Source organism: Rattus norvegicus, chromosome 4 (assembly GCF_036323735.1).
Source record: "Rattus norvegicus strain BN/NHsdMcwi chromosome 4, GRCr8, whole genome shotgun sequence".
NCBI classification, from domain to species: Eukaryota; Metazoa; Chordata; class Mammalia; order Rodentia; family Muridae; genus Rattus; species Rattus norvegicus.
The window spans coordinates 78,430,004-78,492,562 of NC_086022.1; the positions used below are offsets into that span (position 1 = coordinate 78,430,004).

General features: G+C 43.9%; 6 non-coding genes across 6 annotated transcripts; 4 read left to right on the forward strand and 2 right to left on the reverse strand.

Annotated features, from left to right (window-relative positions):
• Window positions 1-23,073: 23,073 nt before the first annotated feature.
• Window positions 23,074-23,145, forward strand: Trnac-gca2 (transfer RNA cysteine (anticodon GCA) 2). Its single transcript has one exon. It is a non-coding gene; the product is annotated as a tRNA-Cys (tRNA).
• A 5,341-nt stretch (window positions 23,146-28,486) lies between these two features.
• Trnac-gca3 (transfer RNA cysteine (anticodon GCA) 3) lies at window positions 28,487-28,558 on the reverse strand. Its single transcript has one exon. It is a non-coding gene; the product is annotated as a tRNA-Cys (tRNA).
• An 892-nt stretch (window positions 28,559-29,450) lies between these two features.
• On the reverse strand, window positions 29,451-29,522 carry Trnac-gca4 (transfer RNA cysteine (anticodon GCA) 4). Its single transcript has one exon. It is a non-coding gene; the product is annotated as a tRNA-Cys (tRNA).
• Window positions 29,523-37,029: 7,507 nt separating this feature from the next.
• Window positions 37,030-37,101, forward strand: Trnac-gca5 (transfer RNA cysteine (anticodon GCA) 5). Its single transcript has one exon. It is a non-coding gene; the product is annotated as a tRNA-Cys (tRNA).
• Window positions 37,102-38,044: 943 nt separating this feature from the next.
• On the forward strand, window positions 38,045-38,116 carry Trnac-gca6 (transfer RNA cysteine (anticodon GCA) 6). Its single transcript has one exon. It is a non-coding gene; the product is annotated as a tRNA-Cys (tRNA).
• Window positions 38,117-41,042: 2,926 nt separating this feature from the next.
• Trnac-gca7 (transfer RNA cysteine (anticodon GCA) 7) lies at window positions 41,043-41,114 on the forward strand. The gene has a single exon. It is a non-coding gene; the product is annotated as a tRNA-Cys (tRNA).
• Window positions 41,115-62,559: the final 21,445 nt, after the last annotated feature.

The following is a 62,559-nucleotide window of genomic DNA, read 5'->3' on the forward strand; positions in this document are numbered from 1 at the left end:
AGCCTTGTTGTGTTTCTAATCTCCAGGCCCAGTCAGGGAAACAGCCAGTGGTCATTCCACCTGAGATCTCACCACCCCCACTCCAAGCATGGAAAATCTTTTTTTCTCCTTGTGCATGTGCTAGTCTGCCTGCGGGAACCTAGAAGTTTTGCCTTTTCCATCCAGCCATTGGCCTCTAGCATCTTTATTGATCAATCAAGAACCAATTGGGGAACAGGGCTGATCAGAGCATCAGAATCACCCCCTAACCCTTTTACGAAATGTCCTATTGTTTTGTTTGGAGATCTCTCTCTCTCTCTCTCTCTCTCTCTCTCTCTCTCTCTCTCTTCCCCCCACCTCTCTCCCCCTAGCTGTCCTGGAACTTTGTAGAACAAGTTGGCCTCACAGAGCAACTACCTCTGCCTTCCATGTGTGCACCCTGCTTTGTATGGGACTTGAACTCCGGTCCTTATACTGTAACCTGCTGGTCTGTCTCCCCAGCTTTCAAAGTAGATTTTAGGCCACCGGCAAGATGCTCGGAGGGTAAAGGCACTTACAACCAAGACTGACAACCTGAGTTTGGTTCACAGGGTTCACATGGTGGAAGGAGAGAACTGGTTCTTGAATGTCCTCTGATTTTCATACATGCAGTATGGCATGCATGCAGCCATTCACATACAGCACATGTAAATAAGTGTAATTTTTAAAAATATTTAATTAGTAAATAAAAGGATAATTTATTACCTTAACTGTGTATGTTAAAATATTTAAAGCCAAGTGTCTAAACTTCTACATTGAAAATCTACAAAGTGAGTTGATTGATGTCCGCCTGGGTCCTGTCTTGTCTGGAAAACACTGTCTTCTTGGGCACATCCATCCCTCTGGCTCTTAAAGTCTCACTTCTCTAAGATCTGCACAGATCCCAGAGCCTTGAGGGGAGGGGTTTGATGAAGGCATTTCATTGAAGAATGAGTGCTTCAAAGTCTCTCATTCACTCTGCATATTGTTCAGTTGTGATTCTCTGTGTTAGGTCTCATCTCCTGCAAGAAGAAACTTCTCTGATGAGGGCTGAGTGAGTCACTGACCTATGGGTATAGTGATATGTCCTTAAGTATCATTTTATTACTATTTAGCAAAATAACAGTAGGTTTTCTCTAGGTCCATGACCTATCTAGTCTTGGGTTCTTGACCACTTCAGCAGTGACAGGCAACAGCAGTATGTACAAACCTGCACAGGTTCAAGCCAGACAGGGTCCTGGCATTGAGATGGGGGAGTGGACATGGGTCCCTCCCCTAACCAAGAAGCTGAGTACAGTTGATACCTGTTGGCAAGGGAAAAATCAGTTTTCTCCAGTGGAGTCTCATTGTGTATATCATTCATACTCCAAAGTAGGCCATGTTCAGGACTATTTGGCCAACACAAAACAAAGTTATTTTTTTTTGTGGGCTTTTTGTTTCAGCTTTGTTTGGTTGGTTTTTGTTTGTTTGTTTTGTTTTGTTTGTCTTCTAGGTTTTTTGTTTGTATTAATTTCATTTTGGTTTTTTATTTAAAGAGGGAGAAAGAACAAACATGAAGTTGGGTGTGTAGGGAGTGGCGTGAAGGAGAGGTCTGGAGGGATGAGGCAAGGGGGAAACATGATAAAATATATTGTCTGGGGAAGCATTTTAATTAAGAATAAATAAATAAAATCTACAAAGTGGAATCAGCTAATAAAGATAAAAGTATAAATTACTGAAATAGGAAATAGACAACCAATAGAGACATTCATTAAACCAAAGGTTGACTCAGCTACATGTAGTGAATCATATCTGTGTCCCAAGGTTGAGATAGGAGGATTTCAAGTTTGTGACCAACCTGGCACACAGAGCAAGTTCCAAGTCAGCCTGGATTATCTGTGAGATTATCTGTGAGATTATCTGGAAGTCCTCAAATAACCTCACCTTTGGGGGAGAACAAGAACAGAAGCTGGGTAATGGCGGAAGTGACCTAAGGAGAGAAGCAGGAGACTGGGGAGGGGTCAGGGTCAGGGTCAGGGTCAGGGTCAGGGTCAGGGTCAATCTTTTACCAGAATCTGTAGAGAAAGTAGAAAAAGGTACAACTGGAGGTTGACAGTGGTGGTGAGGTCCTGGTGATATGAGAAGGTCATGGTGAGGTCCTGGCCCAGGATGCAGTCAAGGGCCATGTCTGGATCCATGGTCCTGCTCTGACTGGGGTCTGTGTCCATGTCTGTGGCCCAACTTACCACCAAAGGCCAAGTGGATATCTATGGCCTGGACTGCCAGTAGAGACCACATGGATACCTGAGGGCCTTCCTGCTGTGAGGGGACATGCTGATCTGAGTGGCCTGTGCTGCCACCTGAGGCCAAGGGGACATCTGGGCCCAGGCTGCTGCTGTGGTCTGGGTTGATGTCCAGGCCTGTGTTACCATCAAAGGCCATGCAGATGTCCCTGATCTGGCCTGCTGCCTGAGGTACTGTGCTAAGCTGACTCCGCCCCTCACCTGGACAGCATAGTAGAGCTGACCCTGACAGCAGGGTAGCAGATGAGCCAGCCCTGAGGGTGTGAGCTTAGGAGAGCTGGTGCCACTTCTCATCTGCCACAGGGTGGCATGGGTCAGGGAGAGATGTCCTTCCCCACTCTTCAATCCTTGCAGCCTGCAGCAGATAGAAGAACAGGCTCCAAGGTCATCAGAGTGGGAGAGCTAGCCTTGCCCCTGACCAGCTGTTATATTTGGGAGTGACCCTGTACCTTGCCTGGGCAGCACAGCAGAGCTAATCCTGGTGGCAAATGTGTTGGTGAGCCGGCCCCAAGGACATAAGAGCAAGAGAGCTGACTCTGCCATTTGCTTGATTTGGTATGGGGTGGTGCAGGCCCAAGAGCTGGAGGGCCAACCAATTCAGCTACCTCCCAGGCCCAGATCCAGGGCTTTGAGCTGGCCACCCCAACGTAAACTCCATCTATAATCTGCTAGAGCTTGTGAAACAGCCAGTCCTGCACCCCAAAGCTGCAGGATCTCAGTCTAAGACACAGGGCAACAACAGGATGTCTGAGAGGAGGTCCTGTGAGGATCCAGTAGTGATTCTGTAGCAGAAGTCAGAGGCCTCAAAATAGATCAATGACTCATGGCAATGAACATTTGCAAGTAAAGATGTGTGGACAAAAGGGTGTACTGTGTGACACACTGTAACACACTACAGCTGCCAGGACAAGGTCTTTTAAAAAAAAAATTTTTTTTTTGAAGAGGAGGTTGATGGGTGGTGGGTAGGTATGAAGGGATGGAGAGATAAGTGGGATTGGGGTACATGATATGAAATTCAGAAAGAATCAACAAAAGTTAAAAAAAATATAAAGGGTTAAAAATCAATGGTTGACACTAAGATGTGTATAAGACACAACTAAACAAACTTGCTCATAACTAAAGGCAAGGTTTTCTATTAGAAAAGATTCTTCTAGTCCTAAGCACAACAGAGGAAAAGATAACCCATCAAGTCTGTCAGAGTTCCTATCAATGAATAGAAGAGCCAAAGGAAGACATTTAAAATTTGCGGGTGCTAGAAAGATGGTTGACTGGGTAAAGACACTGGCTGAGAGACTAGCAGTCAGGCAAACTCTCGGGCAAGCAGACATTAGGGAGAGTTGCTATGGCTAGGTAATAAAAGTGGCAAATTTCCAAGATGGACAGCTTCTTGTTTACCCTCCTGACCTGAGACAAAAGTCTGGCAGCTTAAAACAAAGGCCTTGTAGACTTTTGTTTCCTTCCAGGTTCCTGCTGATGGACTTGCTCAAGTTCAAGGTCACATCAGGACACGCTGCACAACAGCTCTGGGCCAACCAACTCTAAATTAGGGAAGAAAACAAAAACAAAAACAAAAACAAAACAAAACAAAACATCCTCAGAGACCTGAACCCCAGCCCCAGAGAAGACACTGGATTTCTGCTTTCCAGTTCCCCGTCTGCCTTGTGGAGAGTTTTTTCTGTGTGTCTGCTGTGTGTCTGCTGTGTGTCTGCTGTATGTTTTGCTCCCAAATACATTTCTTCAGCTGTTGATTGTTCACTGCTGCCTGTTGTGTTTGAAATTTCTCTGTTTTTATCTGCTGTTCTTGAGAATTTTCTTGCCTTTTAATTCTTTAACTGGTAGAAAAAAAATTGCTCTACCAAGACCTCTAAACTTTATCACCAGGGAACCTGATGACCAGAGTCAGAATGCCAGGACCCTCAAGGTAGGGGGAGAGAAATGACCATTACTCACATGTGTCCACACACATACACATTTGTCTCTTACATAATGCATAAATAAAAATGTTCTATAAACTATTACAGAGTGAAAGGATCAGCAATACACTCACGACAGGAAATCCCAATGTCCTTATCTTTTCATCAGCATTACTAGAGCCTAGAAGGCAGCAGGGTGAAGTTCCTGTCACATACCCAACCTACATCATACAGACAGATGGGTGTGGTTAGGGTGAATCAGATACAGAGAATCTTGAAAACTTTATCTTCAGATACCTTTCAAAGAAAGGAAGTTATTTCTTCAAATGAGGAGTATTATTTTGTAAAAGAGCATTCAAGAGTTGAAATCCAGAGACGAGGATTTCCATATAGGAGAGAAAGGAAGAAATAATGTCCTGGTGAGGGTGGAAAAGTCATTTGGTTCAACAGTAAGCCATTTGGGGAAAACAGGACAAAAGGTGGAGGAATCTGGGCCCCTGCTGGAAAACATAAAACAGAAGTGTTCCCTACCTGGCACCTTCTCACATGGGAAACAGTCCTGCAAGGTATAGTTACCATCTAGGGGTTTGATATGGTTCATTTTCTTTTCCAGTTAAACAATTAAAAGAGAGAAGAAAAAAAAAACCCCAAAAGCGAAAGAAAAAAACCCCTCAGTCCCAGGCAGCAAACAAGTGACAGAAGCAGTCAGTTAAAGAAAGGCTTCTATTAGGGATAAAATCCTTCTCTCTCTCTCTCTCTCTCTCTCTCTCTCTCTCTCTCTCTCTCTCCCTCTCTCTCTTCCTCCTTCCTTTGAAACACAGTCTCACTATATAGCTCAGGCTGGCCTGGAAATCATTATATAGGCCAGGGTGGTCTCAAACTTCCAAGCAGTTCTATTTTGTCTCTGCCTCCCAAGGGTGGGGACTAAAGATGTGTGCCACCAAGCTCTGCTAACCCTGATTCCTCTAGACTAATCATGTTATACTTGATAGGGAGGTAAAACAGGATTCCTATGAGATTACAGATGAACTTTCTCAGCCTTATTAGAACAAAAAGGAATGTCTGTAGAGATAGCCTGTCTCTCAAGAAAACAAGAAATGTGGCTACAACGGCAACAATTTCCTCATTCCCAAACCCCTCTCTCATCCTTATAAAGGGTCATTGGCTCAGTTAGGTTTTTCTATTGCTGTGACAAAACACTTTTGCTCTGCCCTCGACAATAAGCAGTTGGTCTTCTAAGCTCAGGCAGGCTCCACTTAACTGGTAGTCATCCCATGGTACTGACATCTCCAAACACTGGACTCTTCTGCTCCAACTGGGCTGCACTTTTACCAACAGCCTTGCCTAGGCTCTCATTATGTCTCAACTTCGCTTCAATCCTGAGTTTTCAATTGCCACTTAGGCTGCAATTTCACCAGTGGCCTCCCTGGCCTCTCACAAGCCTCAGTTGTTGTCCTCCATGACCCCTTCATGCCTTCAAAACCAGTCCACCTGGTGACTCTTATATTTCCAAGTTCTGCTACCATAGTGAGGTACAACCTTGACCTCCTCTGTAACTCAGCTTCTGTGTGCTCAGGAAACACTTCTCAGAAGATTTCACCTCGATGATATTGGTCCCTTTTTTTTTTTTTTGGTTCTTTTTTTCGGAGCTGGGGACCGAACCCAGGGCCTTGCGCTTGCTAGGCAAGCGCTCTACCACTGAGCTAAATCCCCAACCCCTATTGGTCCCTTTTTAATTACCACTAATTTCTCAGCTCCAACTAACCAGCATTGATTATCCCAGTAAAACAAAGGTTTTATTTTAATGGTTCTTTTGTTAATACTTCAACTTCAGCTGACTATAGATTCGTCATATAAATGGTTTGGTAGATTCTTTGCTTCCCTGTGAAATTTCACAAGCCAGGTTTCTATTGTCTGCCTTGCTCTTCACATTCTTTTTTTACTTTTTTTTTTATTAACTTAAGTATTTCTTATTTACATTTCTAGTGTTATTCCCTTTCCCAGTTTCCGGGCAAACATCCCCCTAATCCCACCCCCTCCCCTTCTATATGGGTATTCCCCTCCCCATCCTCCCCCCATTGCCGCCCTCCCCCCAAACAATCACGTTCACTGGGGGTTCAGTCTTAGCAGGACCCAGGGCTTCCCCTTCCACTGGTGCTCTTACTAGGATATTCATTGCTACCTATGAGGTCAGACTCCAGGGTCAGTCCATGTATAGTCTTTGGGTAGTGGCTTAGTCCCTGGAAGCTCTGGTTGCTTGGTATTGTTGTTCATATGGGGTCTGAAGCCACTTCAAGCTCTTCCAGTCCTTTCTCTGATTCCTTCAACAGGGGTCCTGTTCTCAGTTCAGTGGTTTGCTGCTGGCATTCGCCTCTGTATTTGCTGTATTCTGGCTGTGTCTCTCAGGATGCTCTTCACATTCTTATCTTCCAAGCTCTGACAAAACATCCCACAGAGCTTTCAATTGCTCTTTTTTTTTTTTTTTTGGTTCTTTTTTTCGGAGCTGGGGCCCGAACCCAGGGCCTTGCGCTTCCTAGGTAAGCGCTCTACCACTGAGCTAAATCCCCAGCCCCTCAATTGCTCTTATAGCCCAAAGTTCCAGTCTTTCCACAGTCTTCTCTAAAATATGGTCACATCTGTCATACACCAATAGTCCACTCTGCTGGTACCATCTTGTCTTAGTTAGGGTTACTACTGCTGTGATGAACGCCAGGACCAAAGAGCAAGTTGGGGAGAAAGGGTTTATTTGGTTTTCACTTTAATATCACTGTTCATCATTGAAGGAAGACAGGAAAGGAATTCAAACAGGGCAGAAACCTGGAGTCAAGAGCTGATGCAGAGATCATGAAGGGGTTCTGCTTACTGGCTTGGCCTTCATGGCTTGCTCAACCTGCTTTCCTTTAGAACCCAGGACCACCATTCCAAGGGTGGCCCCTCTCATAATGGGCCCTCCCCTATCAATCACTAACTGAGAATATGCCTATAGTCTTGCCTGTAGTCTGATATGGAGGCACTCAGAGGAAGTGAAGCTGAGCTGCAAAGAAAACTCAGACAAAATGCTGTCTGGAAGAGGTTTAGACCAACTGAGGCACCTGGAAAGGACATTCTCCAAATTTTTGAGCTGCCTGAAGACTGGACAGTGTGCTCCAGGTTCCCAGCTTTTGCCAGCTGTCACCCATGCTGGGGTGAACTTTAGTGATGCGGCTATCTTTGAGTCATTTCTGCTCCTGTAAGCAACCCCTCACCCATATTCCTGTAAGTAGCCCCAGTAAAACTCATTAGTTCAGTTATACTTTTGTGGTATCTGTACTTTGGTCTGTTGTGGAATCCTTATAGTTAATGAGTGTGTTTCATTTCCCCAGGGAAAATTTTGGCACACAACACTGTTTGTTGAATGTGAGATTCTGGTCCCTTTCTGCCTCCTGTCTCTTTACACTGCCTCAGAAATGTAACAGTACTTACTTTATTTAATCTGATAAGGCTAAAAGACCAGAAGGAAGAACTGTGCAAAGTGGCTGCTTCTAAGTGACAAAAGAGATTCTGAAAGAACTGAGAAATTTTTTATGATAAGCTTTAAAAATAACATTTGACCTTTGTCTTAGTCATTGCTCTATTGCTTCAAAGAAACATCATGCCCAAAGCACTTTTATAAAAGAAAATATTTAATTGGAGGCTCACAGTTTCAGAGGTTTAGTCCATTATCATCATAGCAGGGAGCATGGTTGAGTGTAGGCAGGTGGTGGTGTGGTAGCTGAGAGCTTTACATTCTGATTTGCAGGAAGAGAGAGAGAGAGAGAGAGAGAGAGAGAGAGAGAGAGAGAGAGAGAGAGAGAAAGAGAGAATAAGAATAAGAAGAAGAAGAAGAAGAAGAAGAAGAAGAAGAAGAAGAAGAAGAAGAAGAAGAAGGAGAGAGAAAGACAGGCAGAGACAGAGAGACAGAGAGATATACAGAAACACAGACAGACAGACAGACAGACAGACAGACTCTGGTGCTTGGCATGGGTTTTTGAAACCTCAAAGTCCACCTCCCTGAGTGACACTATTCTCCCAACAAGGCCATGCCTTCTAATCCTTTCACATAGTGCCACTCCCTGGTCACTAAGTATTCAGATATGTTAGTCTATGGGAGCCATTCTTATTCAAACACCCACATTCCACTTCCTGGCCCTCACAGGTTTGTAGCCATATCATAATGCAAACTGTATTCAATCCAGCTTCAAAAGTTCCCAAGTTTATCACAGTTTATCACAATACTGCCTAAAAGCCCAAAGTTTGCCAGATAGTGGTGGTGCATGTCTTTAATTCCAGGACTTAGGAGGCAGAGGCAGTTGAATCTCCAAGTTCAAGGCTTGCCTGGTATACAGAGTAAGTTCCAGGATAGCCAGAGCTACACTAAGAAACACTGGCTTGAAAATAAACAACAACAAAAGTCCAAAATTCAAACTCTCTTCTGAGACTCATAGTTAAGCAACCTCTAAACTGTATCCTCCCATAAAATCAAAAGAAAAATGTAGATTGGATACTTCTAACATAATGACACAGAATACCCAGTACCATTCCAAAAAAGATAGGAAAGGGAGCATAGTGAGGAAATACTGAACCAAAGCAAAACCTAAAACCAGCAGGCAAATTCCAAACTCTGTGTCCCATGTCTAATGTCAAAACACTTTTCAGGTCTCCAATTCCTTTCAGCTTTGTTGACTGTAACATATTCTTTCTCTTGGGCTGGTTCCATACCTTGTCAGCAGCTCTCTTTGGCAGGTTTCCAATTACTCTGTCATATCCAACAGCTTGGGGTCTCCAATAAAATCCAGGCTTCACTTTTATAGCTTCACACAATGGCCTCTCCGGGTTTCCATGCAGGGGCCCTAGATACATGTGTGGCCTCAGTGGTTTTCCTTAGCCATGGAGGAAGATTACCCTTTTTTGTATCATTGACTCTAAGGCCAGAATCATGTGACCCAAGGGCTGACAAGTTCTGCTGCTTGATGGGTCAGAAACTTGGCCCACTCCCTGAGTTACATTTACATCAGATTTCTGCTCCTAATGGTTTCCTTCACTGCTTAAGCCTTAAATTTTTTTTTTGCACAAATTGGAAGTGCATTGGATGGGGTCTTGCCACAACTTCTACTTCATTTAGCTTCAAGCTTTTCTTTAAACTTTTTATCTCCTTGAACACTAAACTTGGTTCCAACAGTACATTTCTTTGGTGCTCCCCCGCTCAAACCATATATTTTACACATTTTCTTCCTTAACATGCTCTTTTTCATTGTAAATCAGTATAAGAGTGACCATTAATAACCAAGTGACACATTAATACTAGGCAGTCTTGAAGTCTCCTTTGCCAATGCCACTAATCCAAAAGTCTTCAGTTTAGTCTCAGGTAGATTTCTAGAAGAAGGGCAAAAAGCAGTCACATTCTTTGCCAAATTATCATGAGAATGGACTCTTGGCCACTTGTTAATATTCTTTTCTTCTAAATATGTTGAGACTTTGGCTTTCACAGTTCAAATCTTTTTTCTGTCTTCCATGATTCTAAAAGTATGACTTAGTAAACCCTGATTAAAGTATCCAACTGCTTTCCTAATCCAAAGTCCCAGAGTACACATTCCACCAACAAGCAGCATGGGCAGGCCTGTCACAACAGTACCCCACTATCCTGGTACCAACTTCGTTCTGTCTTAGTCAGGGTTCTGTTGCTGTGAAGAGACACCATGACCAAGGCAACTCTTATAAAACAATTAATTTGTGCTTGCTTCCAGTTTCAGAGGTGAGCTCATTATTATCACAGTGGGACCATGTAGTCTTGTGCTGGAGTGGTAGTAGTAGTGAGAACTACCTCCTGATTCATAGACAGAGAGAGAGAGAGAGAGAGAGAGAGAGAGAGAGAGAGAGAGAGAGAGAGAGTGGTACGCTCTGGTCTTGGCATGGGCTTTTGAAACCTCAACCCTCCCTTGAGTGACACACTTCCTCCAACAAGGCCACATCTCTTTGAATCTTCCTAATCCTTTCAAACAGTTACATTCACTAGTGACTAAGCATTAAAATATGTGAACCTATGGGGACATTCTTATTAAAAAGCACCACAGTAAACAGTTGACACATTCATGTAGTGGGATAAAGGTCACAGTAGGGCTGTCTTGATGGAGGCTCTTTGTGGTTCTCATTCTATGTTGTCCTCATGATGGTTCTCAGAACTCCTTCATTGTCCAATCAGGACCTGGGATGTCTACAACCTTCTCCTGCCTTTGCTCTCACAGCCTACTGCACATATCCACAGGCCAGACATCTGTGTTCTAATGTAGGTACAGCAGGTGTCTATAAAGAGTTTACTTTCTAGAAGTCACTTAAAATGTAGGATGTGAAGGCAGACATCTGTAACCCTAGCAGTCCTGTGGTTGAGATGGGAGGCATGGACAGGAGAATCAGCCAGAGCCTGGTGCATACTGTCTGTTAGAGTAAAAAACAGAAACTATTTCCTCAAAACACAGTGGAAGGAGATAACTGACTCCTGGAAGTTGTCCTTTGACCTCCATGACTGCAGTTTATTTACATCTGCACTCATATGTACACTCACATAGAGAATAAATGAATAGGTCTTTTCTTTATAAAGGAGACAGGCATAATGCCTTCTGTTAGTTACTTTCTATTCCTATGAGCAAAAGCAACTTGTGGAGGAAAGGGTTTAGTTTATCTTATACACCTAGGTAACAGTCTCTTGCCATGGGAAATCAGAGCAGAAACTCAAGGCAGGAACTGGAGGCAGGAAGAGGAGAGGAAGAGGCCAGAGAGGAGTGCTGCTTACAGTGTTGTTCCTCCAGGCTTTTTGAGACTGCTTCCTTATTTCACTTAGCACAGCCAGCCCAGACAGGGCCCTCCTATACCAATCAGCCATCAAAAAATGTCCCATAGCTTGACCACAGACCAATCTGGTATCAGCCATCAGAAAATTTCCCATAGCTTGGGACATTTCCCTAGATCTAGGACAAGTTCCTAGATTTTTTCAATTGAGTTTTCTTCTCAAATGACTCTAGTTTGTGTTAAATTGACATTAAACTAACCAACACAGCATCCACCTAAGTTGTGTATAACACAGGGAAATGATATAAGTTCCAAAGGCCCCCATAGTATAGTATACGTAGCATATACCTACTCCTCTGATAGCCTAAAAAGAATGGGTATACAGACTTGTGGACAGAGGTAGAGTTGGGTACATGGGATTGAAGAAAGACTTTCCTGGGTCGTCTTTGCAGAAGAATGAGTGATGGTCTTACTAACTCTATAAAGATAAGTAGAAACTTCCAATCTATCAAGAGAATGCTATGCATGTCTGTGACTATAAAAACTGGTTAGTAGACACCCCAACCCCCATTACAGGGCAGTGGACATAGCTTAGGGGGTAGAGCATTTAACTTTGGTTATTGAGTCCGCCAGTTCAAGTCCAGATGACTCCTGTCCTGTGTTTTCCCCCCTTTACTTATAGAGCTATTGTCTACATTAAATTCTTCCTTTTTCCCATTTACCCTAGTTATAGTCTTTTAGTGGCACTGGAAGCTACAGGCCAGCCCTTGTACATATGTCATTTGGATGCATGGCTGCCTCCCTCTCTTCCTGAAGGCAAAATGTCCCTCCCATTCTTAGCATTGTACTGCCCTCTTGTCCCAAAGCAATAAGCAGCTGAGGGGAGACTTAGGAAGAACAGAGTGGAGAAATGGGAAACAAACCTCCAAACCATGAAGTGGTGGTGGTGAGTGTTGGCTGAGACAAAGTGCCAGGCCTAGTTCAGTGCTCCATAGGAGAGAAAGGAAGGGAGGGAGGGAAGGAAGATGTGGCTCTCTGCTCAGAGAAACTGATGTGTCCATGTATTAGCACTGTATCTTGTCCTGCATGAGAATTAAGCAGGTTGGAATTGTCATGGATGTACATTATGGGCCTTCTAAGTGCTGTGATTCCAGAATGGCACCCCAGAGGTCCTAGAATGAAAGCTGTTAGGAACCATAATTTCATATTTTAAAGGGAGCACTTGAACGTTGACTGATTTTTATTTTGACTATAACTACTTTTTAGGGATTGTTCTTCTTTGTTAGAGTCATAGTGGTTTCAGGGAACGATTACTGTAGCTTCTAAGTGTTTATATAAAAACATGGTAAGGGCTAGCAAGATGGCTCAGGGGATGAGGTGCTTGTGTCCAGTCTGACAGTCTGAGTGGCATTGCTAGGTTCTGCAAGGTGGCAGGAGAGAGAACTGACTCCTTAGAGTTGACCTCACTCAATTGTACTTACTAAAATTTCAACCTCACCCCCAACACACTCTAATGAGTTAATGGCTCTCAATAATACCAGATTTTAAACTAAATAATAAGGTAGAAAAGAAAGGGGAAAAAACATAAGAATCAAAACTTAAAATAAAGAAGTGGGTCTCAATCTGATAAAGAGTTCAGTATACATAGCAGTGGTACATGCTTTTAAAAAATACCCACAGGGATGGGGATTTAGCTCAGTGATAGAGTGCTTACCTAGCAAGCGCAAGGCCCTGGGTTTGGTCCTCAGCTCTAATATATATATATATATATATATATATATATATATATATATATATATATATATATATATCTCCACACTTGGGAGGCAAGGCAGAACCAGAAGGCAGAAGGCATCCTGGTCTACATATTGAGTTCCAGGTTCCAGGCCAGCCAAGGTTACACAGTGAGACTCTGTCTCAAAAACAAAACAAAACAAAACAAAACAAAGCAAAACAACAACAACAACAACAACAACAACAACTATACCTAGAGCTCTGTCAGATATCTTCAAAACAATACAAAGAAAGCCTGGGATGGAACTTGGTGGAATAGTTCAGTTGCCTTGCAAGCATAAGGACATGGGTTTGATTTCCCAGAGTCTTGCTCACTTTGCTGAGGCAGGTCCCTAGCAATGTATGTGTGGAGTCCTCACCACCTCAGAGGTGGGATGGGCTGCAACCAGCCTCAGAGGAGAGCACATGACTTTTCCTGAGAACATTGTAAATAGATGATGATGGTGCTGGGGCAGCACTGGAAATAGACCAGCATAGGATGAAACCCAAGAATGTGGAAAGGTCCAAGGAAACTCAGAGTACTTTCTATTTGGTAGTTTATTCCCTCCCAGAAGACTAAATTATGAAATATCCGTGATTTCATTTCTTCATAAGAAAGGTGGCAGAGAACTGGATCGCTTGGTCCTGCCTGTGTGTTTGTGCACTGTGTGCCTGCGGAGGTTGGATCCCTAGGGTTAAGGACGTTTGTGAGCTGCTGCTGGTGGGTGCTGAGAACATACACACGCTCTTAACCACTGAGACAGACATGCTCCCATCCTTTCACATCTTATTGAGTATGGGTGTTTAGCCTGCTTGCATGTTTGTGCACCACCTGTGTTTGTGGTATGTGGGACTCCCAGTGATTGGAGTTACTGATGGTTGTGTGCTGGGAATTGAATGGGGGCCATTTGTAAGAACAGCAACTGCTCTTAACCATTGAGCCATCTCTCCAGACCCTTGCTTACATTGAATAGCCAACATTCTGAGTGATCTTCTTTGAAGTTTTATTCTTTTTTGAGAAAATAGGCTTAGTTATCCTCCCTTACCACTGTTTCCTCTTATAACTGGCCTTTCCTGGGCAGAATATCCTGTCTCTCCTGCACCATGTTGCTCTGTGGGGTTGGTACTTGACACATTTCTTGAAGAAAGCCCCACAAATTCTAGGACTCGTTCACCATGTTTGCAGGAGTGCACCATCAGCACAGAAGGTCATAGAGGACTTGGGGAAGAGAGGAGTTCTCAGTGTGGTCTTCCTTGGTTACTTCAGTATTGAAATTGATTCAAAGTGATTTTAAAGCTAAAAAGAACTAAAAATAAAATGGCCCTGAAACTCAAAGCCATCTCTGCCAGGCTCTAAGGGCTTATGACTGCACTCTTCCTGGTTTCCTAGAGAGTCCCATCTCCTGCAGGATTTTAAAAGTCAATCACTTCTCCATGTAGCTGTGAGTTAATTTAAACAATAATTCCAATCCGTCATACACATGGCACTAAAATGATTCTTTCACATAATAAGCTGATTAAAATGAACTACTAGAAAGCTGCCCCCTATCTCATCAGAAGTGTGCATGAGTGAAACAGCAAGCCACTCATCTGGCATGGGACAGTGATTATCCCGATAAGCCACCAGGGTGCGTGCACTAGAAGAACATGCTGCTATACAGAGAAGGCAGGGACTGGGGCATGGCAGTGATAGAGGAAGACCCCAGCACCCGACATACACATACCACACATGTACACAGAAAAGCATTGCATTCAACAGTAATTTGATAATTTACTATAAACTCAAGGAGGGAAATCCAGATTACAGATTTTAAAATATTTTGAGCATTTAATGTAGTATTTATAGTAGTTATAGGATAGGTACAAGAAATTTGTAAATGGGGTTGGGAGACAGCTCAGTAGTTAAAAGCATGGGGCTGTTCCTCTAGAGGACCCAGATTTGGTTCCCACCATGGGTAACAACTATAGTTCTAGAGGATAGGATACCCTATTCTGACCTCTGGGAGCACAGCATATATGTGCAGGCAAAACACTTGTACATATTATATAAAAACAAATAAATCTTTATTAACCTCGTTTTGCTCACTTTCCTTGTGAGTTAATTCATTGTAGTTCTGTTTTCAATTTGAGGTGATCTGAGCTCTCTTCCATGAGCTTTCATTTTATTTTGTCTTAAGACATAAAAGGTCTTGGTTTTACATCATATTTATAAGGAGGTGTTTTTGTTCTTAACATTTTTTAAAAATTCATCTTGGTTCTTTTTTTCTTTAAGCAACTGCCTCGATTATTCCCACTGGGAATACCTGCAGCTGTCCATGTCAGAGCTTATGTGACATCCACTCCACTGCTGAGTGGATGGTGTGTAAGAGCATATCTGCATTGCACTTTTAGAAAACAACACAATGCACTTCACCCCTTGGCTTCCTTGGCACTCAAATGAAAAAAAAAGTTCACTCATTTGCATACATCAATTCCTTAGATGTAGGTATTACAATACAACTGAAAAGGTGTTTGTTAGGTACTCACCAAATGATTGGTGGCATGGCTCAGAGTAGGGCATTTGACTGCAGATCAAGAGGTCCCTGGTTAAAATCCAGCACAGCCCCCTTTGGAAGTTTATTCCCCTATATAGACTTTGCTATCTGCCAGGTTGAGGAGTAGTGATAGAGAGAGAGTGTGTACGGGGAAATAGAGGCAGACTCGATTTGATAGAAAAAAAAAGTATCATCTAATCTCCTGAACTGGGGCAATGGAAAACTCCAGAACTACAAATGTGATTCTAGAACATGATCAAGTTACCAAGCATTTCTCTTTTATTTCAGGAATACAGTATGCAAGTGTTCATTGAAAGGTTGCTGAGTATGTGGATTTAGGATCTGAGAGTGTGGCCATGTGTGCAGATTACCTAGTCCCCTCAGACTTTGTGACTTCTGAGGTCCAAGTTGGGGCCTAAGAAGCTTAGCTTGCAATCACAGCCTCCCTTTTTCTCATTCTCCCACATCACAGGGACATCAGATAACATCCAGGAGTGACAAATTTAGCTCCTAGTTGTTCAATAGATTCATCACTCAGGGTTATGGTTCTCAAATTTATACCACTTGCAAGAGTTCAGGGAGGGGGCTGGAGAGATGGATCAGCAGTTAACAGCACTGACTGCTTTTCCAGAGGTCCTGGGTTCAATTCCCAGCAACCACATGGTGGCTCACAACCATCTGTAATGGGATCTGATGCCCTCTTCTGGTATGTCTGAAGAGAGTTACAGTGTACTTACATACATAAAATAAATAAATCTTAAAAGAAAAAAAGAGTTCAGGGAGAGAGAACTAGGTTAAACATAGCAACACTACTCCTCCCAGAAAAGGGGCAAGGGACAACAGAATTCTGGCATTTGTGGTGAGATTCCTAGTGGCAGAAGGAAGCTGGAATCTCCTATGTACAGCTTTCTGTTACTGTGATCAAATTCCTGCGATAGATAATAGAGAGAAAGAAATGTTTATGTTGGTTTAGGTCTCAAGACCTCACTCTATGCCCATGTCTGTGCTGTTCTTGGGCTAGTGCTGAGGTGGGTTATCATGAGAGAGATCATGTGATGGAGCAAAGCTACTCATTTCAAGATGTCTGTAAGGGTGTCTAGAGAGGAGGGCTCTGCCAGGGTCATGTTCTATCCTGATTTAGGTGGTTTCCAAAGAGGATTGCCAATCCCACTCTGAGCTATCCTCTCCACAGATTCTCTGGATTATTTTAGTGCTATACAGAGGCTCCCCCATTAGGCAGGGCAGACCTTCCTATCATTGGAATGACCCAGAGTTTGACTTAAGTGTCTTTCTTGAAACTGAGACTTTGTGAGTGTGATGGTTAATTTTAATGACCAGGTTGACTGGATTTAGAATAACCAAGAAGGAACATCTCTGGGCATGTCTTAAGGTTTCTGAGAGGTTTAACAGAGGAGGGAAGATTCATTCACAATGCGAGTAGAACCATTCCATGGTTCTGGTTCTCTCTGGATTCCATGGTTTCCTTGTCTGAATATGAAAGGGAAGAGGGAAAAAAAACTGAGTGCTAGCAACTATGTCTTTCTGCTTCCTGATTGTGAGGTAACATGATCACCTTACATTATTGCCACCATGCATCCCTGCCATGAAGAACTGTCTCTCCTACAACCATGAGCCAAAAATAAGCCCTTCTTCCCCCAACTTGCTTTTGTCAGATGTTTGGTCACAGTTAGACATAACTACTAAAGGTAGAAAATCCAAAAGTTACAGAAAAATGAATCATAAATACTGTACTCCCACTGAGACTTCATGGAAACTATCATAGAGCAGCCAGTTAACCCCTAAGGCATTAGTCCTAGTATAGGAGTGCAGAATCTTAGGCTCCAGCGCAGGGCATCTGTGTAGGCTGAATGTGGTTCCTGAACTCATTGAGGAAGCTTTAGGCTTAGAGCCTGTGGTCCGTCCAAGGCAGAAGTCAAATGATGCCCACGTTGGTCAGTAGTTTGATTGTTCCTCTAAAGACACTGGCCCCACTCCACAGGAGTTTCTGCTCACTTCTAATTTCAACATCTATTTATAGTAGCCTTTCTCTGTATTTTTAGCATTCTCATCTCCTGACAGCATTTTTTTCTCGGTCTCTATTATGATAAGAATTTTAAAGAGAGAGCATCTGATTGGTTGTAATTGTTATGTGGGGAGATCTCCAGACAACTTGTCTACCTGTTAATTGGCCAGACAGGGAGGAAAGCATCAAAGAAAGTGATACCCTAAAGATAGGAAGTATATCACATATGGAAAACAAAAAGGTTCCTATATTAAGTGGCCTCCTACAGAACAAAAATTAACTTTTAGAAATTAAAAGAAATAAAATACAGAAGATATTAAGAGATTTTCCAAATAATAAAGTAAATTGAGAAGACAAAAGAAAAAGTAATAACATATTAAAATTAGTGTTTAAAAACTAAGATATATAAAACAACAGCGAATGAAGTGTTAGAGAGGGGAATAACAGTTAAGAATATAGAAATCGTCCTGAAGAGGACCAGAGTTTGATTCACAGCACACACACCTGGCAACTCACAAATGATCTGTAACTCCAGTTCCAGGGGCCACTAATGCCTTCTCTGGCTTTTACAGGCACCTGCACACACATGCATATATCCACACACAGACACAGGAGTAGTATACATAACTGAAAATCAGTTAAAAATAAAACTAATGAAAATAATAGAAAAATAAAGTGATAAAGGGACAAAGTCCAATAAACTTTCTCATAACAAAGGCAAGGTTTTCCATTAGAAAATATCCTTCTATTGTTGAGCACAGTAGATAAAAAATGATCACCATCAATGCTATCAAAATTCACAGCAAAGAACACCAGAGCCAAAATCTCTTAAAAATGCAAAAAGAAGCAGTAGACACACACAGGATAGGAAATCATGATGGCTAAATTTTTCAACAGCAATGCTAGGTATCAGGATACAGGATCAGGATATCAGGAAACAGTTCAAAATGAGAAGGACTCTGGCTTGTGTTCTATACCCTCCAGACTGCAAATCAAGTTATAGATAGGATGGCAGCACCATCAAGCTTGGACAATTTCCTCTGCTCACCTCTCACAGAAAGCAACCAGAGGAAGGTTTTTCCCCCCTTTTTAAATTCAGCACTAGAAATCTGGGAAAGACGAGCTTCCACACATAAGAGAGAAATTGTCTTAGTGAAGGTGGAGCTACCATGGGACCTTGATTGAACAGGGGACAATTTGGTGTAATTAGTACAAAGTCAGTAGAAGCCTTGCTTACTGCCAGAAAGCAGAGAGTGAACAAGTTTACAACCCAACGCTCTCCTGTATGGAATACTGTTCTGAAGGGCATTTCATAGAGCTCTCACAGGTTGAAGAAAACTAGATACTTGAAGGAGACAAGGAAGTTGTAAACATGAGGCATCCTAGTTACTGCTCTGGTGCTGTGAAAGCAACTTGGGAGAGGGGAGGGTTTATTTGACTCACATTTCTAAGTAATAGTCCATCACAGAGAGGGCTACCATGACTATGGAAATTGGCTGTGTGTAGGTGACAGGAGAGATGCACAGAGAATTGAGAAGGGTTTTCTTTAATGATTACATTTTAAAAACAATATTTTTACCCTTGAAAAATAATTGTGGAAGCTATTTTGATATATAGTGGACACCTTTGTGTAGTGGGGATAAAGTTCATAGTCGAGCTGTTTCTTTAGAGCCCCTCTATGGTCCTTGCTCTATGGTGTCTTCATGGTGGTTCTCAGAACTTCTTCACTGTCCAGTAGGACCAGGGAATGTACAGACCCTCAGGCCGGACAGATGTGTTTAGATGTAGGTACTGAAGAAGTCTGGTTAGGCATGGTACCTTCCAACTGAGGTTATTGTGGTGTATAAAATGAGAAAATCAATCCTATAGTAGCTGTGGTATTTTATATATAGTGTATGTTTGCTGTTCACATAACCTGGAGATATGTGGAGGGATGTGAAGTCACGTGGGTAGGTAGAGCTGAGGACACTGCAGATCAGAGAAGGATCTTTCTGGGTTGGGTTTAGAAGTATCCTGTACTAGTCTTACGAACTCTCTGGAGCTAAGTAAAAAATTCCTGCCTGTTATGGGAGTGCTGTGTACATCTGTGAGTATAAAGGGTGGTTATAGTAGGGCAGTGAGATGTAGCTCAGGGGTAGAGCATTTGGCTATGGTTACTGAGTTTCTAGGTTCAAGCCCAGCTGTCCCCTGCCTATTGTTTTGATTTGGTTTTAGGGTTTTTGTTTAATTACTTTCTTTTTTTACTCATATGAGTTATTGCTGATATTCAGTTCTACTTTTCTTTCATTTGTTCTCATTATGGTCCTTGGTAGAGTTGTTCTTGTCCCTTCTTCCACAATCCTCCCCTCCACGCACCTCACCAAAGTCCAGGCTCAGACCAGGACACTCTTCTTACACAACAGCCCCCTGACTTCACTCCATCTAAGCTCTAGTCATACTATTGGCCCAACTTAACTCACACATCCTGGGATCTGCTCCTACCTGCTCTGTCCATATCAGACACAGTACTAACAACAGAAGTTCACATGCCCAGATCTTATAATAAAAATATAAATAATATGAAAAATCAAGGCAGTCCCTGCCCTCAACAAAAAATCCACCAAAGAGAATTACCCAAATGAACCCTCAGGACACAGAACTGAAAAGAACAATCACAAACTTTACAACATAGAGAGCCTTCAATAGACCTAGCCCCTCTACCTCAGACTTCCCAGCCTCTAGATCTGTGAGACATACACCTCTGTGCAAATTCACTATCGCAGAGCCCTCCATTACATAACCACAGATGGGACAAAGGCCCCAGCCTGACCTTGAATCAATGTCCTCACGTCAGTTCAACATGTCATCTTGAATGTTTAATGAGCATTTCTAATTTAGCATTTCCCAAACCACAGAGATCATCTCCCCCAACCTTCTCAAGTCTTCCCTCTTCTCATCAAGAGATTACTCTAGTCTTCTAGTTGTCCAGTTATCTAAACTAAAATGGGGAGTTTGCAGACCTCGCACCCAACCCATGGGTTCACTGGCAAACTCTTGGTGCTTCATATACAGGCTTTGGAGAACATGGCCCTGCCTGCTTTCCACAGAGATTAAATAAAGAGATCTGTGAGACACTTGAATCACTTTGTCCAATACAAGTTCTTCTCAGTAGAAGTATCTGCTCCTTGTCCTTCCACATGTGGAAGGGACACTTTCACATATGATGACAAATACTCAAGGCCATGGAAACAGAAGTCCACACAGAGGAAAATAGTTTTAAGCCACCCACAGTGGGCCCATCCATACCTGGGCACCTCCTTTCTTCTAGGCAGAGTCTATAGCCCAGCACCTAGTAGGGAAAGAAAGGTAGGTTCTAGGTTCCAACACCAAGTTTTAGACAAAAGCAATAGGTACCATATATAACTGCATTAGGACACACAGACCTGTGATCTCCAGTCAAATACCCTAACCCTGTGCTGTTACCCCTGTGGACGGGTGTTTCTTAGCTCAATTTTCTTTTGTGTGCTAACACTTAGACCCCTTCAGGAAGCAGCTAGATGTGACTAGCAAGATGGTGTCCCTCAGCTCTAAACCTTCCCAGCTCTGTCCTCAATGGGCCCTTCAGCCAGAAAGAAAAGACATAACCTGTAGACCCCAAGTTCATTTCACACTGCTGTCTTGGGATAGTTCATGAGCTGACCAACTGTCTCCTGCTTTATCTCCCAGATATGCATCCCCCCTTTCCATGACAGAATGGGCTATCACCTAAATACTTTAAGTTGGCACTGATAAGAGTAACACTCCAGAATCCCTTCCTGAAAGAGCAGCTGGGCGAGGTTCCTGGCCACTGAGATTGAAAGAAGAGTGCAGTGGCACTGCACAGGAGGAAACAACTCACATGGAGACACCCACCCTAGACAGAAAACCTGGTTTGCTGATTGCCTCCTAGGTCTGACTACACCTGTGAGAGTTTTTTCTTTTCTCTATTTTTATTTTATGAGCATTAGTTGATGTTTTGCATGCATATCTGTCTGTGTGAGGGTGCTGGATTCCTTGGAACTAGAGTTACAGACAATTATAACTTCCATGTAGGTGCTGGGAATTGAACTCAGGTCTTCTGGAAGAGTAGTCAGTGGATGTTCTTAACCCATGAGCCATCTTTCCAGCCTCAAGAGTTTTTCTTAAATAAATCATATGAAGTGAGAAGACCCACTTTTAATCTGGATCTTTTGAGATGAGATCTACCTTGAATATGGGCCACACCTTTTGTAGAACTGCTCTTCATGTGGATGGATGGCTGCCTCCCATCTTTTCTTACACACTCCATGTTCCTCTCATTCTTATCTGTTTTCTCTGTTTTTGTTAGGGTCTTAAAGAGAAGGCAGGGACTATGATAGAGAATTCATCTGGGATTTTCCAGGCACAGCAGTTATAGAGGGACCTTGAAATCAGCTCAAGACACGCCTAGTCCAAGTTCTTAGCACAAAAGATTTACTTGCCCCAGAGGGACAGAGGGCAGGGGATAAGAGGCCAAGTCAGAAGATAGAGGACAAGGGAGAAGAGGAAGGGATAAGGGAAGGGAAGCAAGGATATTTGTCCAGGAGGGACCAAAAACTGTCTCTGGATAGAGGGGAGACAGATGAAGCCCATAGGCAAATGATGGTTCCCAAAGGTAAGATGGGGGTGTACACTGGTAAGATAGTTCAGCAGTTAAGAGCACTGGCTGCTCTTCCAGAGTTCCTGAGTTAAATTCCCAGCAACCACATTGTGGTTCACAACCATCTATAAGGGGATCTGATGTTCTTTTATGGCCTGTGGATGTATATGCAGCAGAGTACTCATTCATTAGATAGATAGATAGATAGATAGATAGATAGATAGATAGATAGATAGATAAATAGATAGATAGATAAAAATTTAAAAAGGTAAAATGGGAAACCCAATGTTAGGATGAGCTTATATAATTTTTATTGGCATGTTATTTAGGTGAGCCAAAGGGGGTTTTTGATTGCGGACTTCAATACTTTAATAACTGGACCTTGGTGATCAACCTCAAGAGGAGGAAACAGACCTTGGTGGCTGGCTTTAGAAATGTAATCTAATGGTTTTTAGAAAGGCAGAGGGAATCAGGGAGAAGGGCAAGGACTGCCAGAGCCTTGCTCACCACACTTGAACTAGCCAGAGTCTCTTCACTGCCAGTGTCTAATGATAAGAAAAGAATGCCACTCTGGTACACCAGTGATCAGAACTAAGGAGACAAATCACAAAACCAGGCTGTCTATGTAGAGTGGACATCCCCCCACCATGAGTTTCTCTACCCCTTCCAGAGTTCACTGCTCACTTGCTTCAGCCTCAGGGGCTAAAGACTGGCTGAGCTGATCCCAGGTAGAGTGGGATCCTTCAGTGTTGCTGCTGATGGTGCAAGATAGGGTCCTGTGAGAACTCTGAGTGACAGCCAATCTGCCTTCAGGTAGAGAAGAGAGGGGCATCTGGGTACCCAGGAGAAGGCAGTTAGCCAGCTCAGGAGCTAACCCAGGACAGCAGTGTGAAGCAATCTCAGCATCTGCAGGCTGCTCCTCTCCATTTTCTTGGCTGATGATGCTATTCAAGGACAGGTCTGGAAAGTTGCAGAGCTGAGGAAGGCATCTCACCTGTCAGGTCTGGCAGCTTCTGGGATATATAGGTCTGTGAGCATCTGTAATTTAACTTTATAGTCAGTCCTACTAGATCACCACTTGGATGACAATTATTAACTGTGTACACTGGTCAGTGGGGGTATAGCTCAGGGGTAGAGCATTTGACTGCAGATCAAGAGGTCCCTGGTTCAAATCCAGGTGCCCCCTTATTTATGTCTGGTTACTGACTTACCATTCATCTTAGGCAGGCCACCCATGATGTTAGAAAGTCTTCGTTAGTTGAGGCCTCTAGAATAAGTGTTACAATGTCACCATCTACTGCTGTGGATTACTTCTCAGCCACACTATTATCAAGGAACATTAATGCAAGGCACACAGATCTCTTATCTCTGCTGAGTCCTATCTACCTTTTTTTTTAACCTCCCCATCTGTATTCTTTCCCTCATTCTCACTGGGGTAGTTAGTTTCAATTTGACACAATGTAGACTCACCTTGGAAATGCAGTAAATGAAGGATACAGTGTCTGGATTAGGTTGGCCTATGGCATGTCTGGAGGGGATTGTGTTGATGACTAAGGCAATGGATTATGAAGACCCAGCACTGTTCCCTAGGCAGGTATGCTGGACTGTGTGAATGCAGAAAGTGAGCTTAGCCCTGACAAGCATGTGTGCATTCATTTTTCTCTGATCTTAGCCATAGAAGTGATATGACCAACTGCTTACCGTTCCTGCTGCCTTGATTTTCCTGAAATAAGGGCCTGAAATTGTGAGTTAACTTTAACCCTGTTCACCCTCACTTGCCTCCTTTCAGGGCATTTTTATCACAGCAGCAGAAATGAAAGTATGACATACCTTCTTCCAGTACCCCACCCCCCACTCAATGAGCAATGGTCCAGTGTGGTCTAGGTGCCCATTGAACGATGAACTGCATTCTGAATTTCAAGACTGTGGCAGGCTAAGATGAGAGTGGACAGAGTCTGAGGCTGTGCCTGCATGGGGAAATGCTACCTGAAGTCAAAGACTTGTAGGAGGCAGAAGGCATCAGCAGAGGTGCTGAACTTTTAAAGCCACTAACTCGCTAATGTCAGCTGTTGAGGAGATGCCAGAGGAGGGTTCTTTCTGCTTAGGAAGATGGTTTGTTCCTTTTGTAAGATTGGTACATTAGGATGTGACTGAAACATCCATTGGGCTGACTGGTTTGATTCCAAAGTACAGGACCTATAGGATGCTCACTGCTGGAAATGTAGGGAATAGTAATGAAAGTATATAACATGGCTGTCATGATGACCCAGTAGGACATATATATGAACTTGCAGAGCTGAAAGGCTAAACTTCAGAGTAAAGCGATGACGGTGTGACTATTTGTGACAGGCTGTTCTTGCCATCCATTCTATGAGAAGGTTTGACGTCCCATGAGAACTGAGTGGTTCAGAAAGAGAATTCAGAGGCAATGCAGATAGAACTTTGCTGTTGGAAAAAGGAAAAGAGATCTTTCTCCATGGCAGGAGGCCTTGACTAAATCAGTTCACAGAAGTAGAGAACCCAGAGCCTTCCCGTTAGCTACATCTTGGCAATGTAGTTGGATGCCCCTTATAAAGACTGATTTGACTGAAGTGATGTCTGGTAAATTCTCTTCATGGAAAAGAGCATCCAGGAAGAACGAAGCCTGTCCCACAGAAGCCCAGTGTGTGGAGATGTGTTTCACTGCAGCTTCCTGTCATTTAAAAGCCTCCTCTCTTCAGTGTTCTTCTTTCCAGTCACCTCCAACACTGTCTCTCCTAGGACTCTATAGCTGTGCTTTTCAAACATCAGATATCAATCATAAATGAGAGTCCCATCAATGTCTAATTATCTGTGTCTATTTCAGAAGGTCTTAATTAGTTGTTCCATAAACCTTCCATTGTGGAGGGATAGCCTGAATCTGAGGCTGCTGAGTTATTCTGAGGCTAAGTCAGTGACTCACTTTGTCCCACTCTTCCCACTGTGCAGCAGCAAACCCTGTCCTTCAGTCTTTTTTTTTTTTTACATTTTATGAGTTTGGCTGTTTTGTCTGCATGTGTGACTGTAAAACATGTGATTTCCTGGTACCCAAGGTAACCAGAAAAGCATTTCAGACCTTCTGGAACTGGACTTACAGATTGTTGAGAGATGCCAAGTGTGTGCTAGAAATCAAACCTGTGTCTTCTACAAAGCAACATGAGATCTAAAGCATCAAGCCATGGCCCCAGCCCTGCAGTCCTGTCTCAGGTTTCCACCCTTCAGTCTAGTCTCTGTTTTCTTGGGGGACAATTCTCTTACATTGGTTTCCTTTCCTTTCCTTTCCTTTCCTTTCCTTTCCTTTCCTTTCCTTTCCTTTCCTTTCCTTCCCCTTCCCTTCCCTTCCCTTCCCTTCCCTTCCCTTCCCTTTCCTTTCCTTTCCTTCCCTTCCCTTCCCTTCCCTTCCCTTCCCTTCCTTTCCTTTCCTTTCCCTTCCTTTCCTTTTTTGTTCTATGGCCTATGAATCCTCTGTTCAGGATTTAAAGTTCCCAGATTGGTGACTTGGTGACAAAACCACTCTGCTTTTAGCCTCAGACACCAGAATAAAGGCTGTGTTTACCTTGTCATGGTCACTTGTGCCCTACAGGTTCCCCTCCCACTAGACACATTGTGTGATGAGAAGATACTGGTGCTTGGGATTCACCATGCAGAGGGAGGAGATCTGTCATCACCCATCTGCTTGGTCAGCAGTGTAAGGTGCATCCCAGCTGGTGTGTGTGTGTGTGTGTGTGTGTGTGTGTGTGTGTGTGTGTTCCTTGGATCTCTGATCTTTCAGTGGACCAAGTCTTCATCATATTTAGAAGGGGACATGAGGTCCCTAATCCTAGGCCATGGCACCTTCAGTAGAAAGAAAGGGTTTCTGCATCTAGAACCCTGTATGGAAGGAAGCCAGCACAGCATGTGGAGTGGGCAGCAGGTAAAGTCCCTAAAGCAAGGAGATAAAGAGAGGGCTGACTTCTGCATCAACTGGAGGACTCCAGTGGATCCTCCAGAGCTGGGGATTGTGAATCCCAGGCTGTGGGGGTGAAGCACACAAGCCACCAGGATTCCAGGCAGCTCATTGGCATCCAATGGTGAGTGTTGGCTGACACCTGCTCTAAACGGTCAGGATCTGTGTGGTCAAAGTTGTGCTTCAGTGTTTGAAGTTTCACTGCACAGAACAATATTTATTCCCACCAAAGACCTGAACTTTTCACAGGCAGCCTTTGCTATAATGCTGTGTGAAGAGCTAAGAGCCTGACAGGGCTGGAGCTCCATCATGTACCATGGACAGCTCCACAGTCAGCTGGCTTTGCTGAAGACACACAGAGAGAATGCAGACCCCTCCACTGTGTAGTGGCCTCAGCTATTTCTGCAGGGTGGATAGGATTGCATAAAACTGAAACTGAAAACAATAATCAAATTACCACAATGTTGTCTAGTGTGCTGGCTCAGCAGACATCAGCACTTGCTGCACGACCCTGGGAATCTAAGGTGGATATGTGTCCTATGTATATTTTTCTATCCCACATGAAAAGGACAGACATGTAGGAACATAGATGTGATCCAAGCAGTCACACAGGAAGATGGGTGATGACAGGAGAATCCTTCTGGAAGATCATGAAGAGTTAGCCTGGAGTATGTATCCATGTCTCAAGCAATAAGAGAGACTCTGCTTCAAATAAAGCAGAAGGTGAGAGCTGACACCTCTGACTTTCCTCTGAGCTTCCCACATGCTCCATGGTAAGCACATGCCCTCACAAACACATGATACTTGCACACCCACAGAGATATCCACACATACACACACATACATGCACACTCATTCCTACACACACATGCAATTGTAAGCATACACACACACATCACCAGTGTTGGGAATTTTGAGTGCCCCTATCTGTCTTGAGTATTAATTTTTATTAGTGGTAAGTCAGGTTCCCTAGGGCACTGAAGATGAGAAGTCACAGAGCATCCCTGCTAAGGCAGTACAGGAATGAAGTGTTAATGAGGAGAGTCTACACAGGTACAAAGGCATAAGTCACTAGTAGAACAATTGCTTACAGTTCATGCAATCACTGACTCAAGACTGTACCCTGTTGGCGACACTGCTGGCCATGTCATGCTCCTGAGACCATCCACTCTCTGATTCTCACTTCTCCATAGTTCTGAAGATGGAAGCCATTCTTCATGTTATTTCTTCTTCTAAAACATTGAGGGATTTCATAAATGGAGACCAAGAGGGAAGAAGATGGGAGATAATGGAGGCTACTCAATCCCTGCTCAGGAAGGCTGGCACAAGAGTCCCTGAATCATTAATGTAAACTCTGCTATGGCTTGGTCATTATGAGTTGTGTCTTGCTTGGCTCTGATTTAACCAATGCTTTTCCACACCTGTAGCATGGAGTTGCTTATACAAAATTAATATGTATAAGCAAGTGTATCTGAAACATCCCTAGAGCTATTTAGAGATACAGGTAGTCATCTTAAGGTACTGTTCCAAGAGGATCTGGTTTAGGTTTTATTGAGTGGGGACTAAGGACATTTTGTTCTCACCTACCTTATCCTACTTGCCATGTGTTTTGAGCACAACAAAATGTGTTTTCAACCTCATAACTGGGCATGCAGGTTGTTATTGCAGTTCACAGAGTCCACAGCTGGGCACAACTGTTAATGACTTCACAAAGGACCTTCCAGTTCTACCCAAGCCAGCTGACAAGGAAGAAGCTTCCTGGTCAGTACCAACTTGGTTCCCCATGTCCTGTGACTAATATGTTTGGTGTCTTTTATCAATAACATTTTGTCAGCATGTTCTAATGGGCATCTGAGAACAATGGCAGTACCCTATAATGTCCTGGGGGGTCTCAGAAACACCACAGTTTAGTTGGAATTTCTCTGCTCAGGGGATTAGGATCTTCAAGAAGCCATAAATTGCCAAATAAGACATCCCAGTGCCAGGCATGGGATACATCCCTTTGAGTTGTTAGTTGAAGGTCCTTTGTAAAGTCATTAACAGTTGGGGGGTGTCCTGCACCCACAAACATTTCTAGTGTCAAGTACTGCTGTTGAAAAGTTAACTACCGTGATGATTTATTGTCCTGTATATATCATCTGTACTTTGTAGCCTAGGGTTTTAAGATCTTCCCTTTGGTGTTACAGTTCTTTGATATTCCCTGTGGAGTTGTGATGAGTCTTTGCAGAAAGGTAGGATGGAAGCCCACACCTTCCTTTACGGGTATTTTTCTTGTATTTTGGCCTTCTATCATTTTTCTGTCTCTGATCATTGTGTCAATTGGGGGAGGAGTGGATGGATTCAGAGCCTTCAAGGTTTGTGTACTTGTGTGGGAGTTCTGTTAAGTTCTCTTAAGGCTAAGTCATACTCATAGAAGACATCAAATTACCTTGTATTATGACGCCTAGAGAGGGAGGCCATATGATTTATTCAAGAAACTTCAACTAATGGAGACCTCATAGCTTCACTGAGGTCCTGCCTAAGGTGGATATGGTAAGTTAAGAACCAAAAACATATTAAAACAAGGGGGCACCTGGATTTGAACCAGGGACCTCTTGATCTGCAGTCAAATGCTCTACCCCTGAGCTATACCCCCACCTTATAGGTAAGGTAGCCTCTCATTAGCACCTCTTCAAGTATAGTGCCACACCCAGGCTTGCTATGTTTTTATGATCTACTGCTTCCTCTACTGATCTTGAGTCTGTCAGTAATTTTCTATTTAAGTTTGCCCTTCACCCTTCTCTCAGCTTTTATTAGCCCACCTAAATGCACCCCATCTCTGGGTGTGCTACAGACCTCAGCTACAGATGTAGAAGGACAATTAACTGTGGTGTTTTCCTTTAGTTCACAATTAACTTTTCTTAAATGGCCAAGAAGAGCTGTGGGTTCTAGGTCTTCATTAGCCAACCTGCAGTCCAGAGGGAACTTATCCTCTAGGACATCAGGACAGTGCTCATTACTTCACTCCATCATTTATTCACTCAATAACATTCATGGAGTTCATTAGCTCTGGTCACTTATCAGCCACAGTGAAGACACAAGAAGAGATCAGTCATTTTCCTTTTTTCTCGGAGTCTTGGTATAAATTGGAGCCACATTCATGGATCAGTCTTTCCTCAGGAGGAGCAGGAGCCAAAGCACATGTTAGGGGAAAGTGGAACTGGGGAGCACCCTATAGGAGGCCCTGGAGAGACTTCTTGAGGGAACAGCTATGGAAAGTTTCTAGAGGAAGAAGCCACTCCTCAGCTTCACAAAACTCTGCTCTGACCTTCTGCACCAAGTGAACCTTATAGAGCCTTGGAGTGCCACAACCTGTGACCTGGATGGGTCTCACAGTGGGTTTCTTACTAGTTCCTGACAGAGAAGAGAACAGAACAGAGATCAGGTCTGAGAAGAATACAGAGCACAAGGGAGCACAGTATGTTATGCAGCTCTGTGTTAACCAATGTCTCACATTTGGTCTCCTGTGTATGAAGGAGACAATAAGAAGGGGGCACCTGGATTTGAACCAGGGACCTCTTGATCTGCAGTCAAATGCTCTACCCCTGAGCTATACCCCCTTCTGCTTTATGTACATCTCATAAATGTCTCTGAAGCTGTACGGCCACTCCCTACCATGTGTGCTTCCCAGTACTCTAAAATATCTGCTTTCTCCTGTGAGGCCCAGCCCTTATCCAACTCTGCACACCTGTCTGTCACCTCATGACCAGCACCTTCCTGTCCTATTTTACAGCCAAGACAGAACACAACCGACTGCAAGTCTGCATTCATCTCATCCTGCAGACCCACTTATACAAGCCACACTCAAAGGGCTGGGTAAGTGATTGATGGCTTTTGAGGGAGAGAGGACTGTTTTCTCTAAGGGAGTGGCTCTTGGTAAGTCAATCCTAATGCAGTGGAATACTTGGGACCCAGAAGCATGTGGACTTCACAAATTGGAGGAACAAAGCCTGCGGTATAGAGGTGGATGACTCTGTGAGGAGTTAAAGGACCGAGGTGAAGGTGAATAGGATCCAAACACACCATATGAAATCTCAAGGAATTAATGAAAGTATCTTAAAATATATTTTTTCTCAGCAATAAGGTCTTACCACCAGGTTGTGGAGAAGAATCAATAGCCTTGGGACTAGCTGGTGGCATAATGTCATTGACTTAACCATAACTTTTAAAAACATTGGCAGAAAGGCCCACTCCATTAGATGGTACCCATTTCTAATCCTGCTAATATGGCCATGAACCTGGGACTAGCTAGGTCATGGGCCCTAGGAGAAATGTGCTACTTTGTTCTGCTAAAGGAACACAGCAGTGAAATGATTCCTAATGACACTGCTACACCCATAGATCAGTGCTCAGGTCGGCTCACAAGGGAGAAGCTTCTCCCTGCAGTAGATGGAAGTTAACACAGAGACACACAAGTGCAGAGTGGACAGACGGTGAGAGACTGTGGAGCACCCAGTCGTAAATGTGATGCCTTCCCCACACCCTTATGCTCAACATCAGACTGCTGTGCCTAAGGGGAGGCAGAAAGGCTATGAGAGCAGAGCTGGTGGAGACTCCAAGGAAACAGCGTCATCTGTTTTGTATTTCATTTTGTCCATCTTTTCCTTTCCATTTCAGTGAAAGAGGGAAAGTCACAACCATAACTTTGTTAACACGAGGTTGTCCTCTGCTTTCCGTATAGCAACATAGGTGACTGCCTCCAGGAGGCCTCCAAATATGGAGGTCGCAGACATTGAGGATGCCAAATTAATCTCCCTCCATGGTTAAATTTTCCCATATGGCTACACTTAATACCCCATAACATTTCTAGCCAGTTGGTGCCTGCCTCCAAGTCGGTTTTACCCACGTTAACATTCTTCAGTAGGAAGATCAAACCTAGAAGGAAGTCCAAGCCACCCTCCCCTTGCCACAATACACCAAATATATAGTCAGCCACCTTCTCCTAACCACAACATCCAGCCAACCTCCCTCACCTAACCGTCCACCATCTCCTGTCTCAATGCCCTCTCTGTGCTTCCCTCTCCAGGCTGCTATTGGCAGGTGTTCCTATTAACATCTTGCTTCATGAACCCTGTGGGCCCTTACCCACACAGAAGTTACAGAACATTCCTCTCTTCAGTCTATTCTTCCCCTTCTGCCTCATAGGGTCCTCTCTCATCTTACATGTTCCTGTAACATTACTGTCACCATGCCAATGTGTGCTAACCTGCTCCCTTTCTCTGGTGCCATAACATTACTGATTCCTGCATTCCCATAATGATTGTTCCCAGGTTTATTGCTGTGAGCCTGAAGAACTCACTTTACAGCTGGGAGGGGACCAGAAGAAAAGGGAGATCTTCATCCCTCTGCTCATCTGACTGGGTCTCACCATCTCTCTGGATGTGATGGGAGCTGCTAGAGGCAGTCTAAACACACCATGTGACCTTTGACTTCCAGGATAAGCTTGACTAGGGTATGGCTTCCACCATGGACAGTCTTGAGTCCCTCCTGGGACAGATCATCTCTCTAGTGGTAGTTGTTTTATAAAACCAGAGAGTTCTGTCCGTAATGACCTCTGAACAGGGGTGACTTGTGTGGTGTTGTGGCACTGTTTCTATGCTAATGAATCTGGGCTGGTGGAAGAAAACATAAAATGCCCAACAACCTCCTGCGAGATCTCCAGAGCATGCTGTATGCCCAACACCCCAACTCCATGGTACTTAAACACTCTGATAGCTTTCCCCCCTCCTTGGTCCTTTACTAGCAATTAGGGCTCTATTCCTCCTCGCAGCCTGCCTCATCCAATTTCTAAAATGGCAGATAAGTAGCAAAAGTCACTGCCAATCACTTCCTGGTTCAATACCCAACCCTTCCCAGCAGAGGCTGATGGCTACGGTGACACCTCCACCCTTATTCAACAAAAAAGGGGAGGTGTGGGGCCAGAAGCTGTGCAACTATGGGAGGTAGTCTACAGCAATAGTCAGGTTGAGATGTGTCCAGACCTTACAAGTCTCATCCTGAGATGGACAGGAATAGGGCTGCTTCCTCCTTACTATGGGCCTGCATATAAGTCTTACCTGCAGTAAGCCTTATGACCCCTACTTCCACCACTCATAAGGAAGCCATGTAGCCTGGTGGCCAAATTTCAGGCTAAACTTCCTCTCTCATTATACAGTCATATCCAGTAAGTACTTGGTATTCCTCTTCATGCAAATGAAACATTCCAGCACCTTGGCTCCAGCCAATGGTGTACAGGCACACCCAAGCTGCTTCCTACTCACCAGTGTTTATGTAGCCTTGTTCACCTCTAATAAACAGAGTGGTTTCACTGGAAACGGCCTCTGGAGAAGCTGTTTCTCACACACTCATGCCCACTGAGACTGTCAAACCCAACCTGTCTGGCTAAGCTCCAATCCTTCCAGTACAGCTCAGTGAGTAATGGTGCCTGGATACCCCAAGGGGAAAAGCAGCACCCTCCTGCTTCTGTCCACTGTAGATCTCCAAAAGAGTGGTATACCCATACAGCACAGTCTAGTTTGTCTTTGAATCTCCTCTGCCAACAATAATTCTAAAACTCTTCAATTTAGCCTTTGGCAAATTTTTTAAACAAGGGCAAAAAGCAACCATATTCTTTGCTAACATATCTTAAGAATGACAATATTCTTCCCCTATGAAACATTTTGAGCTGGACCTCCACAACCTCACTTCTCTGAGTACTACTGTTTTCTCAGCACTTCTTAGGATGGTCTACAATGTCCCAGTTACAGCATTCAACTGCTTTTCTTTTTTCTTTTCTTTTCTTTCTTTTTTTTTTTTTTGCTTTTCAAGACACTTTTATTTTGGTTTTTTAATTGGTTTGAGTCATAGAAGACAAGAAACAGGAGGGATGCTGTTATTTCAATTCCCAGGGGAATTTTGCTACATCTCTGCTCTTCTCTCTGTGTGTACTGGGAAGAAGGCCTAGGGATTTCAGGAGTTTCTGATGTTCACAAATCTGTGGAAGGCAGCTGGTGACCACCTTCATTTCTAGGACTTTCCCTGCTGTAATGGGTTCCTCTAGTGATATGCAGGGGCTTGGAGTTAAAAGTGTATGTCACTGAGAGAAGTGTAATATCCTGTTTTTTCAAACTATAAATCATGTACTTAATCATATAATTGCAAAATGGCTTCAAAACACTGCTTAATTTGCTTATAATCATGGAGGATTAACATGTGGAAAGAGCATTCTCTACATGCTAGTCAAGAAAGATCATTTGTCCTTTCTTTTTTTTTCTTTTTTTTTGCCATGGCAACAGCATTTTTTTTTTTATTAACTTGAGTATTTCTTATTTACATTTCGAGTGTTATTCCCTTTCCTGGTTTCCGGGCAAACATCCCCCTAATCCCTCCCCCTCCCCTCCTTTATGGGTGTTCCCCTCCCCATCCTCCCCCCATTGCCGCCCTCCCCCCAACAATCTAGTTCACTGGGGGTTCAGTCTTAGCAGGACCCAGGGCTTCCCCTTCCACTGGTGCTCTTACTAGGATATTCATTGCTACCTATGAGGTCAGACTCCAGGGTCAGTCCATGTATAGTCTTTAGGTAGTGGCTTAGTCCCTGGAAGCTCTGGTTGCTTGGCATTGTTGTACATATGGGGTCTCGAGCCCCCTTCAAGCTCTTCCAGTTCTTTCTCTGATTCCTTCAACGGGGGTCCTATTCTCAGTTCAGTGGTTTGCTGCTGGCATTTGCCTCTCTATTTGCTGTATTCTGGCTGTGTCACTCAGGAGCGATCTACGTCCGGCTCCTGTCGGCCTGCACTTCTTTGCTTCATCCATCTTGTCTAATTGGATGGCTGTATATGTATGGGTCACATGTGGGGCAGGCTCTGAATGGGTGTTCCTTTTGTGTCTGTTTTAATCTTTGCCTCTCTATTCCCTGCCAAGGGTATTCTTGTTCCCCTTTTAAAGAAGGAGTGAAGCATTCACATTTTGATCATCCGTCTTGAGTTTCATTTGTTCTAGGCATCTAGGGTAATTCAAGCATTTGGGCTAATAGCCACTTATCAATGAGTGCATACCATGTGTGTTTTTCTGTGATCGGGTTACCTCACTCAGGATGATATTTTCCAGTTCCAACCATTTGCCTACGAATTTCATAAAGTCATTGTTTTTGATAGCTGAGTAATATTCCATTGTGTAGATGTACCACATTTTCTGTATCCATTCCTCTGTTGAAGGGCATCTGGGTTTTTTCCAGCTTCTGGCTATTATAAATAAGGCTGCGATGAACATAGTGGACACGTGTCTTTTTTATATGTTGGGGCATCTTTTGGGTATATGCCCAAGAGAGGTATAGCTGGATCCTCAGGTAGTTCAATGTCCAATTTTCTGAGGAACCTCCAGACTGATTTCCAGAATGGTTGTACCAGTCTGCAATCCCACCAACAATGGAGGAGTGTTCCTCTTTCTCTGTATCCTCGCCAGCATCTGCTGTCACCTGAGTTTTTGATCTTAGCCATTCTCACTGGTGTGAGGTGAAATCTCAGGGTTGTTTTGATTTGCATTTCCCTTATGACTAAAGATGTTGAACATTTCTTTAGGTGTTTCTCAGCCATTCGGCATTCCTCAGCTGTGAATTCTTTGTTTAGCTCTGAACCCCATTTTTTAATAGGGTTATTTGTCTCCCTGCGGTCTAACTTCTTGAGTTCTTTGTATATTTTGGATATAAGGCCTCTATCTGTTGTAGGATTGGTAAAGATCTTTTTCCAATCTGTTGGTTGCCTCAACTGCTTTTCTAATCAAGTCCCAACATCTCCCATATTCCTCCACAAGCAACATGGTCAGGTCCTGTTATTCTAACAACACAGGCCCTAGTTCCAATTTCTCTCTTACCATTAATGTGTTACTAGAGTTTTACATAGTTACTATACTATGCTATTGCCAGGAACACACTTCATGATCAAGGCAACTTGTTATAAAAGAAAGCATTTAACTGGGGGTTGCTTAGACTTTCTAAGTTTAGTCCATGATGGCCATGGCAAGAAGCATGATAGCAGGTAGATAGGCTGAGCACTGAGAGTTTACATCTGATGCACAAGCAGGGGGTAAGACTGCTGGGCCTGATGGGAATTTTGAAACCTCAAAGCACACACTCAGTGACACACTGTTGCACCCCGATACTTAAGGTTGAAGTACCCATGTCTAGATAGCTCTTCCGAGCTCCTGGCAAAATGGAGAACTCCCTTTATTAGTGGGGGGGGGCTTCCTCTTCTCTGTCTGATCTGGGGGTCCAAGCCCCAACCTTCTACCTGAGGAATGTCACATAGTCCTTGGCAAATCCACAAGTTCAATCCCTCCCTCCCCATAAGAACATGCCCTGCAAGTACCTGGGATTCCTGGAATGCCTCTCCATATAAATGAGGTATTACAGTTCTTTAAACTTCAGCCAATAAAACTTCACCCTAAGAAGAACCCCTTCCTACTCTCCAAGGTTCATATATAGCCTTGGTTTACCCTGAATAAAGTGTGTGTGCAAGCCCACCACAATAGAGGCATGCCCACAAGCTGAGTCCACCTAAGGGAGTTGTTTTACTACAATCCCTGGAGAAGGCCTTCTTTCCCCACTCCCAGCAGGACTGGGGTCCTGCAGTCTCCACTCATTCTGGATTCCATTTCAGCATTTCAGCCAGGTGTACAGTGGTGTCTGGACGCACTGAAAGGGAGGAAGCTGAGCACACAGCACACACCACACCTCCCAAACCTCCCTAAATAGTTCCACCAACTGGATCTAATATTCAAATATATGAACCCATGGGGGCCATTCTCATTCAAACAACCACATTAATGTATGAAAAAATATTTAAATTAACTGTACAGACTATCAGTATAGCATGTAGGAAGAAGCATAGGCCTTATCATGCATGCGAAGGCTGACATTTTACGTCCTTAGCCTATTACACAAAGGGTTCACCTTCCACAGGAAGAAATGTTATTTTGATAAGAAATATTCAAGAACTTGGAGTCTGGAAAGAGACACTTCCACACAGAAGAAATGGTAGGAAGGAAGAATTACCTGGTGAAGGTGGAGGGATCCATAGAGCCTTGGCTGTACAGTCTGCTGTGTGGACAACCAGAACAAAAAGTCAGGAACCTGGGTCACAACAGGAAGCAGAAAGTACAGATGTTCATTACTGATGATCCATGTGGGAAATTGTTCAGAAAGATATTTCATAGAGAACTCAGCATGTATAGAAAATGTAGGTTCTGAGAGGAATGCAAAGGTTTACACATGAGGCTGCCATTAACTTGAGGAAAAACAAAAGTTCCATCAGATGTCTTTGTCCTGCTTAGAATGACTGACATAAATCATACAATGCTAACAAATCATCGTGATATAAACATGGAGAGTCATCCAACCAAAAGCCGGGCATGACAGTGACGGGAAAGTGAGAATGGAAGAGGGTGTGATGTGTGTTATGATCTCATCACAAGTTGGCTGGTTTTCTGATGTGTAGACATGATGATGTAAGAGACACCACCACTTGTGTTTTCCGTAAGTGCACAGCACAGACTACCAGAGACTGCCAACCCTCTGAGGAAGGGCTCCCATAGGATGACAGGAGCAATGATCTCAAGAATTCAGGGTATGTGTGCTTGTTTCTTAGTAACCTTTAAAAAATAATATTGACTTTTCAAAATAATGAATTGTGCATATATTCTGACTAAAAAAAATATATGAAAACAAGTTTGCATAGTGGTGGCAGGTTTGAAGGCTCAAGTAAAGGCCATAGTGTCAGCATTCTCTGTCCACTGCTCTGCTGATGCAGTTCCTCCAAAGGCCGCCAAGTAGCCATTGTGTTGCATGTGAGTTTTAGTTGAGTTGAAGGTTGAAACAGCTCCAGCTGAAGCCTCCTGCCCCAGCTAGGACCTCAGCAGGAGAATGTCAGTCTTTCATGTTGTCGTGGCTGTCAGATGTGCAGAGGCAGCTCAGGGCTGGACCTCATAGGAGGAAGCAGATGATTGCAGAGCACTGGCAAGTGCCCAGGCCAGATGTTAACAGCCAGGGAGTGGCCATGCAGGTTCTGAGTGCCTGTGAGACATTAGTAAACAGGTGGGGGTATAGCTCAGGGGTAGAGCATTTGACTGCAGATCAAGAGGTCCCTGGTTCAAATCCAGGTGCCCCCTACCACACATTTGGTTTTTACTCATGGAGATATCACACACACACTGAGGTCCTATGTTTCTTCCATTCATTCTAGTCATGGACCTCACCAGACCTGGGAGCTACAGACCAGCCTGTCATGTGGATAGATGGCTGCCTCCCATCTCTTCCTACATGCTGACTATCCCTCCCATTCTTATTATCTCTCTCCCCTATTCCTGCATAGACCTAGTTTCTCTGGTTCTGTTACTTTCTAAATATAAGGCAAGGAGTATGAGGGAGAAATTAAGGGTTTTCTAGGCACAGCAGTTATAGTGACAGCCAGTGTTCATGGTCCAGAAAGGAAAGCCTAATCTATCTTCCTCCTTGGCTATCTGGTGAACCTGTGGTTAGAACTAAAGAGACAAATCACAAAACCAGGCTGTCTATGTAGGGTGAATATTTCCCCTTCCACTTTGGAAGCTTCTCTACAATGTCCAGAACCCACTGCTCACTTACTTCACCCTCAGGGGCTAAAGACTGTCTGAGCTGCTGTCCCAGGTAGAGAGGGATCCTGCAGTGTTGTTGCTGACTGTGCCAGGTAGAACCCTGTGAGAACTCTTGAGTGACAGCCCATCTGTCTTCAGGTAGAGAAGAGCAGGGGGCATCTAGGGCCCGAGATGAAGGCAGTTGGCCAGTTCAGGAGCTAACCCAGGACAGCAGTGTGAAGCAATCTCAGCATCTGCAGGCTGCTCCTTTCCATTTCCTTGGCTGATGATGCTATTCAAGTATGGGCCTGAGAAGGTGTATATACCTAGTTTATATGGGTATATGGAAACTTCAAGCTAAGGAAGGCATCTTACCAGTCAGGTTGGGCAGCTTCTGGAAAGTGGATCTGTGAGCATCTATAATTTAACTTTATAGTCAGTTCTAATAAATCACCACTCAGATGACAATTATTAACTGTATATACCGACCGGTATCAGTGGGGGTATAGCTCAGAGGTAGAGCATTTGACTGCAGATCAAGAGGTCCCTGGTTCAAATCCAGGTGCCCCCTTTTCATGTGATTTTGGAAACTAACTGTCCACATTCATAGTAAAGACCTACTTTCTCTCGATTCATGACTTGAGATTCACCCCAGTGGAGGGCACAGTTGTGTTCATCAGATCCCTCACACATAGCTGACCATGTGTTCATTGGATCTCAAGTCTTTTAGGTGAGAAAATCTTCTACAGTTTTTGAATGTAGAGTAAATTTCATAAACCCAAAAAGCTAGGTTTTATTAAAAAGGAACCATTATTGGTCTCAGATTATGGAATTAACGCAGACGAATTGGGCAGTAGCTGTGGATCCTAAAGAAGATGGAGTTATGCATACTGAGCTGGTAATTCACCACAGTTGAGGACATCCAGGTGATTCATCAGAGCTGGGAATATGGGAGTTCTGGCTCTCAGAAGGGGGAGCATAAGACCATGAGGATTCCATAGATCACAAGTTTCCCAAGATGCTCAAGGGCCTGGTTGTTATCCAGTGGTGGCTCATGACTGGCATCTGTTCTACAGGTTCAGCATTTGTACTGTAGGAGCCATGTGTCTGTATTCTAACTGTTACTCCTTGGAATAAAGTCCCTGGGGATGCTACGGGGTGAAGTGGGAGTAGGTGGGTGGGTGGGGGAGCACCTCTTAGAGGCAAAGGAGAGAGGGGATGAGTGGGGTGTTAGGGAAGGGGTTGGGGGACAACATGTGAATTGTAAATAAATAATATAATTAATTAAAAAATCCCAACAATGATCCCGACATTTTGGCAGCTGTTGCTACAGCTCAGTGTGAAGGAACAAGCAGATCCTGACCACGCTGGAGCTCCCTATTGGACCCCAGATAGCACCTCTTCCTGTCTTTTCACTGAAGACACAGAGGGAACATGCAACCTCTCCACTGATGTGCTGATGGCTTCAGCTCTTTCTACAGAGTGACAGAGATTCCATACAACCAAACACAGAAATAATATCAGCACAGCACTGGGTCACAATGCCCCCTTCTCCCATGTGTGTTGCTATGTCAGTGACAAAATCCACTAGAGTTTTGGAGGATATTGGCTCCAACGTGAAAGAGAAGGTCCATGTCTCCCTTGAGCCTTCCTTGGGATATTTTTCTGTCACAAGTGGCAGAGCCTAGGAAAATCCAATGCTGGATCCAGGGATCTTCTCCAACATTCATCCGAAACCCTGGGTTGGGTTGATGGGTAGTAGTCACCGTATACCAACTGCAAGCCTGTATGTTTATATTTCAAACAACGCAACCATATTTTCCTTAAAAAGTTCATTTATACACACATATGCACACACACATACACACATGTACACAAACACACACACATACATACATGCACACAAACACACACACATGCACACACAAACACACATGCACACACACACACACACACACACACACACACACACACGCACACACGATTTCTCTCAAAACTGGATACTAAGCCTCTGCTGACTCTATAGTGAGTTGCTCCATGGTAACTTCCTGCTCTGTCTCTGCAATGCTTGTGTGAGCCTTGTGTTATTTGCTTTTAACTCTGTAAGAATTCACCAATGTGGCTTCTAAACCAGGTTTTGGTATAACAGTTTGACTACTTTGCATAAGTCTTGTTCTATGAGTAAAATATACAACAAAAGTATATTTACTAGGTAAATTATGAATGAATATTTTCCAAAAAGAAACATTTTGTGGTTTCCCTCAGCAGCTTATGCAAATCACAAACACTGTGCCAGGGCCTCCCTGAATCCTCCCCTTGTTCTCTGTCTCCACAGACTACATCCCTGGCATCTCTGTTGGGGATGGGTCCACACAGCAGAGATTTCTGGCCCCACTTTGGTTGATTCTGTAGGCTGAGCTCTGACTGATAAAATAGCCAGTCTTTGTACCTGGTCCCTGCTGAGCTAAAGGTTTGGGACCAGCATGAGGTTAAATTGTTCTCAGATTTAGAGATTTTATTTCAAATTTAGGGCCAGGAAATGATAAGATTCAGGAGAGCAGAGGGTGAAAAAAGTCACAGAAAAGATTCCCAGTGTAAGCATGTGCTGAGGGTCAGAGTGGGGTGCGGAGAGAATAAATGGGAGGAATTTGCAGGCAAAATCTCAGGGGGGAACAGAGCAGGACTCCGGCCCTGCACACTGGTTCTCCAATTGAGCCTCCACAGATGCTGAGCAGCTAAGGCTGCAGTGTGCTGGGCATGGAGAGACTCTAAGGGGTCGGCCTATGGGGAGGACATGGTGAATCCAAGCCTGATAGAGTCCGGTCTGAAGGAGGTGGGTCAGGTCCTCTAGCCACTGCAGATGTCACTATGAGTTCTACATCCTCGGGTGGGGCAGTGCAGGTGACCTGTGCCAATGAGGGAGTCTACAAAGTCCTAGAAAGAGCAACACAGGACATTAATCTCAATCACGCCCTGCTCCAGGACTGTCACCTGCTGATCACCTTATCAGCCACTGTCCTGCATCACGCTTCACTCACTATGGTCTCCAGATGTCCTTCATCATATCTGCAGTCTCTCCATTACTTGGTCATTTAGCAGGAGTGTTTTATTTGTCCCTCATATACCCTCTGGCCAAGGATTTCTCAGTGGATAGAGAACTTTCCCCTCTGTCTACTCCTGCCTCCCACTCACCTGCAAAGGTCAGCTCAGCAGCCAGCGTGTTTGCTTATGGCTCCTTCAGTTATATTGAAGGAGGTCAAACAGCTTCAGCTGAGGCCTCCTGAGTTTAATGTCCCTGCCTCAGCTAGGGTCTAAGGCAGGGGAATGCTAGTCACTCATGAGGACATGGCTGTCAGATGTGCACAGGCAGCTCAGGACTGAGCTTCATAGGAGGAAGCAGATGATGGCGGAGCACTGTCGGGTGCACATGCCACATGTTTACAGCCAGGGAGTGGCCATGCAGGTTCTGAGTGCCTGTGAGACATTAATAAACAGGTGGGGGTATAGCTCAGGGGTAGAGCATTTGACTGCAGATCAAGAGGTCCCTGGTTCAAATCCAGGTGCCCCCTGCCTTTCTTTTAGATGTTAGTAAAATGTTGTAAGTAGTCAAAAACAACCAAATAAAATCCCTATTAACTCATTGTCCCTTTACCTGGATGGTGTCCTCTTATGCACGTTCCGTGCCCACCTGTGCAGTGGATTCTACTCAGGCTCCCTCTGCGGGCTGATCGCTGAAGCCAATCCAGGTCATGGTCCCTTTTGCTATAGCATGAGTTGTCCTCTAAGGCATGTCACTCCCTGTAGCTGATTAAACTTAGAGGAGGCTTGGAACAGAACCAACTTGACAGCCCCTGTCTTTCATCTCTCAGGAAAGTCCTTCATAGCTCCCAGAATGTTCCTCACATCCAACTCTCCTGGTGCTGCACTGCAGTTCCTGCCACTTCTGTTGAAACAGTTCACCGGTTGGTTATCTTTTATTTAGAATAAGGGGGGTTTGTTGTTTTTGTTGTTGTTGTTATTGTTTGTTTTTGTTTTAAGTAAAAGGACAATGTGTTTCATGTCTGTGTGTACTCACCATGACTGACAGGTTCGAGAACCTAGCAAGCTGTGTAATGTTTATTGAATGTTCAAGGCATGGAGTGTGGTGGTGAGAATCTTCCGAAGGATTTAAGTGTATGGAGAATGCGCTCTCTGGGCTTCACATAAGGCTTATCAGTGACCTAAGAGCAGAAGGCCTTGTGCTATGAATCTCTTGTTGTGAATTTATGGAAAAAGCTACATCCAGGCCTCTTCTCCAGGTCAAAACACCTGAGTGTGTGTGTGTGTGTGTGTGTGTGTGTGTGTGTGTGTGTGTGTGTTGACTCAGCTTAGTCAAAGTTGGAGAGAAGAGGGATGGTAGATGTCACTGTAAAAATCTTGTCAATTTCGGGATCATTAAGAATAGATCGGGCTGGAGAGATGGCTCAGTGGTTAAGAGCACTGATTGCTCTTCCAGAGGTCCTGAGTTCAATTCCCAGCAACCACATGGTGGCTCACAACCATCAGTAATGAGATCTGGTGCCCTCTTCTGGCCTGCAGTCACATATGCAGGTAGAATGCTGTACATAAAGTAAGTAAATAAATCTTTGGGGTTGGGAATTTAGCTCAGTGGTAGAGCGCTTGCCTAGCAAGCGCAAGGTCCTGGGTTTGGTCCCCAGCTCCGAAAAAAAAAAAAAAAAAAGAAAGGAAGAAAGAAAGAAGCAAGAATAGATCGTGATGCTCCACTATGTTCATAGCAGCCTTATTTATAATAGCCAGAAGCTGGAAAGAACCCAGATGCCCTTCAACAGAGGAATGGATATAGAAAATGTGGTACATCTACACAGTGGAATATTACTCAGCTATCAAAAACAATGCCTTTATGAAATTCATAGGCAAATGGTTGGAACTGGAAAATATCATCCTGAGTGAGGTAACCCAATCACAGAAAAACACACATGGTATGCACTCATTGATAAGTGGCTATTAGCCCAAATGCTTGAATTGCCCTAGATGCACAAAACACATGAACCTCAAGACGGATGATCAAAATGTGAATGTTTCACTCCTTCTTTAAAAGGGGAACAAGAATACCCTTGGCAGGGAATAGAGAGGCAAAGATTAAAACAGATACAGAAGGAACACCCATTCAGAGCCTGCCCCACATGTGGCCCATACATATACAGCCACCCAATTAGACAAGATGGATGAAGCAAAGAAGTGCAGGCTGACAGGAGCTGGATGTAGATCTCTCCTGAGAGACACAGCCAGAATACAGCAAATACAGAGGCAAATGCCAGCACCAAACCACTGAACTGAGAACAGGACCCCCATTGAAGGAATCAGAGAAAGAACTGGAAGAGCTTGCAGGGGCTCGAGACCCCATATGTACAACAATGCCAAGCAACCAGAGCTTCCAGGGACTAAGCCACTACCTAAAGACTATACATGGACTGACCCTGGACTCTGAACTCATAGGTAGCAATGAATATCCTAGTAAGAGCACCAGTGGAAGGGGAAGCCCTGGGTCCTGCTAAGACTGAACCCCCAGTGAATGTGATTGTTGGGGGGAGGGTGGCAATGGGGGGAGGGTGGGGAAGGGAACACCCATAAAGAAAGGGAGGAAGAGGGGTTAGGGGGATGTTTGCCCGGAAACCGGGAAAGGGAATAACACTTGAAATGTAAATAAGAAATACTCAAGTTAATAAAAACAATTAAAAAAAAAGAATAGATCATGAAAAAAAAAAGAATAGATCATGAACATTTAAATGAATCTGGAACCAAGGTTGAAAAAGTGCTACAGAGGTATAGCATTTGACTGCAGATAAGAGATCCCTGGTTCAAATCCAGGTATCCTCTCCCCCTATCTAATTTTGACCTTTTAGATAGATGCTTACATCTTAATTTCTTTGTAGTAGACACTAGTGTTAAATTTTTTTTCCTGGAAGCAGTAAATACTAAGAATTTGTTATTGAGGGTCTATATCCCAAATAAGTTAAAATCACTTTAATGGCTCTGTAGGCGAAAGCTTTCTCTGTGGCTCCCCATGTTGGATCCAGATGAAGAGAGACATTCTGTGGTTTTAAGGCATTTATTGTTATGACAGAAAGTGGATGAGTAAAATCATACCCCACTTCTCAGAGTGGGCCTGAGATAAATACCTTTTGCAGGAAGGAGTGTCTGGAGCCTCCAGGCCTTTGGGTACCTCATTATAATAGCGATTTGTCTGGAGCCTATGTGACCTGTGGTCAAACCTCTACCCGTGGAGGGGCTTAGGGTGTTGCCCTTATCTGACTGACGGTCACAAATCTATGGAGGGCTGTGGGCTATGGCTATGATGGGCCTGGTTTCCCGGGAGTCAGGTGAAAGGCCTGCCATCTTTTTCAGGGTTATTGGGGTTTCAAACCTCCTCAACCGGGAATGAGGGTGTCTTTCATGGTCCCACAGGATAGGACCCTACAGACTTTACTCAGCTCATAAGATACTACAGGCTCAGGTTTGCTGTAATTATGGCCAAGTGTGTGTGATGAGATACAGTGTATGGGTCTCACTAACACATGGCAGGACCCAACTGTCAGGATCATGGAAGACTTCTTGGGAGAGCACCATCCACTGTCTATCACCTCCCTCATCCTCTATCATCCCGAGGCCTTTTCTGTCTTTGAGTCAGCTCCTAGCAGGCCTGCCTCCATTGCTTGAGAGCCCTCTCTCTTTTTCTCATCAGCTTCTTTCTATTTCACTGCCCATTTTTTGTAACTTCTTGACATCTCAGTTTTTGAGTATCTAGGGCCTAAGATTTAGTCTTTAGACTGTTCCTCATTTCCACTCATGGCTCCTCTGTGACCTCACTTTGCCCTGTGGATGTAATGGGCTTGTGGCCCTCATATTAACATCACCAGCCAGGACTTCCCTTGTGTAGCAGTTTCCTCCAGAATTGAAACATTACACTGTAGTTTTTTTCATGGTTTAATTTTAATGAGGGTTTTTAAACGTTTTAACCTCCCTTCTAGCCTATCACCCACCAGAAAAAAAGGATGTGGGGAAAGTAGACATGTTTAGAAAGGTTATTTGGAATAACTCTTATCTATGTTGTCAGGAAATCCACAGTTCAGTTTGCAACAGCTTGATTTACTTACAAAAACTTTGTGGATATACCAACAGTCTAGTTTGGTACATCAGGATCGCAGACACAAATCAGCAATGGTGACACCACTACCTAACAGAGACAGTCAGTCCTCAGCCCTGGCACGAGTCAGCAGGAGGGACCAGGAGGGATGCCAAGAGAAGTTCTCAGCTATGCTGCTCACATCCTCGCTCATCGAAGTGAAGACCAGCGAAGACCCACAAGCGGTACATAGCTAGGTCTATCAACAAGCCAAGCCCAGCTTCTCTCTCTGTCCTAGTCCTATTTATACTCCCCCCACCCCCTCCATGGTGTGTGCCTCTCTGTGTCCTGCCTCAGCATGTGGGTCTGTCACAGCTGACATCATTCTGTCAATCAGCCTGAGTTCACAAAAGAGATAAGAAGCCACAACACACCACCAGACGTTCTTTGTTCTGTTTCTCTGTATGGAGCTCCAATAAATGGAGCTCAACAACATATGTAAGGAGAATCTCTCTCTCTCTCTCTCTCTCTCTCTCTCTCTCTCTCTCTCTCTCTCTGTGTGTGTGTGTGTGTGTGTGTGTGTGTGTTAGCAAAAAAATTCTTCATCACATGTTCTTTAATATGCTTGTTTCAATGGAACATCCTTTCACCTATGTCTGCTTCAGTGAGAAAATTTCCTTCACGAGTCTGTCTTAGCCTTTCACCTGTGTGCGCTTCAGCAAAATGTTCCTTCACATGTCTGCTTTAGCAAAATGTCCTTTCACTTGTGTCCACTTCAGGAAAACATTCCATCACATTTGCCCTAATGAAACACCATCCAACACTTTACTTTTTCTACCCTGCAGAAGAACTCCTTAAAACAGAAAAACTCCTTTAAAAAACTCCTTAAAATAACTAGAATAGCACTGAGTTAGTATGATGGAAATCCATTCGAGAGGGATTGGTTCACCAGCACCATTAGGGATACTTGGTTATCTCTATCTGAAGTCCCCATACATGTCTGGGAGTGGAGGACCATGGGTGGGAGGCACTGTTGAGGGAACTGGGAATAAGGAAAGATGTGTTTGAACCCCAGTTCACTGGGATGGATAGAACTGTGTTGACAGAGAGATTAAATAAATAGCAGGGACTGCTGGCTTAGTATGAGCTTTAGCTGAGCGCCTTGGTGAAGCAAGCTCTGTGTGAATGGAAAGGCTTCAGCACATCTCAGTGGCCTCGTCCAGCATATAGTGTCTGTCCAGTGAGAAAGCAGCCTACAGGAGACAAGGAAAGCTAAAGCCAAGGAACAGGCATGTCCGAAATATCTAACTGGAGTAGTTCTTAAGGGGAAAACTGTTAGAAAGCAAAGTAGTATGCTAAAGAGCTGCTGGAAGGCTTTAAAGCCCGAGAAGCAGCTCACAGAAGATAGAGAATGTATAGACGAAGATGATCGAGTCTGTTCCAGCAGTGGGTAGTTCCTCTCTCCAGGTCAAGGAGGGTACATTTCCCTCTAGTAAAAGGTTATGCTAGAGGTGGATATGGTTTGCCCCACCAGGAATTCCCCCACTGTCAGGTGAATGGGAAGCACTACCTACATTGCTAACCCAGGGCTTCTGGGACCGAGGGATCCGGCAGGTATAGCAGTGAGGAGCAGGGCCCTCTGCCCCCTTAACCCTGGGTAAGGTTGAGCAGATCACAGAAGCTCACTGAATTCATCAGGCATGGAAAAAGGTAGGGAGGCTCCGTGGTAGAGCTCCAGGATACGAAAGTGTAATGGTCCGGAGAGCGCGACTGAGGATGGCAGGAAGCTAGTTAAGTTGATGCCTCCTACCCATGTTTTGTACCCAACCTGGATCTGTGAAGGAAGCACATGACACAAATGGATGGAAGCTGTCCATGCTGTATTAAACCTTGCTCATTTCGACTTTAGTTATCTTCTTAGTTGTGAACTGCTGGGCTCACCTGACACTCGCTGAGGACAGATGACTGACTTTCAGGTGTTTCACCAAGGTTATCTTTGGAACCCCTTGTCTCAGTGTTTCACCACTGTGAAGAGACACTATGACCACAGAAACTCTTACAAAAGAAACATTTAATAGGGGCTGGGTTACAGTTTCAGAGTTTTAGTCCATTATCATGGTGAGAAGCAGGGTGGTGTGCAGGCAGACATGGTGCTGGAGGAGTTCTATATCCTGATCCACAGGTAACAAAAGGAGACTGTGTGTCACACTGAGCTTAGCTTGAGCATAGGAGACCTCCAAGCCCACCCCCATGGTGACACATTTCCTCCAACAAGACCACATCTCCTAATAATTCTATACCCTTTGGACCATGCATTCAAAGACACGAGTCTATGGGGGCCATGCCTATTTAAACCACCATGCCCCTGTTTGTTATGGGATAATGATTCGGGATGTCGCCTTGTTCTGTATATCCTATGGAAAAGGTTTTGTTATATTGATAACATAATGCTAATACCTGAGTATTTTGCAGATTTGGAAAGCCACTGGAGAAATAATCAGGTACAATGGTACTTCCGCCTATCTTAAAACCCTTACAGAGGCTGGGTCATATGTAAGGAAAAAATTCAAGCTACATGGGTGGAAAAGGACATTCACAGAAGCCATAATGTTATTAAATGAAACCCCCCAGTGCTTTGTACCAACATGCCACACAGGATGTGCTGGCACTATAGTGGCTCCACTGTCATTGGTAAGACTAATAGCCTTCCATAAGTTTGACTTAAGGCCTGCTCCATAAGAGGTAGTTTCATGCCCACACCGGCGGATCCCGGACCGCAGCAGCTCTCTGCTCCCAAACCCCGTGGGAGAGAGACCTCACCGCCTGATCAGGTGGGCACTCCTGAGGCTGCAGAGCGGAGGAGACCACCAACACTGCCCACCCCTGCCCACATCCCTGGCCCAAGAGGCAACTGTATAAGGCCTCTGGGTTCCCGTAGGGGAGGGCCCGGGAGCGGCAGGACCCCTGCGCCTGAGACACTGCCGGAACCTGAAGGAAACAGACCGGATAAACAGTTCTCTGCACCCAAATCCCGTGGGAGGGAGAGCTGAACCTTCAGAGAGGCGGACACGCCTGGGAAACCAGAAGAGACTGCACTCTGTGCACATCCAGGCGCCAGAGGAAAACACCAAACGTCACCTGAAACCCTGGTGCACGGAGGCTCCCGGAAGGAGCAGCACAGATTTTCCCGGTTGCTGCCACAGCGGAGAGGACTTAGGCAGTACCCCACGAGCAAACTTGAGCCTTGGAACCACAGGTAGGACCAACTTTTCCCCTGCAAGAAACCTGCCTGGTGAACTCAAGACACAGGCCCACAGGAACAGCTGAAGACCTGTAGAGAGGAAAAACTACACGCCCGAAAGCAGAACACTCTGTCCCCATAACTGGCTGAAAGAAAACAGGAAAACAGGTCTACAGCACTCCTGACACACAGGTTATAGGACAGTCTAGCCACTGTCAGAAATAGCAGAACAAAGTAACACTAGAGATAATCTGATGGCGAGAGGCAAGCGCAGGAACCCAAGCAACAGAAACCAAGACTACATGGCATCATCGGAGCCCAATTCTCCCACCAAAGCAAACACGGAATATCCAAACACACCAGAAAAGCAAGACCTAGTTTCAAAATCATATTTGATCATGATGCTGGAGGACTTCAAGAAAGACATAAAGAACTCCCTTAGAGAACAAGTAGAAGCCTACAGAGAGGAATCGCAAAAATCCCTGAAAGAATTCCAGGAAAACACAATCAAACAGTTGAAGGAATTAAAAATGGAAATAGAAGCAATCAAGAAAGAACACATGGAAACAACCCTGGACATAGAAAATCAAAAGAAAAGACAAGGAGCTGTAGATACAAGCTTCACCAACAGAATTCAAGAGATGGAAGAGAGAATCTCGGGAGCAGAAGATTCCATAGAAATCATTGACTCAACTGTCAAAGATAATGTAAAGCGGAAAAAGCTACTGGTCCAAAACATACAGGAAATCCAGGACTCAATGAGAAGATCAAACCTAAGGATAATAGGTATAGAAGAGAGTGAAGACTCCCAGCTCAAAGGACCAGTAAATATCTTCAACAAAATCATAGAAGAAAACTTCCCTAACCTAAAAAAAGAGATACCCATAGGCATACAAGAAGCCTACAGAACTCCAAATAGATTGGACCAGAAAAGAAACACCTCCCGTCACATAATTGTCAAAACACCAAACGCACAAAATAAAGAAAGAATATTAAAAGCAGTAAGGGAAAAAGGTCAAGTAACATATAAAGGCAGACCTATCAGAATCACACCAGACTTTTCGCCAGAAACTATGAAGGCCAGAAGATCCTGGACAGATGTCATACAGACCCTAAGAGAACACAAATGCCAGCCCAGGTTACTGTATCCTGTAAAACTCTCAATTAACATAGATGGAGAAACCAAGATATTCCATGACAAAACCAAATTTACACAATATCTTTCTACAAGTCCAGCACTACAAAGGATAATAAAGGGTAAAGCCCAACATAAGGAGGCAAGCTATACCCTAGAAGCAAGAAACTAATCATCTTGGCAACAAAACAAAGAGAATGAAAGCACACAAACATAACCTCACTTCCAAATATGAATATAACGGGAAGCAATAATCACTATTCCTTAATATCTCTCAATATCAATGGCCTCAACTCCCCAATAAAAAGACATAGATTAACAAACTGGATACGCAACGAGGACCCTGCATTCTGCTGCCTACAGGAAACACACCTCAGAGACAAAGACAGACATTACCTCAGAGTGAAAGGCTGGAAAACAATTTTCCAAGCAAATGGTCAGAAGAAGCAAGCTGGAGTAGCCATTCTAATATCAAATAAAATCAATTTTCAACTAAAAGTCATCAAAAAAGATAAGGAAGGACACTTCATATTCATCAAAGGAAAAATCCACCAAGATGAACTCTCAATCCTAAATATCTATGCCCCAAATACAAGGGCACCTACATACGTAAAAGAAACCTTACTAAAGCTCAAAACACACATTGCACCTCACACAATAATAGTAGGAGATTTCAACACCCCACTCTCATCAATGTACAGATCATGGAAACAGAAATTAAACAGAGACGTAGACAGACTAAGAGAAGTCATGAGCCAAATGGACTTAACAGATATATATAGAACATTCTACACTAAAGCAAAAGGATATACCTTCTTCTCAGCTCCTCATGGTACTTTCTCCAAAATTGACCATATAATTGGTCAAAAAACGGGCCTCAACAGGTACAGAAAGATAGAAATAATCCCATGCGTGCTATCGGACCACCACGGCCTAAAACTGGTCTTCAATAACAATAAGGGAAGAATGCCCACATATACGTGGAAATTGAACAATGCTCTACTCAATGATAACCTGGTCAAGGAAGAAATAAAGAAAGAAATTAAAAACTTTTTAGAATTTAATGAAAATGAAGGTACAACATACCCAAACTTATGGGACACAATGAAAGCTGTGCTAAGAGGAAAACTCATAGCGCTGAGTGCCTGCAGAAAGAAACAGGAAAGAGCATATGTCAGCAGCTTGACAGCACACCTAAAAGATCTAGAACAAAAAGAAGCAAATACACCCAGGAGGAGTAGAAGGCAGGAAATAATCAAACTCAGAGCTGAAATCAACCAAGTAGAAACAAAAAGGACCATAGAAAGAATCAACAGAACCAAAAGTTGGTTCTTTGAGAAAATCAACAAGATAGATAAACCCTTAGCCAGACTAACGAGAGGACACAGAGAGTGCGTCCAAATTAACAAAATCAGAAATGAAAAGGGAGACATAACTACAGATTCAGAGGAAATTAAAAAAATCATCAGATCTTACTATAAAAACCTATATTCAACAAAACTTGAAAATCTTCAGGAAATGGACAATTTCCTAGACAGATACCAGGTATCGAAGTTAAATCAGGAACAGATAAACCAGTTAAACAACCCCATAACTCCTAAGGAAATAGAAGCAGTCATTAAAGGTCTCCCAACCAAAAAGAGCCCAGGTCCAGACGGGTTTAGTGCAGAATTCTATCAAACCTTCATAGAAGACCTTATACCAATATTATCCAAACTATTCCACAAAATTGAAACAGATGGAGCCCTACCGAATTCCTTCTATGAAGCCACAATTACTCTTATACCTAAACCACACAAAGACCCAACAAAGAAAGAGAACTTCAGACCAATTTCCCTTATGAATATCGACGCAAAAATACTCAACAAAATTCTGGCAAACCGAATTCAAGAGCACATCAAAACAATCATCCACCATGATCAAGTAGGCTTCATCCCAGGCATGCAGGGATGGTTTAATATAAGGAAAACCATCAACGTGATCCATCATATAAACAAACTGAAAGAACAGAACCACATGATCATTTCATTAGATGCTGAGAAAGCATTTGACAAAATTCAACACCCCTTCATGATAAAAGTCCTGGAAAGAATAGGTATTCAAGGCCCATACCTAAACATAGTAAAAGCCATATACAGCAAACCAGTTGCTAACATTAAACTAAATGGAGAGAAACTTGAAGCAATCCCACTAAAATCAGGGACTAGACAAGGCTGCCCACTCTCTCCCTACTTATTCAATATAGTTCTTGAAGTTCTAGCCAGAGCAATCAGACAACAAAAGGAGATCAAGGGGATACAGATCGGAAAAGAAGAGGTCAAAATATCACTATTTGCAGACGACATGATAGTATATTTAAGTGATCCCAAAAGTTCCACCAGAGAATTACTAAAGCTGATAAACAACTTCAGCAAAGTGGCTGGGTATAAAATTAACTCAAATAAATCAGTTGCCTTCCTCTATACAAAAGAGAAACAAGCCGAGAAAGAAATTAGGGAAACGACACCCTTCATAATAGACCCAAATAATATAAAGTACCTCGGTGTGACTTTAACCAAGCAAGTAAAAGATCTGTACAATAAGAACTTCAAGACACTGAGGAAAGAAATTGAAGAAGACCTCAGAAGATGGAAAGATCTCCCATGCTCATGGATTGGCAGGATTAATATAGTAAAAATGGCCATTTTACCAAAAGCAATCTACAGATTCAATGCAATCCCCATCAAAATACCAATCCAATTCTTCAAAGAGTTAGACAGAACAATTTGCAAATTCATCTGGAATAACAAAAAACCCAGGATAGCTAAAGCTATCCTCAACAATAAGAGGACTTCAGGGGGAATCACTATCCCTGAACTCAAGCAGTATTACAGAGCAATAGTGATAAAAACTGCATGGTATTGGTACAGAGACAGACAGATAGACCAATGGAATAGAATTGAAGACCCAGAAATGAACCCACACACCTATGGTCACTTGATTTTTGACAAAGGAGCCAAAACCATCCAATGGAAAAAAGATAGCATTTTCAGCAAATGGTGCTGGTTCAACTGGAGGTCAACATGTAGAAGAATGCAGATCGATCCATGCTTATCACCCTGTACAAAGCTTAAGTCCAAGTGGATCAAGGACCTCCATATCAAACCAGACACACTCAAACTAATAGAAGAAAAACTAGGGAAGCATCTGGAACACATGGGCACTGGAAAAAATTTCCTGAACAAAACACCAATGGCTTATGCTCTAAGATCAAGAATCGACAAATGGGATCTCATAAAACTGCAAAGCTTCTGTAAGGCAAAGGACACTGTGGTTAGGACAAAACGGCAACCAACAGATTGGGAAAAGATCTTTACCAATCCTATAACAGATAGAGGCCTTATATCCAAAATATACAAAGAACTCAAGAAGTTAGACCGCAGGGAAACAAATAACCCTATTAAAAAATGGGGTTCAGAGCTAAACAAAGAATTCACAGCTGAGGAATGCCGAATGGCTGAGAAACACCTAAAGAAATGTTCAACATCTTTAGTCATAAGGGAAATGCAAATCAAAACAACCCTGAGATTTCACCTCACACCAGTGAGAATGGCTAAGATCAAAAACTCAGGTGACAGCAGATGCTGGCGAGGATGTGGAGAAAGAGGAACACTCCTCCATTGTTGGTGGGATTGCAGACTGGTAAAACCATTCTGGAAATCAGTCTGGAGGTTCCTCAGAAAATTGGACATTGAACTGCCTGAGGATCCAGCCATACCTCTCTTGGGCATATACCCAAAAGATGCCTCAACATATAAAAGAGACACGTGCTCCACTATGTTCATCGCAGCCTTATTTATAATAGCCAGAAACTGGAAAGAACCCAGATGCCCTTCAACAGAGGAATGGATACAGAAAATGTGGTACATCTACACAATGGAATATTACTCAGCTATCAAAAACAACGAGTTTATGAAATTCGTAGGCAAATGGTTGGAACTGGAAAATATCATCCTGAGTGAGCTAACCCAATCACAGAAAGACATACATGGTATGCACTCATTGATAAGTGGCTATTAGCCCAAATGCTTGAATTACCCTAGATCCCTAGAACAAAGGAAACTCAAGACGGATGATCAAAATGTGAATGCTTCACTCCTTCTTTAAATGAGGAAAAAGAATACCCTTGGCAGGGAAGGGAGAGGCAAAGATTAAAACAGAGACTGAAGGAACACCCATTCAGAGCCTGCCCCACAGGTGGCCCATACATATACAGCCACCCAATTAGACAAGATGGATGAAGCAAAGAAGTGCAGACCGACAGGAGCCGGATGTAGATCGCTCCTGAGAGACACAGCCAGAATACAGCAAATACAGAGGCGAATGCCAGCAGCAAACCACTGAACTGAGAATAGGTCCCCCGTTGAAGGAATCAGAGAAAGAACTGGAAGAGCTTGAAGGTGCTCGAGACCCCAAAAGTACAACAATGTCAAGCAACCAGAGCTTCCAGGGACTAAGCCACTACCTAAAGACTATACGTGGACTGACCCTGGACTCTGTCCCCATAGGTAGCAATGAATATCCTAGTAAGAGCACCAGTGGAAGGAGAAGCCCTGGGTCCTGCTAAGACTGAACCCCCAGTGAACTAGACTATGCGGGGAGGGTGGCAATGGGGGGAGGTTTGGGAGGGGAACACCCATAAGGAAGGGGAGGGGGGAGGGTGATGTTTGTCCGGAAACCGGGAAAGGGAATAACACTTGAAATGTATATAAGAAATACTCAAGTTAATAAAAATAAAAAAAAGAGGTAGTTTCATATCTGGTATGGTAATCCAGAACAAAAACCTGTGGCTAGAGTGATTATAGGTCCCAACGGGGAAGCAACCTCTATCCTTTTACCAGGTGGATGTGATGTACCTGTCGACTGCCTTCTAAACATTTGTGTTTACACCCAAATCACTGTTGTGAGCTTCAACTCATAACCAATGGTGAAATGCTTAAGAACAAGTACACCTAGTCTGTAGCTATGACACAGATGGACACCTAAGGTTACCTCCTCCAAGGCTCAGGGGTCTCTGTGGAAGAGGGGTCAGAAAGAATCCAATAGCTGTAGGAAGAGGTGGACTATTGTGTAGTAGTTTGATTACTGAAACATTCTATTCTACAGGGAAGCTACTTAAGCAGAAGACAATCAACTCAAAATAGTTTCAGAAAGTCCCTGAAACTGATCAGATTCACTAGGTCTCTCCTTCCTTTCGAGAGTAAACAGTAAAGATGTCTGAGGATCATTCTCAGACAAACAAAGCTGCAAAGGTTCTGAGATCAGCTGATCTGCCTGGAAGAGGTTTAGATCAATGAATCACTTGGAAAAAATACTTTACAACCTGTTGAGCTGCCTGCAGGCTATGCAGGGTGCTCCAGGTTCCAAGTGTTTATGAACTGTTACCCTTGCTGGGGTTGGCTTTGGTGCTGTAGTTGTTTTGAATCATTTCTGCTCCTAAAAGTAACTTCTCACCCCCACTCTTGTAGGTAACCCCAATTAAACTTATTAGTTTGCCAAATTGAATTTTAGTAGTATCCATACTTTGTTCTGTCACAGACTTCCTATTTGTGGTGTGTAGGTGTGTGTGTTATCTTCACAGGAAAAAGATTTGTCATGTATGCAACATTCCTTTAACCTCCACCTTCAGCTGGGCATCTCTGTTTTGGTTTGGTTTTAAACGACCAAGGTAATGAGGTCTTCTTCTAATTTTATTTTGTTTCTATTTTGTTTCTTTTTAGCCTTTCATCCCCAACAGCCACATTCATCTTAGCAATGCTTTTTGTGACGTTCATGTCCTCGTTCCAAATTCATTATGGAAAACACTATTGAACTTTACAATGAAAGCAGAGGTTATTAGGCTGCCCCAACTCCCTCACTAATGCAACTCCCCTTCAAACACTGATGTAATTGTTATCTTTTAAAAACACTGTATCCCTCAGCTTGGGCACCAAGGCACTTTTCAGAGGCACAGGCTTTAATTGACTTAATTAGTGTGGTTGTGAAAAAATTTCTTTCATGGATCATTTCATTTGGAGACCCCAGCAAAATTATGCCATGTTCAATGGGATTCAGTCTCACTCATGGTCTTCACTACCAAGAAGAGATTGCAGGGAAAGTGACCCTGACAAATGCTCCAGGGCTCTGCTCCTTTCACTGAGTCTAGAGAGATCTGTTGAGACTACCATGTTCTGGACACTAAAACAGTCCTTCTGACACTCCACCGAGGTAAGTCTGTACACTGAACTCACTTCTGGTTCTTTTGAGGAGTTTGAGGCCCACTTAATGAAAAGGGCTAGGTAGGCTCCAGGTGAAACACTATAATGTGCCCTTTTTCTGGAGAGATATTTTCTTCTGGAAAAGGGGTATATTCCCAGGGGAATCTTCCTTGAGATTATGGAAGATATCCCTGTTCAGGGAGACCTCTTATGATCTGGAAATTTATCTACTTGGGGATAAAGATTTCGACAGGAAATCCTTCCCCAGTTCTTCCTTGCTAAGTTGGGAGTTACTACCCTGGTTCTACCTCTCATGAGGGATATGGCTTTGATTTTGCTTGAATGAATGGCCAGCCAATCCTATAAATGAGTGACTGTGTGATGGACAAGTTTGGCCCAGGGAGTTTTTTTATTTACTTCCTTGATTTTGTTGCTGGTGTTTCAAAAGACTTCTCTCCCCAAAAGCTAGGTGACATGCTTAAAATTCTGTTGATTTCTCTGGATTCTGCCACTAGGTGGCACCCTGTGTACGCTGTTGTTAGCTATTTGTCCTTTTTTGTCTACTACAGAAAAGGGAGGGGCGGGTAGGGAAGAAAGGATGGAGGGAGGGAGGAAGGAAAGAAGGAGGAAAAAGTCTACTTTTCTCTCCAGGACAGGAAAATTCTAGTCATCTCAGTCTGTTCCTGGAGTCACACACACCTGCCCCTCCTCCAGCGCCTCTCAGGTTGAGGTGAGGGGGTGGGGCGTCAGGTCATGCGGTGGGGGACATTCGGGGGGCACCCAGTCCAGGCTACTCTTGCCTTGGGCACCAGCCCAGCACCAGCCTGGGTGCCCAGTGTTAGCATTCTGTCTAGGCTCCGCCCCACAGTTACCTCAGTCAGGTGTGCCTGAGTCACTATAAAAAGGGCTGCATGCCCCTTCCTCTCTCTTGCTCTCTTGCCCTCTTGCTCTCACTCTGTCCTCTACCCCATGCTCCCCCTCTCCCCCCATTCCACTCCCCTCCTCTCTTCATATGCTCATGGCCGGCCTCTACTCTTCTACTCTGTCTCTCTGCCTTTCTCTGTCTTTACTACCCTCTCAACTCTCCTCCCCATGCATGCCCTGAATAAACTGCATTCTATACTATACCTTTGTGTGGCTGGTCCCTCAGGGGGAAGGGATGCTTCAGCATGGGCGCACAGAGGCAACCCTTCCCCCTCACCTGACTACACATCCACCAAACATATTCCTTCTCTCTTTATTTTTTTATAAAACACAACACCCAGACTCCCACTACTGTCCAGAAGATGGAGATCTGCCGAAGGTCCTAAGTTCTTGTAGTGTCAGCCAGAAAGCTTTGCCTGGGGAATGCAGCTGCTCTCCCTTCCACACCAAGACTAAACTACCAGAGGTGCCAGTGAGTGAGTGGGCTTGCCAGGGATGGGGTCAGGTTGCTCGCTCTGATGCGGGGCTCCCTGTATGGACACAAGCCTTGCCACAGGTCATGTCGACCCAAAAGGCAAAATTGACTGCTCTCACTCAAGCCACATGCTGGAAAAGGGACAACTGAGCAACCATTTATACAGATAACAGATATGTTTTTGCTGCCCTTCATGTCCATGCCATGATTTATAGTGAGAGGTGTGGGATGATGTCATACAGGTGAGGCAGGTACAAAATAGAATGAGGCCTGTCATTGGATGAGAAGGAAGGATGGGCAGGAGTAAAGTCTGAGGGAAGATGAGGAGACCGAAACGGAAGGAGACGGGAGAGAAGCCGCAGAGAGAACATGGAGGCTAATGTTAGGAACACCCATCCAGAGCCTGCCCCACATGTGGCCCATACATATACAGCCACCCAATTAGACAAGATGGATGAAGCAAAGAAGTGCAGGCTGACAGGAACCAGATGTAGATCGCTCCTGAGAGACACAGCCAGAATACAGCAAATACAGAGGCGAATGCCAGCAGCAAACCACTGAACTGAGAACAGGACCCCCGTTGAAGGAATCAGAGAAAGGACTGAAAGAGTTGAAGGGGCTTGAGACCCCATATGAACAACAATGCCAAGCAACCAGAGCTTCCAGGGACTAAGCCACTACCTAAAGACTATACATGGACTGACCCTGGACTCTGACCTCATAGGTAGCAATGAATATCCTAGTAAGAGCACCAGTGGAAGGGGAAGCCCTGGGTCCTGCTAAGACTGAACCCCCCCTGAACGTGATTGTTGGGGGGAGGGCGGCAATGGGGGGAGGATGGGGAGGGGAAGCCCATATAGAAGGGGAGGGGGAGGGGTTAGGGGGATGTTGGCCCAGAAACCGGGAAGGGTAATAACAATTGAAATGTAAATGAGAAATACACAATTTAATAAAGGTGGAAAAAAAAGGATTCCACTCTGTGTATTTACAGGTTGTTATGAGTGTTCTTTCTTTTCTTTTCTTTTTTTTTTTTTTTCTATTTTTCGGAGCTGGGGACCGAACCCAGGGCCTTGCGCTTGCTAGGCAAGTGCTCTACCACTGAGCTAAATCCCCAACCCCGTTATGAGTGTTCTTAAGGGATGGATGTGTATAGGGCTTTGTATGTTTAGGTGGGCAATTACAATCTTATCAGTTGGATCATAGGTTATTGTGTTGTGTGTTCTTTCATGTGCAGATTTAAGTGTAAGAGAGTGTGAGGTAGCGAGAGACACTGGGCTGCCACAGAGTTGGAATGTGTGCTTTTAGCAAGATATCTACCAGATATCTTGGGGCACTGCAGTGCTGGACCTATTGGGGGTGGTAAAAGACAGCCATGTTTATATTTTTACAACAGAGAGGGGTCTATTGACTGAAAAAAAAACCCTTAAAAACAAAGAAAAACTTCTTGTTCTTCTTAAAGCTGTTTGGCTCACCAAGGAAATAGATGTCGTCCATTGCCAAGGAGCATCAAACTTCCAAGGAAATCAGAGGGCATATCAGCCTGACAGGCAGCAGAGATGCCATGGAGCCCCTTTCTGTATTGCCTATTGTTTTCCTCAAGCCACATTTCTCCTCTCCCCACCCCAACCCATCTATAGCTGGGAAAGAGGACAGGGCTTGCTCCTAGGATGTAAAATAGGAGGGGAAGATCATTCTCCTGGAAATAACTGGCAGGATGCTGGTAACTGACCTTCACTAGGCTACTCATCTGGGGTTCATGGAACTTTCTGAGATTCTCAGACCAAGGAGGATTGGACCCAGGCCAAGATCTGGATGGGACAGCCTGACATCCAGTGTCAGCCAAGTTGCTAGGTTTGTGCTCAAGTAAATCGAAGACAGATAATCCTTACCCAGTGTGATGGCTTGTATATGCTTGGCCCAGGGAATGGCACTGTTGGGAGGTGTGGCTTTGTTGGAATAAGTGTGGCCTTATGGTTGTGAACTTTAATACCTTTTCCCTAGCTGCCTGAGAGAGAGTATTCTGCTAGCAGCCTTCAGGTGAAGATGTAGAACCCTCAGCTCCTCCAGTCCCATGTCTGTCTGGATGCGGCCAGGCTCCCACATTGATGATAATGGACTGAACCTCTGAACCTGTAAGCCAGCCCCAATTAAATATCATCCTTTGTAAGACTTGCCTTGGTCATGGTGTCTGCTCACAGCAGTAAAACCCTAACGTACCCAGAAATTGTTCCAAATAAGAGGCCAACACCCCAGTAAACTCTGGAAATCCAACTTTACTAAGACCTGGCCTGCCAGGGAAGGCTATAAATACTTGCTAGGTTTTTTTTTATAGATACTGATTCTGGGTGGGTAGTTTTCCCACCCAGTCTGAAATTGGTTTGATTTGTCATCCCCCTAGCAATGGGTTTGACAGTGGCCTGGATTTCATGGTCAAAGCCTCTGAATTAACAGATAAAGCTTTAGACATAGATTGAAAACTTCATTGTGCATATAGACCTCAGTGTTCTGGGCAGGTAGAAAGAATAAACAGGACATTTACACAAAAACCTAACAAAACTCTCATTAGAGTTCAGTGAAGGCTAGACAAACCTCCTTCCCTTTGCTTTGCTTTGCTTTGAATCTGCTGCAGTCCACATAGCAAGGGGTATAGCTGGCCTTTGCTATTTTGTGGGTTCTTTCCCCCCATCCTTTACCCTCTCAGTTTTACCTCCTATCACTAGATATGAGAGAAAGAAGGATAGTGAGGGAAAGAGAGAGCTAGAGATCTCTGAGTCTAACTTCTCTCTTTGAGCATGACTACTAACAAACTGCATCCAACCCTCCTGAGAGACCAACAGTCCCCCCAACTGCCTCTCAGTGCCCCTAGCATTCACATACTGTGGTGGTTTGAATATGCTTTGCCCATAGGAAGTGGTACTGTTAGGAGGTATGGCCTTGTTGGAGGAAGTGTGTCACTGTTGGGGTGGACTTTGGAGGTCTCCTCCTATGCTCAGGCTCCACCTATTGTGGAAGGGAGCTTTCTCTTGGTTTCCTTTGAATCAAGATGCAGAACTTCTCCAGTAACATGTCTGCCTAGATGGTACCATTCTTCCTGCTATGATGACAATGGACTAAACCTCTAAAACTGTAAGCCAGACCCAATTAAATGTTTGCCTTTGTAAGAGTTGCCTTGGTCATGGTGTCTCTTCATATTAATGAAAACCCTAACTAAACATATACCCTCTGAAAAGTTCCCAGATTCCAGATGTCACACAATTGCAGGAACTATTTGCAGCTGGCAAAACCATGCCTTGGCTAGAGCACGAAGTAAATCATAGTCAGTTGCTGCAAAGCAGCCCATATCCCACACCTGGGATTAAAATGAAAACGTATTCCTACAATATTACTATGTTTTTAAAGAAGCCTAAATTCCAGAATTCTCTCTACAGAGGGATTTAATCCCTATGCAATTTTGTTTGGAAGACCTCCCTCACTGCACTCCTTCTCTAATCATTCCTTTCTCAAGTCACTACAGGACCACCAGTCCTCCATAAGGTTCACCTGATTGTCTGAGAGACCATGCTGAAGACTGAGTCCCTCACCAGTTTTCCCTTGTTCAAGTCTAAGGATAGTGTCTGGGTCAAGCAGGTAGCCAAAGGTTACTGAAACCAAATTGGAGAGAACCCTAAATGGGAATTCTCTCCACTTCTATGGCTGTGAAGGTAGCTGGCATTACACCATGGATTCACCACACTCAGGTCAAGAAAGCAGAAACCATGACTACCACCATCAAATGGACTGTCTCCTTCAAATGGACCTGTGAAAATTAAGGTTTTATCAGGGCCCTTCTATCCCCCGCCCCTCTACCTCCTCCAAAGTCTTGTGTTATGACCTATGGATATAAGTACAGGGCCGTAGTCCAACTCCCACTGCCTTCAAGTCTGGAGCTGGGAGTTGAGGAAGACAGGTAAAGGGGAGGTGTTGGCTCTCATGACTACAATCAGTAACCAATACTCCATCTTGACCTTTGCTCACTGATGTCCACTTTAAGTGTCTGGTTGAATTGGAGAAAGGGAGGATATGGAAACTTAACTTTTGAGATAGGAATATAGCTTACAATTCTGTGCATGCCCATGGCTGAGCCCCCTACTTGCCAAGAACTAGGGAGTTTCCATTGCAAAGAATGGGGTTGTGAAACAGAGGCTTCCTGGAAACACGTGGGTAAACACACACACACACACACACACACACACACACACACACACACACACACACACACAGAGAGAGAGAGAGAGAGAGAGAGAGAGAGAGAGAGAGAGAGAGATAACCCCTTCTCAAGGAATGCATAATAGAAAAATGTAATTCAGTGCCCATAAAATTAAAGGTTTAGACATTCCTTTAAAATTATTCTGGCCTTTGGAAAACGGAGTACCTAGAGAATCAAATTCTGTGCCACATGAAGGGACCTTGAGGATAAATTTACTATTCAGAAAAAAACACCTCCTTTCCCCTCCCCAGACCTTTGAGTCCTAATAAAGATCTGCCTGTGACAAAGCCCTGACAATCTCTCCCCTCCAAAGAAACTACCAACTCAACACACTGGGGGCTAGAGTCCCACCTCCTGCTGTCCAGGAGGCTGTCTGCTTCCTGTTGTCCAGAAAGCTGAGGGATCTCCATTTCTACTTTCCACTCCTGACAAGGTCTACCACTTAATTAATTATTCCCAGCGAGTAATCAGTCAGAATCACTGGTTATGTTTAAACATTTGAACCCTACTACACAGGGATAGGAACTAACCAGACAGTACATTAACAAAACTCACTATGAGTGGGGCAGCTCAAATTAACAGTAGAGGAATTGAAAGGGGCTGGAACCTGTCTACTCCACAAAACCTTGAACGTAGGCCCTTATCTTTATTCTGATGCCTACTATTCTGTATACAAGTAAACTGTGGACAACAGCAATATTACTGGGTCCCTGAGATACTTGTTTTGCACTGTTTGATTAATGTACCTCTTCTGATGTTTCTAAACTTAAGGACACCCTTTTTGTGTGTCTTGGTACTTATTCTGCCCCAGGTATCCTATTTAATGGGAAAGAAGGGAGAATACATTTTAATATAGATCCTGGATGACAAAGGGGGAAAAAAGTTGCATCAGTCCTCACCCCATTCCTGGTCATTGCAGGCACAGCCACTCAACAGCCATAGGCACATCAGCCATTATCATGGGGATACAAACGTTAAGGAACTGAAGAGACAGGCTGATTGGGACCTAGAGGTCTTGAAAGTTTCCATTTTGGAATTAGAGCAACAATTAGGCCCCTTGTGGAAGTGGTCCTGCCAAACCAGAGGCTGAAGCTTATTTCTCATGAAACGGAAATGCGGAGTATATATGGCTTTGGGAGAAACCTGTTGTTTCTATTCTAATTGATCAGAAGTAATTACAAAAAAAGCTTTCTGTAGTTGGGGAAAACAACACAGTGGGGGGAGGGAGGGAGGCAGGGAGGGAGAGAGAAACAGACAAACAGAGACAGAGACGGGGGCGGGGGGATCAGATAATTGATTCCAGTTTCTGTTTTCTTGGTTCATCCTACATACTCTGCTATTAGCATTGACTGGGTGTTTAATTCTCATTCCAACTGGATTAATGGTGGGGTTCTGCATCTTAAAATGCAAACAATTATGTAAAACAAAGGCTTAATTCAGTCAAAATAATGGTCTTGAGTCCAGGATTTGACTAATTCACTAAGGCCAGTGGGGAATATGGCGGGGCAAAGGTCCCTCCATTGAGTCTCATTTGGAGCCATCTTTGGTTTAACTTGAAACTGACCCCCTCCCTTTTTCTACCCTTGCCATGAAAAGTCCCATGGGAAAGCACCAGCCCTACTCTAGAAGCTCAA